The following is a 72,089-nucleotide window of genomic DNA, read 5'->3' on the forward strand; positions in this document are numbered from 1 at the left end:
ACTGCCAATACTGATTCTTTGTGCAAGAAAGGACAGAGCCGCCTGTACTTCCTTAGAAGACTGGCATCCTTCAACATCTGCAGTAAGATGCTGCAGATGTTCTATCAGATGGTTGTGGCGAGTGCCCTCTTCTACGCAGTGGTGTGCTGGGGAGGCAACATTAAGAAGAAGGATGCCTCACGCCTGGACAAACTGGTGAGGAAGGCAGGCTCTATTGTTGGCATAGAGCTGGACGGTCTGACATCCGTAGCAGAGCAACGGGCACACAGCAGGCTCCTATCAATTATGGAGAATCCACTACATCCATTAAACAGTGTCATCTCCAGACAGAGGAGCAGTTTCAGCGACAGACTGCTGTCACTGTCCTGCTCCACTGACAGACTGAGAAGATCATTCCTCCCCCAAACTATGCGACTCTTCAATTCCACCAGAGGGGGTAAACGTTGAACATTATTCAAGTTATTGTCTCGTTTTTTTACCTGCATTTTTTATTACTCTTTAATTTAATATTTTTGCTGCTGGAATATGTGAATTTCCCCCTGGGATTAATAAAGTATCTATCTATCTATCTATCTATCTATCTATCTATCTATCTATCTATCTATCTATCTATCTATCTATCTATCTATCTATCTATCTATCTATCTATCTATCTATCTATCTATCTATCTATGTGTTTAAGGAACCTACAAAATTATCACTTTTCAGTAATTCATAAAAAAACAACTCTCCACAGTAATGTGGATACCCTTTCTTGGCACCTGTAAAGTTGAACTGAGGAGGGCTACGTAATACCTGTTCCAGGTGACCCAGAACTAGCTCAAAATTAGATGAGGGGGGTTTAGGAAAGAGCTTGATAGGTCAAGTCTCTGTCTGCTTCCTTCTTAGTTACTTCCTTTAGTGATGTTGCTTACCAGGAGGAAGAACTGTGACTACGTTTTTTTTTTTTTTTTTTTCCACTATTTCAACACTGATGTCTTCCAAGAACCAACATCGTCGATAAACAACCACAATAGTTCGAACCCACAGTCAAATCACAGTATTTCTTTTTTTATTTCAAAACATTCCAATATACATCAATAAATCATTTTTTAAGCAATTAGATTCAACAATAACCTCATTTATTTGGAACTCAAAACATCCACGTATCCAAAGAACGACCCTACAAAGACCTAAGGCAGAAGGTGGCATCACTCTACCAACTTTCAGTTTTATTACGGGGCAGCAAACATACAAGCTATAAAAACCTGGACACAAACAGATGAACATACACAGGCTTCGTCCACAATAGAAGTAAAATCCTGCAGTACTTCTTTATATTCCCTGCTTTGTGCCCCAATAAATGCAAGTTATCGCCAATATACTAATAACCCAATTGTGCTTCACTCACTCAGGACATTGAACCAATGTAGAAAGCATTTTAAGATAGAGAATCTTTTATCTGTGGCACCCCTGCAAGAGAACCACCTCTTTCAACCCTCGCAAACATATGTAGTTTTTAATATCTGGAAAAGATTTGGGATTAAATTGCTTAGAGATCTTTATATAAACAACATCTTTGCATCCTATGAACAATTACATTCCAAATTTAACTTTCCAGCTACACATTTTTTTCACTATCTTCAAATTAGGAACTTTGTTAAACAGAACCTGCCCAATTTTCTTCATCTTGCACCCTCCTCCATGCCGGAAAAAATATTGCTCAATTTCGAGGACTTAAACACCATCTCTGCAACATATAAAATTATTTTACAGTCCCTCCCTTTCAAAGATCTAAGAGGACAATGGGAAAAAGATCTCTTAATATATCAGAAAAGGAGTGGACAGTAGCAATACAGAGGATTCACTCGATCTCCATATGCACAAAGCATACAATTATTCAATTCAGCATTATATATCGAGCACATCTGTCTTGCTTAAAACTGTCAAATGTTTCCAGGGCAAGATCCAACCTGCGAACGCTGCAATCAAGTCCCAGCCTCACTTGGTCACATTTTTTGGGCCTGCACCAAATTAACATCATTTTGGACCAAAATTTTTAAGTGCCTTTCAGACAGCCTTGGTGTCACAATCCCTCCTAACCCATTAACAGCTGTGTTCGGTGTTCTTCCAAATGGGTTTAAAGTGGAGAAGGACAAGCAAACTGATTGTAGTCAATACACTTTTGGCACGAGGACTTATTTTGCTAACTGGAAGAATCCTAATTCTCCTCTTAAGTCAATGGGAAACTGATGTTTTATACTATTTGAAACTGGAAAGAATCAAATTCTCAGAGGATCTGTACAGAACTTTTTCAACGCCTGGCAGGATCTAATCAATAATATTTTAGAATAAGCTCTTAAAGCACCGAGGAAGCAATTCTCTCCACATTTTTTTCTCTTCTCCATTCATCTCTATTGCCCTATTAAACTAATCAATTTAGGTATGTTTACAAGCTTTAAGGTTTACCCCATTGGCCATGCTCTCTTTCTCAGGGGTGGGGGTCAATCCTGTTTTCAATCCTATTTTTTGTAAAAATGGATCTATTTGTATGGAATGATTAAAATTAATATTTATTTTTTTTAAAAAATCACAGTATTATGGTGCTGCCTTACATTTTATCAATCATAGCGATACAACTTACACCTAAAAGTCAGCCCCATTATATACAGTTATTATTGGTGGAATAGTGGAACCTGATTGATATGCCATGCTTGATTTGTATCAAACACAAATTTCAGCAAGAAACTTCCATTTTAGTCTTGTAAGACCACAAAACTATCTAGAACATGTACATAGTTCTGAATCTCTGAAAAGCAGCTTTAGTGTCGCCCTCTGACATTTGCATCTCAATTGTTTCTGTACTTGTATCCATGCAAAGTGATATTGTTATCATACAAGTAAATTGAGAGTTACTGGAAAATCTAAGCAGTGTGCACTTTTGTAAAATACATTTCAATGAGCTCTAATGGATGTGTTGTACTTTTCTAGTTTCATGCACGTTCCTTTCACTGAGTTTATGAAACCCTCTGTAAGGTGCGCCATCCCAGTGAAGAATCAACATCATATAAGCCAGGCCAGGGCATGGGAGACAGAATCTTTAAGACAGTTATTTGTATAAAGTATTGGAAGATGAAAAAAATCGATAGTATAATTGTAACATGCAAAACTAACAAATCAGAAAATTGTAAATAAGCAACACACATGTAAAAACATCCAAAGAGAGAATATTTTACACAAATATAATTTATTGATACATTTAAGTGTAATTAATAAAGTTACATCAACATAAAGGAATTCACAATGTATGACAAAAGGTAAATTAATGAAATATTTAACACACAGCATATCAAACAAATATAAATTTTGATATTTAACTGATCAAATTTTCACTGGCAGATTTTGACAATAACTCATAAGTGATAGAACAGGCATGGTCAATAAAAGTAGAAGACAAAAGGAAAGAATTTATACAATGTAGATAACATGCTAGTGCTTCTCTGGTGACAGCAGTGACAAATATTAAATTCCATTACTCTGCATATGTTGGAATTTTTATTTTCATTCAGACTTGTAAACTAGAGTTTTCTTACACATTTAGGAAGTTCAGATGAGTCAGGCAACAACTAACTCTTGCCATGGTACTTAACAAAGTAAGTAGTCAAGAGATGACACTTTAAGCAAATGGACATTAAGTGACATATTTGAAGTGCTTAAAAATTATAAAGGGAATTATATGGATTGAGACTGTAACTTAAATTGGTTAAACAAGAACATCAGGTTAAAGATGGAAACGTGTTAGACACATGGAATAAGTTAATAAGTTACAAAGTAGTTTATTAGACAATAGGATTTTAGGGACCTTGAAAACTCGACTTGATGTTATTTTGAAGGAATAAGTTGGATTGGAGAGGCAACCTTTGTTGAGCTGAATGATCTGTTCTCGTCAGGGTTTTTTTTTTTTTTTTTGTGGAACATCATAATGTTCCATTGTCAGAAATGTAGGGGTTTCAAGGCAGATACCAGTACTGGACTCTAATGTATTTACATGAAATAAGTCAAATTTTAGCATTTTTCACTAGATTTTTAAATGCCTCTATTCCTTATTTACTCAGCCTTCTCGTACATCTGTACAGTATATTATAGCACAAGAATACTCTAAAATGACTTGAACACTATAACTTTGGATAATCGTTCTCAATAAATTTATCAGTTCATTTATTTTATATATCTGAGTGTAATGTTATTAGAAACTGCAGATTTTGTTTTGCACAGAATGTAGGCTTGCTGTTCCTATATCTGGAAAACTGTTGAGTGAAGTATTGGAATGAAAGGAAACAGAATTTTTCATTTTGTGGGTTGAAGACTCCTCACCGTCTGTTACCTATCCATTTCTGTTTAATTTTGTGTGAAAATGTCTTAAACTATGTATTACTCTATTTAATTTGTTTTTCTAATTTTAATAACTTTTAAACTTGATTTAAATACGTTGTCCCAAGTAAAAATGCTTTGTGTCTTAAATGAAACAAGATAAACATATATGCCAAAGAAGAATGTTGCAAAAAGTCCTTTTCAGTAATCAGTGGTAGATCAAATCTTCTTTCTTTACTGCAAGTTTACTGTGATATGATATTTAACAAAGGGTTCTTTCTTAATGTGAACTTGAGTTAAAGATAACTGTAGTTTTAATTCCTCTCTATACTATCCAAGACATTTAAATGCATAAAACTAATGTAGTAGCAATTTTGCAATAGTTATGATGGTATATCCCTACATATTCTGAAATTAATTTAGCTCACTTAAGGTGATTGAAAATGATGCTGAAAAAACATTATTTGTGAGAAATTGATTCATCAGTTGATTTAACTGAACAAATTTACTATTAGTTGACCATGAATTATATTCATTTGTAATAATATTAATGAATTCATTAAGCTGCGATTTTTTTTTCATTTGATTTTGGCACATAGCTAAACAGAGAAAATAATAGGGACGTTCAAAAAGTTTCTGCACTGTTATATTTTTGTTGAAAACTGAGTAGTAATTCAGTATTAAAAAGTTGGTACGTCGCTAGGAAACTTGCATCTCAAAGGTGACTATGTAGAAAAGTGATGTAATTTGTTTTTGAAATTCTTAATAGTGTTAAAGGGCGGCACGGTGGCGCAGTGGGTAGCGCTGCTGCCTCGCAGTTGGGAGATCTGGGGACCTGGGCTCGATTCCCAGGTCCTCCCTGCGTGGGTTTCCTCCGGGCGCTCCGGTTTCCTCCCACAGTCCAAAGACATGCAGGTTAGGTGGATTGGCGATTCTAAATTGGCCCTAGTGTGTGCTTGGTGTGTGGGTGTGTTTGTGTGTGTCCTGCGGTGGGTTGGCACCCTGCCCAGGATTGTTTCCTGCCTTGTGCCCTGTGTTGGCTGGGATTGGCTCCAGCAGACCCCCGTGACCTTGTGTTCGGATTCAGCGGGTTGGATAATGGATGGATGGATGGATTAATAGTGTTTAAAGTGAAGAAACGTTTTGAACATCCCTCGTTTTATGTTTGAATTTGAATTTAAATGTCTTTTTACAATACATTCATGATACCTATTCTGATTTAAACATTCATCTTTAAAATACTATCTCTATCTATCTATCAAATAATTTTCATCAGTTATATACCTTTAAAAAAAATGCCTGCAAATAAAAATCAAATGTCTCACTGCTATCTCTAATGCATTCTAGATAAACCACATTTAAAATAAATGACACTGATGAAAACTTTGATGATGATGCTTTATTTAAATTGTACTCCAAAACTATGCATATTATCCAAATTTGAGAAATAATTTCTGAGTTATAAAATATTGAACTACACTTACACTCGTACAAACACACAAACATTTATATATTTAACAAAGGCTTTGCTAAAACAAGGTTTCAGATAAAATAATTAAATATGTCAGATAATTTTCTTTTGTCTCTAACTAGAAGTTATTTTCTTTTTAAAATATTTCAAAACAGTATTTCGAATTTCCTTAGTATTTATTCCATAAATCAGAGGATTTAAACAAGGCGGGACGGTAATCATGACTGTCCCAAATACCTTTGTTAAATTGGGGCTGATATTTGGAAACCGCAAAGCCATTATTGAGAATAAAAGGGTGGTTTCAAATATGACATAAACTGTTAAGTGTGAAGCGCAGGTCTGAAGAGCTTTGCTTTTAGCGTTGGCCTGCGATTTGAAAAAGCAGGTTATTAGAATTTTACTGTAGGTGAAAACAATGGCCGACAAAGACAGACTAGATGTGAAATACGTCATGAATAATCCATAGATATTGTTTGCCGAATAGTCTCCACAGGCCAATACAAACAAAGCTCCATTGAAACAATATGCATGTAAGACTAATGATTTACATTTTGGAAGCCTAATTGTAATTGACAAAAGTACGACGACAATGATAAAGGCGCCTCCCCAGGCCATCAAACAGAGTTTTACTATAATCCGCGGTGTCATGATTGTAGTGTAACGGAGCGGATTACAAATTGCAGCATATCTGTCTAAGGCCATTGCTGATAGTATTAGCTGCCCTGCTAGGTAATACATGTGAATGAAGAAAGCTTGTATAATACATGCTGCAAAAGAGATCACCTTCACGTCAACAAAAAAGTCAGCCATCAGTCTAGGCATTACTGCGGTACTGCCGAGTAAGTCGCACACGATCAGGTTACATAACATTATATACATCGGTCCATGCAAATGCGTATGAAGAACTATAACTAGAAAAAGTGTTGTATTCACAAAAACAATTACTATATACCCAAAAAACACTAACAAAAACAAGGGCACCCTGGCTTCCGGTGAAAAGAAGAAACCTTCCAAAATGAAATCTGATGTGTTTCCAACAACGTTGTACATCTTCAGTGAAGACGAGTCGTAGTCTGAAATAAAACACAATGCTAAGTTAAAATCGCTTTCACCTGGTAAAATGATTGGTTTGGTTTTTTTGTTTGGTGTTTGCACTGACAACATATGTAGTTGAGAATGGATACGTTTATGTGTTTGTTGAACAGTTTTATACAGCACAGCACCTTATTAACTGTACTCTACGTTTCTATGTAAACGAAAAAAGTGTCTTTTAAATGTAATCATTGATGAAAAGAATGGCAATAGCCAGTTGGGACACTTTTAAAGATTCATTAAGTTATTTAGGCCTTAATATTAATTTTTGACTCCTCTTTTTATCACTGATGGTTTTTATCCCTTTTTCACTTTAAATTTTCCATGTTACATAATTTTGGAATTTCATTATGTACCCAATGGTAAATTAAATCAGCCAAAACCTGCTTTTCCTGTCACATCTGGTAAAAGCAAACCTGGACACATTTTCAGTGATGTTCTTGGGTTTTTCAGCATCAAACCCCCTCACCAAGGTGACCCAGCCAGGGCTGATCAAGCCTCAACTTATGCCTAGGTTGCACTCTCCCCAATGGCTCTACTCTCCAAATTCACAGCTACCTACAGATCCCAGTGACCTCCATGGCTGTCTTTACAGACCCTTTCTTGTCAGCCCCCATAGATGCCAAGGATGCTAAGCATATGGCAGAAGGACCAGCCAGCTAACCCTCTGTAGCCTACCACCCTTTTCCCCCTGCATTGCTCCTACAGCTTTATTTATCTTGCTCTCTTCCTTTTATTGGCTACTTGGACCTGATCCTCCCATAACAATAAGCTGCATAAGTATGATATGCTTGGAGGCAAGACAGTCTGTAGATTCTAATGTTGCTGCAGTCTCTTCTGGGAAGTTGAGTTGTCGAGATCAAGTCAAAGTTCCCAGTCAATTGACGTGGCCACTAAACCTGTACAGGCAGAATTAGGAGTCTTATTTGCTGATGGTGGCTTAACCCTTTCTATTAGGTGATGATTCTTACTGGTGTTGGCTAGCAGCATTTATTCTAGGTAAAGGTATTGTAGATGGTGTCTACTAGGCCCTCAAAAGCAGATCATACCACCACTGGTATCTTCATTCTCTAACAGCTATATTGCATCAACTCAATATGTGCTCCAAGATGCCTTTCTCTGGGCACAACAGAAATGCCAGGTCACCACCAACCCCCAGCAAAATTGGTGGGAAGGACATTTTTAAAGTTCATAGAGAGCCTGGATTGAAAAGCAATGGGGCACATTCTTTCAAAGCTCTGGCCATGAAACTCTATACCCCACCACTTGTTCCCGTTTTTCTTTTGTTACATGCCAGCTGCCCTGCAGGCGCACTCCTGCTCAATGATTACCCGCACCCCCTTTTGCACATAAGGAGACACTCTTTTTCCCTGGGCTTTATTGTAGTGCAAAATCGTGCTGCAGTTCAGATCAACCCTCCCTTGAGCTACTGTGCCCACCAAGTCCTGATGTTCTACAAACCTCAGCCAATTTAACAGCCTGTGTTGCCCTCCACTTCCACTCTCTCCTGACCTTGATGTCAGCCTGAGAGATTTTAGGGTTGCAGGAGTCCCTGTACTAAAGTACAATACAATTACACTTACATATACAATTGCACTTTAAATTCCTCATCAACAATAAATGGGAAGTTTTTGACTTAAAGTGCAATGTTACTTAGGCTATGACCCAGACAAGTGCAAGTATCTTTGAATTTCTCTTTTGTAAGACTCAATGGCGGATATTGTCACCCCATAGACCAGAATGGGTCAGAGGATCTGGGACAAGATGCCATGCTGGTATATCCAGGTTTTAAACTAGCTTAGGAGGCTACATTTATCAATAGCAAATACAAGATTTATAGTTTGTGGTTTTTCACCCTGATGGGAGCGTTAGGAGTGATAGTCTCTGAGGCCACTGTGAAATATCTCATTTCTTGGCAGGTAGTGACAATGCATTTATCTGTGCCTAACCAAATGTGCAGGTCGACATCAACATTATCAACATTAAACAAGGCGGCGCGTGTCTTATGCATGCATGCATAGTAATTAGCTACGTGGTGCGGCGAGAGTGAAAACAAACCTGGACTGAGCCTGACAGAGAGGAGACTATGAAATAGTAAAATAAAGAAACCTTTATTACTAGTTACAAGACGTTTCTATCTTTTTGATAGAATTAAAAGGGCAAAGCATCAGCACAGACAGTTTAAAGAGCCTTCGGTGCGAGTTCTAAAAATAGAACGAGCCAGCGGTTTCAATCAAGACACGCCACTTTGAATTTTCTGCCTTTAAAAGACTTATATTTTTTCTGACTTTTGGCTACGGTTTCGGCATTTCCGATTTGTTTTCACGAAATCTATGATTGCTTAGCTCAGACTGCGTGCTTTTCTTCTGGAGGCACAGTGGGGCAGTGGTTGGCACTGCAACGGCACAGCTTAGGTCACCTTTATGGCCACAATAATTGGTCCAGTATAGCTGGCAGACGCTTCCCTAGTCCTCAGGGCACTTTAAAGATGACTGCACCATTATAATCCTGTCAAATACTCATTCTCCGGCGAATATCGCGAACTTCGCTCATCACTGTGAACATATTGTAAATGTTATTATGAAATACTGAATTATGTGAGGGTACATTTCGTGTCTTAAGCATTTTGCAAACATCTTCGGTGTCCGTTTGACATGTTCAAAAAGACAAATCCCGGAAAAAGAGTTGCCTTCTTGAAATAAATGGAAAATAGATTGGTAGTGAAGTTGGCATCGTTGATAGAAACCAACTTTCATGGTCAAAGGGTCATTCCGTGGCATAGGAATGTATCTAAATTTGCATGTTATTTGCATGTGTGAGGAAAAATAAGATCCAAATTAATTAAAAAAAAAAAAAAACAATTAGGTCGAAGTGGATAGAACATACAAATTCCACACATAATACACTTTCCAGACATTTGGAGTTTCGGCTGTAGCAATAAGTAATTCGGTAACGTGCTCCCTTTCTTAGGTTTGGCAGCAGTGCTTTATACTAGTTTAATATGTCAAAGTTTATTTATTTTTTATTTTATTTATGTTCATGCTTTTATGAAGGTACTGGTAACGCGATAACAACGGATTCTAACAGCTGCTTCTACATTATTTTCTTTAAAATGTAGATATTATATCCGGGCATTCTCTCTCTCTCTCTCTCTCTCTCTCTCGAATGTTCTTACAATTAAAACGTACACGACATGTTAACCTTCATTCCACACAGCATGTAACACAATTTCATGTGGAGGACAGAGGTTTAATAAATAGTCTGGTATACCTGGCACACTACAGATATCATATATTTCATAGGTTACTTTGACGAGCCTTGTTTTTCATTTTGTCATGCTATTTTCCTGGTATCTTAATCCATACTGGTGAAGAAGGAATGCACTAAGATAAAAAAAATAATAAAAAAATGTTACTTTAATTGTATTAATGTAATGTTTACGCTGAAATCTGAAGAAAATTTAATGCAACATTTTCGGATGCTAGTATAAAGTTGCCACTCATTAATGTGAATAGATATTTGACAGTATTCACGGGAACTCTACAAAGAATAAGAAACTTTTACCTTGATCCAAGTGCCTCTGGACAGTGAGATGTTGGAAAAATATAGTAATACTACATCTGCAGCGTATGAATATAAATGATAAATCGGAACCCCTCTCATTAACTGTAGGTTTTCTCTAGAGAGTTTAAAAGAAGTGTTATTAACAAATATTATCTGTAGAGCAGACAGGTTACGTTAAGGTGTCAGTTTAATTTGTTTGCAGTTCTGCCAAACCTCCTGAGTAATCAGATTTTTTTTTTTTTTTTTTTTTTTTTTTAGAATTTTAGAAATAAACATAATCATCTGTTCTTAAAATGATGCTAGAAGTCATGAATATAGGTTGTTATAATAATAAATAATAATAATATCAGAATGCATTTGATAAGATGCCATGTGAGAGGTTGGGCATCAAATTAAAAGAAGCTGGAGTTCAGGGTGTTGTTTCTAAATGGGTGTAATATTGTCAGCCTAAAGAAGGGGCCTGAGTTGCCTCAAAAACTTGCATATTGTAATCTTTTTAGTTAGCTAATTAAAGGTGTCATTTTGCTTGACTTCTCACTACATTCATAATGGCTAACATAGTAAAACACCCTACTACTAATATCCTGTATATAAATGATTTGGACAGGAACATAAGCAAGAAGATGGTTAAGGTTTCTACCAAGCTAGGTGAATTGGCAGATAATCTAGAATTTGCTGTATCATTACAGAGGGACTTGCACAGCATACAGTCTTGTGCAGATTTGTGGCAGATGAAATTTAATGGAAGTAAATGTAAAGTATTACATATAGGAAGTAAAAATGTTGGGTATTAATACACACTTTGAGGCTTGCAAATTGAAAGTACACCTTATGAGAAGGATTTAGGAGTCAGAGTGGACACTGTTCAGAAGCCATTAAGTAGGCTAACAGAATGTAACACCCTAATGTGTAGAGTATAAATCCAAGCAGATTATCCCCAAAATGTCTAATGCACTGTTGAGGCTTCATCTGGAGTTCTGTATGCAGTTTTGGTCTCCGGGCTGCAAAAAAGACATAGCAGCATTAGAAAAAGTCCAGGGAAGAGTGAATAGGGGTGATTCCAGGACAACAAAGGATGAGTTTGACCAAAAATTAAGAGTGGAGCCTTTTCAGTTTAAGCAAAAGAATATTATGAGGTGACATGATTGAAGTGTTTAAAATCGAAAAATGAGTTCATCAAAAACACAGGGACACAGTTGGAAACCTAAGGGAAAATTCTGGACAAACATTAGGAAGGTTTTCTTTACACAGAGAACCATTGTCCATGGAATAATCTACCAAGTAGTGTGGTAGACGTTAGGGTCTTTCAAATACTTAATGAAGAGTCAGGTTAATAGGACTGGCATGCTTTGTTGAGGTGGTGGCTCTGAGGCTAGGGATATGCCCTGGCAATCGGAAGGTTGCCGGTTCGAATCCCGTAAATGCCAAAAGGTACTCTGCTCTGTTGGGCCCTTCAGCAAGGCCCTTAACCTGCAATTGCTGAGCGCTTTGAGTAATGAGAAAAGCGCTATATAAATGCAAAGAATTATTATTATTATTATTGAGCTGAGTGGCATATTCTCTTCTAGATGGTTCTAATGTTCTAATTCAAATGTTCTAATTAGGACTGAATTCTTTCATTTAAGGAACATTCAAAGAGTCTGACTTGTTATAACATCTGAATTTGTTCTCAACTAGATACTGTAGATTGCTGTATGTACTGTTAATAGAACTGCCTTCAAAACATAATTCTGCTTTAGCTAGTTCACAATGCCGCAACAAGAGTCTTACCTGAATAAAGCCATTTTACTAATCCACATTACTAACCGAGAATGCTAAACCGGATGGACGCAGGGACATCCGGCCATGGGCCGTAGCCGCAAAAAGACGTACTGCGCAGGCGCCCCAAGAGATGAGGCGCCGCGAGAGGCGGCCGCGAGCACAGAAAAAAGGAGTCAGCACAGAAAAAAGGAGTCAAACGCAGGCGACGCACACAGCGCCGCACGAAAGCCATTGCACACGAAACTAGCACACAAAAAAAAAGAAGCCGCTCGCGCCCCACAAATCCCACACCCACCTCCAAGCACCCCCCCCCCCCCCACTACAAGCAGCGGACGGGACACACACAAAGAGGACGATTCAACAAGCCCCTGGCACACAAAAAAAAAAGAACCCGCAACCCCCCCACAAGCAACGGACAAGACACACACAAAGAGGAGGATTCAACAAGCTCCTACCACACCAAAAAAAAGAAGCCGTGACCGCCACACCAAGCCCATTAGAGACGAAACGGGACAGACTACGGACATGGCACACGAGACGTTCACAACAACGACGATTCAGACCCACAAACACACTAACATCAATAAGAAGTGACACCCAAAGCCCCATTTCTAAAGGAACCGTCCGCAGACACCTGCTAAACGATTGCGCCACTTAGCTGACAACGCGTTCAATAATGAGTCCACTATTCAGGAAAATTCATTGGGATTAATGAATGTCATTTGCAATCATTGTCATTCACTTAACTTCCCTAAAGAAACAACTGGCAATACAAGTAATGAATTTACACGTTGTTATCAAAACGGTCAAATTAGACTGCCTCCTTTACATTCATATCCTGAATATCTACAGAAGCTTCTAACTAACGATGTACCTGAAAGTGAAATCTTTATGAACTGCATTAGATCCTACAAATCGATATCCACTATGAACATTAACAGTGGCACTGCACATGACATCCGTCTTGCAAAACTGTTAATTATTGATGAATGTACAATGGCATCCACTCACTTACTCAACACCATTCATGAACTTCTACAAACGTTTATGAATAATAATCTTCCCTTTGGAGGAAAGGTACTTTTATTACGAGGATATTTTAGACAGTGCTTAGCTATTGTTCCACATTCCATGCACTCAGCTATTGTTCAGTGCACCTTAAAATACGCAGACAATTGGCATTGCTTTCAAAAGATAGTTAGTACAAAACATGCGATGTCCACATCCAGATCATAACAAGTTATTACAACTGGGAGATGGTACACTCACCAATACAGATAGACTTCTCCCAGATATTATTACAATTCCTCAAGCCTTTATCTGCGCCGACTTAGTTACAGACAGATTTGGAACAGCAATCTCATTAGACCAAATGCCCCTTTTAACACAACGCACTATATTATGTCCAAAAAATATTAATGTGGAAAACATAAATACCCAAGTCATTGCATTACTTCCTGGAGAGAGACAACTCTTTCTAAGCTCTGACAAACTTGACTCTGATCACGACAATAACCATCTTCATTGACCTTACAAGTTCTGACCTGGAATTACCTTTTACACTTAAACTGCGTGTGCAAAGAAATTTTCCAATAAACCTTTACACTGTGCCACACACTTTATTCTTTGCTTTCTATTTGCATCATCTACACCTTCACACTATTCTATATCTCATTCATACATCACGCTCTTTGTCATTCCCAACACCAGGGGTTGGCGAGCGAAGCGAGCAGGGGGCGGAGCCCCCTAGTAACAATATAATCTATTAAAAAAAGTGCAATTCATAATTCATGACAATACCACAACACTGAGAAATGCGATGCGGTGTCATGTGGAAATTGGCAGTGCCTCTTCTAGAAAAGTTCCCACATTGCCATTAATATTTTTTGGACATAATATAGTGCGTTGTGTTAAAAGGGGCATTTGGTGTAATGAGACCGCTGTTCCAAATATCTCCGTAAGTAAGTCGTCACAGATGAAGGGTTGAGGAATTGTAATAATATCTGGGTGAAGTCCATCTGTATTGGTGAGTGTACAATGTTCTAGTTGTAATAACCAATTGTTATATTCGGGATCTGGAAATCGCATGTTTTGTACCAAGTGTATCTTTAGAAAGCAAAGCCAATTGTTCGCGTAACATTTTTTGTTCCGCGGTTTTAGAAGCGCGCCGAGGTGAATTTTTTTGTTTGATGCGGGTTCGTGTTTGTGGTCCCGTTACTCGAGCCGTCTAGTTTTGTATCCGTGATCGTGAATTGATGACTTGTTTGATCTTTATCATTAGGAATATGGATAAGTAATAAGTAGGATCGAACTCACTGTTAATATGCGGACTGTTCATTTCTTCGTATTATCACCAATCAGGTCTCGCGCCTGTATATGTATTGTAGTTTGGTCTAGTGTTGTTTATATGACGTCGTCGCGTATTTTAAGGTGGACTGAATAATAGCTGAGCGCATGGCATGTGGAGCAATAGGTAAGCACTGTCTAAAATCTACTCCTAATAAAAGTACCTTCACTCCAAAGGGAATATTATTATTCATCAACGCAATGCCAATTGTCCGCGTATTTTAAGGTGGACTGAACAATAGCTGAGCGCATTGTAAGTGTAGTAATAGTTAAGCACTGTCTAAAATCTCCTCCTAATAAAAGTACCTTTCCCGCAAAGGGAATATTATTATTCATCAACGTTTGTAGAAGTTTATCAATGGTGTTGAGTAAGTGACTGGATGCCATTGTACATTCATCTATAATTAATAGTGTGGCAAGACGGAAGACACGTGCATTGTTACTGTGCATTGTCATAGTGGATACCGATGTTTCTGTGTTTGGGACCGGTATTTGGAATAAGGAGTGACATGTGTTTTTGGAGCTGAGACATTTTTTCTTCCGCGGTTTCAGAAGCGCTTTGTAGGTGCCGACTTGATTTGTGCATATTTGCGTTCTTGATTTGTTTTAGGGTGCACTGTTCCAATGCGATGTAATATTTGTCCACATACGTGAAAGCAGTATGGGTCATTGCCTTTTGGTGACCTGATATTTACTCCGGTAGATGCAAAATCAAATGAACTATTGTAGGATGTAATGCAGATGCGCTGCCGTGTATTTTGTTGTTTCATGCGGGTTCGTGTGTTTGGTCCCGTTATCCGAGCCGAATCGTTTTGTACCCGTGAGCGTGTATTCATGACTTGTTTGTTCCTCAGCATGCGAAATATGGATAAGTAATAAGGAGGATCGCACTCACTGTTAATATGGAGCCTTTTCTGCAGTTGAACGGTTAATAGTGCTTTATTGTAAGGAGATCCACCTATGCTGCCTAGTGTGAAGGTGTTGAGATGACGTATGTTTAATATGGACGGTTCCTTTAGAAATGGGGCTTTGGGTATCACTTCTATTGATGTTAGTGTGTTTGTGGGTCTGATTAGTCGTTGTTGTGAACGTTTCGTGTGCCATGTCTCGTCTCTAATGGGCCTGGCGTGGCGGTCACGGCTTCTTTTTTTTGGTGCGTTAGGAGCTTGTTAAATCCTCCTGTTTGTGTGGGTCCCGTTTCGTGTGCAATGGGATTCGTGCGGCACTGTGTGCTTTTGCGGCGTCTGAGCGGGGGGGGGGGAGGATTGGTGGGGCGCGAGCATCTTCTTTCTTTTTGTGTGCCAGGGGCTTGTTGAATCCTCCTCTTTGTGTGTGTCCCATCCGTTGCTTGTAGGGTGGGTGGGGTGGTTTTGGGTTCTTTTTTTTTGTGTGCCAGGGGCTTGTTGAATCGTCCTCTTTGTGTGTGTCCCGTCCGGAGCCTGTAGGGGGGGGGAGGGTTTTGGGAGGCTTGCAGGTGGGTGCGAGCGGCTTCTTTTTTTTTGTGTGTTAGTTTCGTGTGCAATGGGTTTCGTGCGGCGCTGTGCGTCGCCTGCGTTTGACTCCTTTTTTCTGTGCTGACTCCTTTTTTCTGTGGTCGCGGCCGCATCTCGCGGAGCCTCATTTCTTGGGGCGCCTGATAATGTGTTAGTTGAGCTTTGTGTTTTTGGAGCCGAGATATTTTTTCTTCCGGAGGTTCAGAAGCACGTTGTAAGCGCCGCCGTGTATTTTGTTTTTTCATGCGGGTTCGTGTGTTTGGTCCCGTTATCCGAGCCGTATCGTTTTGTACCCGTGATCGTGAATTTATGACTTGTTTGTTCTTGAGCGTGATAAATATGGATAAGTAATAAGGAGGATCGCACTCACTGTTAATATGGAGCCTTTTCTGCGGTTGAACGGTTAATAGTGCCTCATTGTAATGAGATCCACCTATGCTGCATAGTGTGAGCGTGTTGAGATGACGTATGTTTAATACGAACGGTTCATTTAGAAATGGGGCTTTGTGTGTAGATTTGTGCATATTTGCGTTGTTGATTTGTTTCAGGGTGCACCGTTCCAATGCGATGCAATATTTGTCCACATATGCGAAAGCAGTATGGGCCATTGCCTTTTGGTGGCCTGATATTTATTGCGGTACATGCAAAAGCAAATGAACTATTGTAGGTTCTAATGCAGTTCATAAAGTTTTTACTTTCAGGTACATCGGTAGTTAGAAGCTTCTGTAGATATTCAGGATATGAATGTAAAGGAGGCAGTCTAATCTGACCCTTTTGACAACAATGTGTAAATTCATTACTTGTATTGCCAGTTGTTTCTTCAGGGAAGTTAAGTGAATGACAATGATTGCAAATGACATTCATTAATCCCAATGAATTTTCCTGAATAGTGGACTCATTATTGAACGCGTTGTCAGCTAAGTGGCGCAATCGTTTAGCAGGTGTCTGCGGACGGTTCCTTTAGAAATGGGGCTTTGGGTGTCACTTCTTATTGATGTTAGTGTGTTTGTGGGTCTGAGTCGTCGTTGTTGTGAACGTCTCGTGTGCCATGTCCGTAATCTGTCCCGTTTCGTCTCTAATGGGCTTGGTGTGGCGGTCACGGCTTCTTTTTTTTGGTGTGGTAGGAGCTTGTTGAATCCTCCTCTTTGTGTGCTTCCCGTTTCGTGTGCAATGGGATTCGTGCGGCGCTGTGTGCTTTGCCGGCGTCTGGGGGGGATGTTGCTTGGAGGGGGTGGTGGGATTGGTGGGGCGTGAGTGTCTTCTTTCTTTTTGTGTGCAAGGGGCTTGTTGAATCCTCCTCCTTGTGTTTGTGTCCCGTCCGTTGCTTGTGGGGGGGGGGGGTTGCGGGTCCTTTTTTTTTGTGTGCCAGGGGCTTGTTGAATCGTCCTCTTTGTGTGTGTCCCGTCCGCTGCTTGTGGGGGGGGGGGGGGCTTGGAGGTGGGTGTGGGATTTGTGGGGCGCGAGCGGCTTCTTTTTTTTTGTGTGCTAGTTTCGTGTGCAATGGCTTTCGTGCGGCGCTGTGTGCGTCGCCTGCGTTTGACTCCTTTTTTCTGTGCTCGCGGCGCCTCATTTCTTTGACTCCTTTTTTCTGTGCTCACTCCTTTTTTCTGTGGTCGCGGCCACCTCTCGCAGCGCCTCATCTCTTGGGGCGCCTGCGCAGTACGTCTTTTTGCGGCTACGGCCCATGGCCAATTCATAATTCATGACAATACCACAACACTGAGAAATGCGATGCGGTGTCATGTGGAAATTGGCAGTGCCTCTTCTAGAAAAGTTCCCACATTGCAAGTATACTCTGATTCTCGACATGCGATAAGGGTTTCTCTTAGAAGCACCTCAAATATATATATATATATATATATACTTGAGAATATAGCTTGACAAATCCTCTCGAGCAGGACACGTGGACCTCAAAAGCACGGCCCCCTCAGGGTCGGGGCCTAGGGCAGTAGCCCAACTTGCCACCCTCAAACGCCGCTCTTGCATATATAGTAATTATAACAATGCTGCATCACAAATGCACACCAACAAAAGAAACTCGCATTAAATCAATTAATTTCTCAATTGCATATTTTAATTTCTGAGCATTTTTAATTCCCCCTTACACTGTCTAAACATTTTTGGAATATGTTGCAAATATATACAAATTCAAAATAAAAATAAGTGTTTATGTCTGAAAAACAAAAGTTATTGGTTGTAATAGTCAAATAATGGGCTGTTATATTATTTTCAGGTCAAACATCATTTACTGTCATTTACTAATCGCTGCTTTCTGTTTTTATTTGCATTTTCCTTCCAATACTAACTTTTTGGGGTTATAGTACTTTGCCCATTGAATAAGGCAATAATGGCAATTTGCTGCTGATGTTGAGATTTCATTTATACTGTCCTTTGGTGGTTGCATTGTATGATAATGCATTGATAGACCTTCATTTTGTGTGTGTGTGTGTGTGCGTGTATTTGTATACTTTTGTATGACATTATTTGATTGATATTTTATCATGATCAATGCTGGTAACCTAATATTTTATGATATATGTTGCTATGAAATTCCATTCTTTTTTTTAGCCATGTTCCTTGACAACACCTGCTCCTCTTTACACTGTCCACTTGGAGTAAAAGGTAAAACCAGCATTTATATTCCCCAGCTCTGTAACTTGGGTGGATCCTAGCTAGGATCCAGTGAAAGCTTGCTGTTGGCTACATACAAAAGCCAATGCATTTAAGACATGGGTCTTGAAAATTCTGCTGTTTAAAGTACTCTAGATCTGTGTTGGAGAAAATGACACCTGGGCCAATGAATGTAAAAAGAGCAGTGACTTGACCCATTCTAGCCACCCCCTCTGCATGTCTTTGCTAGAGATTTATTGTAAGTGTCCAGAATTGAGGGCGTGATTAGTTGGCCTCAACCTAAACCTATGAGATGGGGACAGGCTTTTTCAGGATTAAAGAGTTATTAGCAAAGGTTTGTGTATTATTTTTCTGAATAGGATAGTCCTTGTACCCTATTTCACTCTTACTGATATCTTCTAGACTAAAGCATAAGAAACATAAATGACAGAAGGGCTGAGTTAAACCAAAGCCAGTCAAAAGCACACGGTTAGATATCTGAGTCAGAAAGTACTAGCCTGGGAAAAGAGTTAATAATAATAATAATTCTTTGCATTTATATAGCGCTTTTCTCACTACTCAAAGCACTCAGCAATTGCAGGTCAAGGGCCCAACACAGCAGAGTCCCTATTGGCATTTACGGGATTCAAACCATTCTGATTGCCAATGCAGATCCCTAGCCTCGGAGCCATGCAGCCATAGCCTAAGCCAGCGTTTCTCAACGTTTAAGTATTTGCGACCTGAGTTTTCATAACAGTTTTAATCGCGCCCCCCTAACGTTTTTTTGAAAGGAGCCCACTAATACCAATTTGTTCTTTTTTAATTAATGATATGTCATAGATGCATATTTTATTATACCTACTTAACTTTTATCAACATTTATCTAACTCTATATTTAGTTTTCTAGTATCAGAATGTAGTTTAAGTTAATTTGTTTTGGTTTCAATAGATGTATTTTTCATATTTTTGATTCTTGTTTTCTTTTTTTCACATCTTCACGCTCCCTTTTTTGTTAAGGCGCGCCCCACAGTTTGAGAACTGCAGGCCTAAGGAGCCATGTACATACATGGCTTTACACTGAAGTGGGACATCACATAATGTAGATATTTGTTTCGTCAGAAATTTCACCTGGTAACTGATCATGCTCCTGGATGTCTCTGCACAATGACTCCAATCAAGTGGTTTGTTATGTGATTCGTGGTTTGTGGACCTACAGTATTACCAATTTTCAGTAATTCATAAAAACAGGACTCTCCATGCCATTTCTCAGTTTATTAGTGTTAAGACTGATCATGCTGTCACCAATGCAATTGAACTGAGAGGGGCTACATGACATTTGTTCTAGACCACCCAGAACTAAGTCAATGGTAACAGAGGAAGAGTTCAAGAAGGAACTGTATATGTCAAGGATTTGTCTGCTTCCTTCTCAGTTTGCTTTCTTTACTGAAGTTGCCAATCAGGAGGAAGAACAATGACTCACAATTGTTGTTTTCTGGTGATTTCCACACTCACGTCTTCCTGGAAAGAACATCATCAATAAAAGTTTTTATTTTCCTTGGGACAACAGCCACCCACTTACCTCTCTGAGGTTCCTTCAACAACAATGAATTGTTGAAAAATTGGAGTACCTTGTAAAATTGTCACACGGTCACAGAGACAATATGTAATCTCACAAGCAGCAATCAGGCTGATTTTCAAACCCATGGTCAAGCCAAGGTGCTTGCTCACTTTTCCATCTATCATGGCAGTACTACTTACACCTGAAGATCAGCTTCATAACACAGTTTCTGCATGGATAGTGTAACTAGACTTATATGCAGTGTTTGATTTGTGTCTAACTTGAATTCTCGCAAATATGTGTAGTTATTAAGCCTTGAACATCATCTTCAATTGTACCATCTGATATCTGGAGCTGATTTGTTTCTGTGCTTGTGTCCCTATGAAGTGATATTGTTATCCAGCAACTAAAGATAGATAGATAGATTAAACTAAATGTTTTTAGAAGAGCTAAGCAATGTGGTGGTAGATTCATATTTTTCCCACTTTTGAAAAATGGATTGTGCTTAGCTCTAATGATATGAAATGCTTTTGTAATTTCTTGCATGTCCTTCAATGGAATTCCAGAATCCCTGAGTGAGGTGCACTATTAAAGTGAGGAATCAGCATCAGAACAACAAAGTCAGGGTGAAAGAAAACATTAATTTTAATAGGATTTTGTGACTAAAGTATTGAAAGACACAAAGCATTGATATGGCTTAAATGTGACAAATCAATATAACGAGTTTGTGTAAGCAACATACATGCAGAAACATCCAAAGAAAGAAATGATGTATATTTAATATAATTTATTGTGAAATATAAGTATAAATGATAAAGTCCTATTAGCATAGACAAATATACAATATATCAAATAAGATAAATATTTAACACACACCATATTAAAGAAATGTAAATTGATTTTCACTCAAAAAATGTTCACACTGACTTTAAGTGACCAAATATATGGTCAGTAAGAGCCAGAAAAGAAAAAAACAAAGTACTGTATATGTAGAAAACATGCTAATGCTTCACTAGAAACAGCAGAGGAAAATGTTAAATTTAATTTTTAAGCATTTCTTAGAAATTAAATTTTTATTAAGCCAGTTTTGTGGACAAGTATTTTCTTTAACTGTTGAAATGTTGAGGGGAGCCAGAGTGTATCCTAACAACACCAAACAAAAGGCAATACAATAAGAACTAAAATATGTATGTGATAAAACAATATACATTTTCAAACAATGTTCAGTTTGTGAAAAGGCAAAAAAAGATGCCCAAGCTTTTTTAACCACTTTACCATAGTAACAAAGCCTACACAAGATCTTTACAGTCCCTTAAATTGCTCTTTTGCTTTCTTCTCAATTTTTATTTTTAATGTCTTAACCATGCAGTAAGCCTTTACAACAATATTGGACATAAGATTAAGTGCAGCAAAGTGAACAGCTGAGACATGACATTTTAGCTAAACAGAGATTAAAAGGTGAAATGACAGAAGCGATTGAAATTGAAGGAATTACTACAGTGGATCGAGGCTTTAACTTTACAATGAGTTCAACAAGAACAGTTGGAAACTTGTTGAGGGAAAATTTCACAAAAGCAGTAAATGGTATTCTTCACATAGAGAACCATACACCTGAAATAAGTTAGCAAGTGTGGTACAGCTTTGGACTTAAGGAACATTCAAAACTTGACCAAGGCTGCCTTAGTGTTGTTAGAAGACATCACAAATGGAAGTATTAGCAGACAGTGTGCATTTACAGATCATATTGACTTCTTGTCCCATGATGATGACTGGATTCTAAATCAATTTAAATATCCAAAAGCTATCCTCTTGGAGCTGTGTACTGTTAGAATACTAGGATGTATAGTTGATATCATTTTTATGATGAAATGTATTGAAGTATGTGTATTTTACAGATAAATTGTTAACTTCATTTAAATAATGTATACTGTTAAAAATTAAACATGTTCCTTCCTTGGCACCACATGCTTGCTGAGACTGGCACAACCCTGGATGGATGGATGGATGGATGGATGGATGGATGGATGGATGGATGGATGGAATAATTAAACATGTTAACGAAGATTTTTCAATGTTCCTTTAAAGTTTTGAAGAATCAGCATTCTAAGCTTACAGATGGTTTAACATGTATTACAGATGCTTATTGTGTGCCGATTGAATACGTGGAGTTACAAAATGGAAGGACAGGAATTGGGGATTGGTATGTTTGACAGAGACATTACTCCTGCAATAAATTATTCCATCCAGGGTAGTGTTCATCCCAGCAAGCATCATGCACAAGGCAGGAACAATCCCTGGACAGGGATTGCTACCACTGTGCTACAGTGCCCCCACATGTTTAATACATGCTTTAATGCATTTCATCATGAAAATGATGTCAAGTATACATCTTAGTATTCTGAAATGTTCAGAGAGTTGTAATATCATGAATGTAATATATGTTGTGTGGCCATCCCTGCCTGTCCACTCCTGTTGGCGCAAGACAAAGCCTGTTTAGGAAGTAAATAGCAATTAACGACTGGGTCAGGGAAAAGTTAGAATATGAAGCATTTAATGTGAGCTTTGAGAAACTCTAGTAAATTAAACATTGATTTTAAGATGAAGTTTATGATGTTCTAATTTAATGATAAAGTAAACTATGAGATTAAAGTGCAAATTTCGAGATTGAAGTCAACATTTTCACTTTAATCTCAACATACGCCTTTTTTTCAGACAGTGGGCTATGACTTGTGTTGTCATTTTGACTTTGATATCTGACCACTTCTATTTTTATTTTGAGCACTGTGCGACTTTCTGAACTTGAACTTTTGAATGCCTCCACCACCAATCTTTACCACTCCATCAGTTTCCTTTTGTTACTAATACCACTGCATAAGCCACCAAATAGTTTGTTTATCCATGCCTCCACTTCACTGTGCAAGACCTCTTGTCATTGTCTTTTAAGAAAACACTGAACGGAAGGGGCTATTTACAATGATTTGCATATTCAAATAGGCATAATTCTGGTTCATTGGAGTTTATAAAGGGAAAGTACTTGGAACTTTTCTTACACACAGTTTTATGTTTCTGAATTTTTTTGGGCGTATGCTATGCTTTAGTACGAATTCTACACATGGTGTTATATATGAGGCCCCTGGTGTTTCCATTTTCTGGGATAATCCAGGTGATTTCTCATCCTGACTTGTAAGAAATATAGGTACAAGTACAATATTTACATATTGTAAAAATATTAATATTACAATATTTTGTCTGTTTAGCCTTTCAATATAGAGCTAAGACATTGTGGCCTTTACATTCTTTTCTCAGTCATAATATTACAGCACAAGAACTCTCTAAAATCACTTGAATACAATAACTGTGCAGAGTCATTGTCATTTAAATGATTGGCTGATTAATTTTAGGTCTCTGAGTTTTATATTTATTGAAAACTGCAGGCTTTGTAGTGCACAGAATGCAGACAAACGTCATTCCTATACTGTACCTGGAAAGCCATGAAACACTGCAATGAAAGAAAAGTGAATTTTACCTTTTTGGGGGTGGATGACATAGCAGTTAGCCTGTCTCCTTTCAAGTTTCAAACAGTTTCAGACAAAATAAACATTATGTATTACTCTATTTATTTAATTTTTACTTAAATTTTTACTGATGTTTAAATTAAATGAAATCTGTGGAACCTGAAGAAAACGTTCTGCCTTAAATGAAACCAGACAAAGATTCACCAGTTAAGAACCATTTATGGTGTGTTTTTGGAAATGTTTCTAGCTTTCTGTTTTAATTGTGCATTAAAACGCCACTTTTCTTTTAATCAGTAATAGATCAAACTTATTTTATTTGCTACAAATACTGTGATCTAATGTGACAACATATGTGAGACATTTTTCTTAAATTAAGTTTGAGTTAAAAATGGTTAAAAGTAGGAAAGGCAATAACATGTAATTTTATTTTTTTCTTAACATCCAAAACATTTTCATACATAATACTGGATGTAGTTCATTTCAGCAACTGTCCAATACAGTTGGGAAAATCCTGTAAGCCTGAAAATATCTATCTATAATAATAATAAAGTCTGGATGTTGAAATCAAACGTTTCATTGTATCTCTATAAACGAGAGCTGGATGAACCTCACTTAAAAAAATACACTGATAGAACTTAATTTTAATAAAGGCTCTACTAAAAGGAGGACTCGGCTAAAATTTTTAAATTCATGCATGTGCTGGGTCGATTTTCTTTCGTATCTAACTAGACGTTATTTTCTTTTTAAAATGTTTCAGAACAGTATTTCGAATTTCCTTTGTGTTTATTCCATAAATCAGGGGATTCAGACAAGGCGGAACGGTAATCATCACTGTCCCAAATATCTTTGTTAAAGTAGGATTGATATTTGGAAAACGCAAAGCCATTATTGAGAATAAAAGGGTGGTTTCAAATATGACATAAACAGTTAAATGTGATGCGCAGGTCTGAAGAGCTTTACTTTTAGCGTTGGCTTGCGCTTTAAAAAAACAGGCTATTAGAATTTTAGTGTAAGTGAAAACAATTGCCGACATGGACAAAGTTGATGGGAAATACGTTATAAATAATCCATAAATATTATTTGCCGTATAATCTCCGCAAGCCAATACAAACAATGCTCCATTGAAACAATACGCGTGTACAACTAATGATTTACATTTTTTAAGGCTAATCGTAGTTGACAAAAGAATTACGACCATAATAAAGGCGCCTCCCCAGGCAATCGAGCAGAGTTTCACTACCATCCGTGGGGTCATGATTGTATTGTAGCGGAGAGGATTACAAATCGCCACATATCTGTCTAACGCCATTGCTGCCAGTACCAGCTGTCCCGCGAGGTAGTACATGTGAATGAAGAAAGCTTGTATAATACATGCTGCAAAAGAGATAACCTTTACATCCACAAAAAAGTCTGCCATTAGTCTTGGCATTACAGCGGTGCTGCCGAATAAGTCACACATAATTAGGTTACATAACATTACGTACATTGGTCCATGCAAATGCGTATGAAAAAATATTGTTAGAAAAAGTGTTGTATTCACAAAAATAATGATTATATACCCAAAAAAGACTAATAAAAACAGGGGCACCCTGGCTTCTGGTGAAAAGAGGAAACCTTCCAAAATGAAATCTGACGTGTTTCCAACAACGTTGTACATCTTCAGTGAGGTCGAGTTTTATTCTGAAAAAAAAAACGCTATATTAAAATAACTTTCACCTGTTAGAGTAGTGTTTCCCAGGATTTTTCTGGGGTGGCACAATTTGTATGAGCAAAAATATCCTAAGGCATACCACTGTTATAACCATAAACACAATACATCTGACTATACCAGAGAAACCGGTAAAAAGCAGCTCCGAGATCAGCATTCGCAGACATAGCACTTAGTGAACATTGTGGCGGCATTTCCCAGCTGTTTTGTCTGTTTGCCCACCCCTCTCTGCCTAAGAGGCAACTCATATGCCCACTCTCTACCGACCATGTGAAAGTCGCACACACCCGATGGACTCCAACAGCCTGTAGACGTGAGCTAATTATGCAACATAGCGATCGTGGAGCTGCTTTTATGCCAGCTTCTTCATGTAATCCTGTTGTCCTCAGACAGGTCGAGATGCACCTGAGCATGTTACTCTCAGGTTCAGACCCATGTGCGCTACACTACAAGGCACACCATAGTAAGCTCTCACAGCGCACCACGGTGTAGCGGTACATTGGTTGAAAAACATTGTGCTAAAGACTAATGGGGGCTGGTTAATTGAGACGCAACCATGAACCGGAAACCACTTAATGTCACTGCATAATCGCTGTCAAGACTCTGAAGACACATTTTACGTGTGTATTGGGCTGTTTTACGGTTTATGGCGCAACACCTTTCTTTTTTTTATAGCAGCGGCTTTAAAAGCAGCAATGCATGACTATAAAATAAGTTGTTTAGGACGTAACATTCACTGTTTGCTCCTCTTCATTTTCCATGGTATTTCCCACTTTTTACACTTAAAATGTGTCGTGTTTCAGAATTTTATAATATTATTATGTACTCATTCTTAATTGCGCATTTCCTTGCAGAATGTGAAAACGCATGCATTTTCTTTATTAAATACGTATGACGCCAAAGTCCTGCAAAATTATTACTCTGTTTATACAGAAAGTGATGAAGTGAACGCATTGTAACATAATATAGAATTATTTCGTTAAATGAGGGTAGGTTTCATGATCGAACTTTGCGACCGTCTCAGTTTTGTTAAGTTGACGCTTTCTCATTAAAAAGATTAAATCAGGGGGGAAAAGTTAATTGCAATGCTATAGTTGAAATGAGACACAGAGAGACTGTTACTGGTAGTTGGCATCGCTGATAAGAACCAACCTGGTCAAAGAGCCATCCCGTGGCATATAGACCAGCCAATGAACAAAACTTTCATGTACGGCATTTAGAACGTGCGAGGAAAACTGTAAAATCTGAAGGCGTAAATAATCACTTTGAAGTGAGAAGAACAAGTGAACTTCATGCAGACGTTATCTTTCTTTCATATTTAACATGTTAAATCTATAAACCACAATGTTAAAGAGATGAAAAGAAATGAAATATAAATATATTAACTAAAATGTTACTTTTATTGTATTTATTCATTATGCTGAATTCCTATGAATATTTTATATTTTCAGATGCTTATACAAGGTTACATGCGCATTTTTGTGCTTTTGTATTTGTCAATATTCACCTGCACTCTATAAAGAAAAAGAAAATTTTACCTTCATCCAAGGCCAAACGATTGCTCAGTTTCAATACCGATTAAACTGAAATTTCGGAAAAATACTTCTGATATTTAAATATTATGTCTGATTAAAATAATACTGCATCTGAAGTGTTAGAATATAAAGGATAAAGCGGAACCCGTCTAATTACTTTTTCAACCTCTCTAGAGAAAAAAGTTGTTAACAGAAATATTATCTGCATGGGAGCAGACGGATCACGTTGAGACGTCAGTTTAAATTGTTTACATTCCAGATGAGTATTTTGAGTAGAGTTTTTTTTTTTTTTTTTTTTTTTTTTAAGGATCTTAGGAATTATCTTAATTAGACTATACCATACCATCTCCTAAGCCCGCTGAGGCAGCAGGAGAGAGCCTATCCCAGCAACCACACAGGAACAAACCCCGGTGAGGGCACCAGTCACACGCACACTGGGGCCAATTTAGCGTTGTAAACTTGATCATTTGTCCTTAAAAATCAAACAATCGTCACAACTCTAGGGGTTAATAGATTTCAAAACACATATTAACCCTATTATTCTATGCTGAAAATTTGGCGCATTTGATTTTAACAAATTGGATTTCTAAATGCAGGACTGCTTAAGAAAATATAAATGTGCTTCAATTCAAAATGCTTTTTACATTCTTATCCACGGCACGGTTGTGTGGAAAGCTGGCGCGTATTCCACCAAGCATCAGCTGCAAAGTTAGAACAATCCCTTAATATAGATAATTTAACCTCATCTACATTGCAGAATGCCCTATGCGGTCTTAGTACCCCTTGAGGTTCATTTTATCCAGCATCCCACTGCTTCAGTTTTTATATTTTTTATGTTCTTATATTATGGCTATCTGATCATAGTATCAGAATCTGACCGTAATAAATAGCAGATATTTTAAAACTTCATTTAATTAATAGCACTTCAAGTAATGATTTTTTTGTTGTCTATTTCTCCATTTGTTTAATTTTTATTTGATTGCTTGTTTGCATTATTTAGAATGTCTAGAAAACAGAATTTTCTCTAAAGCAAGAAAAACACAATAAAACAAAAACTTCATTATAATACTAAAAAATGCAACATCTTCTTTGTGAAACTGGTAAGTGCAGTAAATCTTACTATTTAGCACTTAAGATGGTGCAGATTCAGCACACCTAGTTCAAATCTAGAACCTGATCATTGTTTATGTGGAGTTCATATGTAAGCGCTTTGAGTAGGATAGAAAAGTGCTAAATAAGTGTAATTAATTATACCAACATTTTCTAACCCTGCTTTTTTTTTTAACAACATGCACTGCAACTGATTAGTTCTTGGGTCTCTTTAGCTTCAAGCATTTAAAATTCTAAGTTTTAAAAGTCTATATAAAAGCCAAACCACAAAAGTTCAGAAATTCACAAAATCCGGCATATGTATTTTAGACTTTAAAAGAAATAATCCAAAGAGAGTTTTGAGCTTTATTTTCAAACACAATAGTGATATTGAATCTTGCAAGTATTTTGGTAAATTCACACTTTTTTTGTGAAAGTTATACACAGGCCTCATTATATTTTTTGACCATAGTGTTGACCTCGTTTAAATTTTATTCATAGCTTGCCATAAATGAACATTCTAGAGAATAAAGTTTTCAAACCCCTTATTAAACACATTATAATCCATCCATTATCCAACCCGCTATATCCTAACTACAGGGTCACGGGGATCTGCTGGAGCCAATCCCAGCCAACACATGGCACAAGGCAGGAAACGAACCCCGGGCAGGGCGCCAGCCCACCGCAGACACATTATAATATTTCCTAGAATCTTGTCAGAAAACATTCCACATTGGCACTTATAGGGTTATTGAACTGAGCTCATTTTGTATACTTTGCCTAAATAGTTTTACTGTTAGAGTTACTCTGAGATAATTTCATTCTCAATGTGGTATTTACAATTTCACAACCTTTCTTGTAATTTCTGAAGCATTCTAGATAGATAGATAGATAGGATTTGTATATGTGAATGCTAACACAGTAGGGTACGTAAATAGAGCAGAAACTGTGAGAAGCCAAAAAGATTTTTTTGTTTTGTTTTTCCCCCAAAGTAAGCATATTAAGCTTTTTCACAAAATGTGCTATATTCTGTCTGCTTTTTTTTTTTTTTTACTACAGACTTTCCACAAACAAAAACATCAGGACATTTCAGACAACCTCTTAAGGCCATAATATGAATTAATAGTACAATAACAAAAGAAACAATCTACTGATTAATTCCAAATCAGTACATCAAGGATGCCATCCCTGCTGGATTTGACAACCATCAGTTTGCCTACAGGAGGAACAGATCTACAGAGGATGCCGTCTCAATAGCACTTCACACAGCCCTGACTCATCTGCAGTGCCCTAACACTTATGTTAGGATGCTATTCGTCGATTTTTAGTTAAGCATTCAACACCGTAATCCCAGACAAGCTGGTACAAAAGCTTCATAATCTGGGCTGTCCACATCATTGTGTCTCTGGATCAGGGACTTTCTCATCAACAGGCCTCTGGTGGTTAGAACTGGAGATCATACATCAGCCACACTGGTTCTGAACACAGGCATGCCACAGGGTTGTGTGCTCAACCCAGCACTTTTCACGTTATTCACGCACGATTGCTCTGCCATCCATGCCACAAATATGGTTGTGAAGTCTGCGGATGATACGACCATGGTGGGTCTTTTATCAGACAATGATGAGACTCACTACAGAGAGGAGATACAACACCTAGCACTATGGTGCTCAGCCAACAACTTCATCTTGAACACCAGCAAGACCAAAGAAGTTATTGTGGACTATAGGAGGTCCAGAAGAACAGAACATGCTCCTATATTCATACATGAGGAGGCTGTAATGTGTGTGGACAATATCGAGTTCTTGTGTATCCACATCACATCGGATCTGACTTGGTCTTTGAACACATCTCACCTGGTAAAGAAGGCCCAACAAAGACTCTTCTTCCTCAGGAAGATGAGACATGCTGGATTCTCCTCTCAGCTGCTCACAAACTTCTATAGATCCGCTATAGAAAGCATTCTCTGTCACAGTATAACAAGTGTGACAGCTACACAGCACAGGACAGGAAGGACTTGGCACGGGTGGTGAGAACAGCACAGGGGATCGTGGGAAGTCCTCTCCTAGACCTGGACTCTGTATATACTGGAAGGGTGCAGAAGAGGGCCAAATGTATGGCTGCGGATCTCACCCATCCGGGAAATGGACTGTTTGTACCACTTCCTTCGGGAAAGTGGTACAGAAACATTAACACATGTACCAGCAGACTGAAAGACAGCTTTTTCCCCCAGAGATGTGAAGTCCATCTGCCCCTGCTGATACACACACATACATCTACATCTACCCCTAACCTGTCCCCCTGTAGACATGCACATGCATTTTCCCTCGTAATCAAACACACACACTCGTATTCCTCCCCTGAAGACCCACGCACACAGATCACTGGTCTCTGTAGGTGTACTACTTTAGGAAAAGTTTGGACTTGATGATATCTTATTGCTGCTGTCTTTTGTATTTATTATGTTATTATTTATTGTGTATTTTAAGTATTTTGCCTTGAAGCCGAGTCCTACCAACAAAAATTTTGGTAAGTGTATGCATAATGACAATAAAGAAATCTATCTATCTATCTATCTATCTATCTATCTATCTATCTATCTATCTATCTATCTATCTATCTATCTATCTATCTATCTATCTATGGCTATACTTCAATAGACAAGCCATGAACCAAGATGATATGTCTGGTAGAGAAAAAAAAAAACACTTATTGCATATTGAAAGTGCTTTGGTTGTACTGTATAATTTTTGGCATTTATTTACCATAAAGGTTACTGTCTAATGCCTCCAATGGAAAAAATACATATGAAGCAATGCTTGTTTTTTGGAAACCTTCATGGTATTTATTTTATTATTATTATTACTGGAAATTAGTTTTTAATACTAATAACACTTGAAGCTGCTCTGAGAATCCAATGGTTTTAACTTAGTAATTCATCCATCCATCCATTTTCCAACCCGTTGAATCCGAACACAGGGTCACGGGGGTCTGCTGGAGCCAATCCCAGCCAACACAGGGCACAAGGCCGCAGGACACACACAAACACACCCACACACCAAGCATTACATCTTTTTTTTTTTGGAAAAAGGTTTAAAGAGAAAATGACAAGTGATGAGAAAAGTGACTTGTGTCTCACAGTGAATGACAAATAATGTCACTGGTTTTCTTTCGGTCTTATTCAGAGTATTTTTTTATGCAGTAGTGTACTGGGGAAATAACATTAGACTGTAATGACTTATCTCTCCACCGAGGTAGCATTGTCGCCTCTGTGCTGAATGGTACTAAACACTGTAGCAGATGTTTTAAGACTGTGATGCTATGTGGAATATAGTGTGCCAATATACTGTGCTGATGGCTGACAAAACTAACTTCATCTTCAATTCTAATCACTTTAGACTTAGTAGATACGTACACTTTGTTAATTTACTTATTGAAAATTCTTGGTTTATGTGAATAGAATTGAAATGGAATGGAAAAGAACCCTAAATAAGAAGTTTGGTTAATTACTTTATTTTCATTGCTGATCAGTTAAGTGGACATCATACATACAGATAAAAGCAAATACACATATCTTTAATTGAAGCAGCTCTCAATTATGTAAAACACATGGGCTAAACATGAGTGTACAGAAATAATGTAATTTTCAACAAACTAAGGCATTGATCTGCTGAATCAATTTGTTTCTAAAGACATTGGGCTGGTTTCTTAAAAACCTTATAACAGTGAGAAATGATTTCCACTGGTGATAACAGCTTGTGAGACAGTCTCTGGTTTACTCAAAAAAGGGACGCACATGGTTGTGCATCAGAATTGTTATATCATCTCACCATCTCTGGAGGTAGTAAGGCGTTTCCAAACAGCTGAATTTACACAGTTCCCATCGTGTTGGCAGACGGACACTGGCCATAGTAGTACAGGCCACATTCTCAAGACACTGAAATATTCTTTAACAGAGACAAAGACAAAGAAGAGAAGCAAACAAAAGATGAAGTGCTGAAAAATGTATTTAGAGAGTAAACAAGAAGGAAAAGTTTTGTTTTAAACAGAGGACATTTGGACTCCAAATTTCCATTCAATGGCAACAAAGAAGGCATTGTGCCCAGACCTCAGAAATACAAGTCCAAATTACCTTAACCTGCCTTGACAGCATTTCTTTTTAAAATAATATGGACAATGTATTTGGAAAGACAACATCCTCAGTAAGCAACTTAAAAACCAAGGTGTGCAGTGCTTTTACAGCCATTTTACCATAATATAGAATTATATTTTAAACTGTTAATTTCAAAATTTCTTTTTAGTTGTTACAGATTTGTCATTTTACTATTGGAGGGTTTTGTAGTAGTTTTGAGGTTTACTTCAGCACTGGATCTTTCTGTTTTGTCCTTGGTTGTGTGAGTGATTCAAGTGAATAGATGAGATGGAAATTAAAAGAGAAAGCTTTTTGGGAGAGTTGAACGGTGGATGTGTATCTGCTGTAATAACATTTTGGGAGGACTTTCCGCTCAGATCTGTTTTCTGTGCCTGGATATAGCATCAAACAAGTACACCTTTTTACAATAGAATGCAACATTTCACTCAAACAGTATGGTTTCCATATACAGTAGAGTTATTGATAGAACACATTTTAGTATTAAATGCACAGCGACAATGAGCATCAAAACAATGCTTGTATAGGAATCATCTGTGACAACAAGCTTATTTTAAGGAACATTGTCAGGGAGTGGCCAGAAGCTAGATGCATCAGAGATGCATATCAGTCAGGTAGTACCCTAGTATTCTGTAAAAATAAGTGTTGACTCCACTGTAGCCTATCCATTTTTTTATTTGACCTTATACCAAATATTCAGTCTGGCAAAAGGATTAACTTGTTATTTTTACCCACTGCTTCTGTCTCACTGAATACTTAAACATTAGTAAGCTATCCCAGGACTTTTCCATCTCTGTCGATAATAAAGACATTGCACATTGCCTGTTCTGTTGCCTTTGTAATATCTTCTTTCTCCCGCACTGTTTTTTATTTATACATGTTTAGTAATGCGGCAACTGCAAAAAATGTAATAACTGCAGGTTTATTTTTTGGTTCAGAGTTGCATATGGAGATGGGTTTTAGTTTTATTGGTCATTGTATGTGTACTTTTATCATTATAATATTTTTCTATATTGATATTTTGAATGCCTTAATTATTTTATAATTTCACACAGGATGCCTATTTTAAAATGCTACTTTCATCAAAACTTAGATGACCACACCTCTTTTCAGTTCACCTGTATGAAAATATCACTTCTCGCTGATCTTCTTGCGAACCTTTGAGAAACAGACAAAAGAGCTTTGTGAGAAACTGTTGAGAACAGTACAAGTGACACTCTTACCATTTGTTGTCAAGAAACCAGCACATTTTCTTAACAATAACTTAAGTAAAACTGAAATAAAGATGTATTTTGATTGATAGAAAATAGCATAGTATTGATGCTGAGTATTTTGTCTATATTGCTATTTACAATAAAAGCTAGAAGAAGTCATATCATTTTCTCACATATCAGGTTTTGGCTTGGAGCCTGTATACTCTAGTTCTTACTCTCTCAGACATAATCAGATATATTTTGGTGAGTGATCTACATTTGAGAGATCTACATGCCATTTTCACAACTTAATATGTTAGTACAAGCTTCACACCAAGAAAACAGTGAGATGAGTTATATATGAGCTACACCAGGATAAAAATTAGGTACATCCTTTTTTAATAGATTTCAATGGGCATGTTGGTGAAGGGAACAGTAGAGATGAGGAGGTGATGGGTAGGTATGGTGTCAAGGAGAGGAATGAAGAAGGTCAGAGGATAGTGGATTTTGCCAAAAGGATGGACATGGCTTTGGTCAATACGTATTTTAAGAAGAGGGAGGAACATAGGGTTACGCACAAGAGTGGAGGAAGATGTACACAGGTAGATTACATCCTATGCAGAAGAGTTGATCTAGAGAGAAGAGGAATGAAGGTCAGTAGGAACAAGACAGAATACAAGTGTGTAAATGAGAGGGAGGTCAGTGGAATGGTGAGGATGCAGTGAGTAGAGTTGGTGAAGGTGAATGAGTTTAAATACTTGGAATCAACAGTACAGAGTAATGGGGATTGTGGAAGAGAGGTGAAAAAGAGAGTGCAGGCAGGGTGGAATGGGTGGAGAAGAGTGTCTGGAGTGATTTGTGACAGATGGTATCAGCAAGAGTGAAAGGGAAGGTCTACAGGACGGTAATGAGACCAGCTATGTTATATGGGTTGGAGACGGTGGCACTGACCAGAAAGCAGGAGACAGAGCTGGAGGTAGCAGAGTTAAACATGCTAAGATTTGCACTGGGTGTGACAAGGATGGATAGGATTAGAATTTAGTACATTAGAGGGTCAGCTCAAGTTGGATGGTTGGGAGACAAAGTCAGAGAGGTGAGATTGTGTTGGCTTGGATATTTGCAGAGGAGAGATGCTGGGTATATTGGGAGAAGGATGCTAAGGATAGAGCTGCCAGGGAAGAGGAAAAGAGGAAGGCCTAAGCGAAGGTTGTGGATGTGGTGAGAGAGGACATGCAGGTGATGGGTAACAGAGCAAAATGCAGAGGACAGAAAGATATGGAAGAAGATGATCCACTGTGGCAACCCCTAATGGGAGCAGCCAGAAGAAGAAGAGAGTTACCTAAACACCTCATCCCAGAAGGCCTAAGTAAAATGTAGGCACCACATTATACCTTATGAAACTATCTCCCCTGAATTCTTGCAATGCCTATATTGTTTTCTCTGGGTGCCAGACTAAAGCATAGTATAGTAAAACAATCTAAAGCAATTTGCAAAACAGGCAATATCTACACTAAAAGTACAAAACTCGACAGCTCATCTTCAATACCCATTGCAGCACAGTTCTCGTCCATAAAGGCTCTTTAGACTCCAGCAATGGGAAACTATGTTTAATTTAATTAAAATTAACAATAGGAGCACATCACAGATATATACAGTATATATATATAGATATAGATAGATACATATATATAGATAGATAGATCTCTTTCTTGACACAATAGTTGCTATGCTAAAGGTTCTTTATATGACGAAGGCTTTTATAAGGTATCATGATTACACAAATGCTCCATTAACAAATACCTGATAAACACGCAGGAATCACAGAGAAGCATCCCAAATATTGAATATTAACACAGTCTGAATCTTAGTTATATACTAGGGTATTGGTACTTGCTCAAGGACAACAGCTGTGCCCTGAAAAAGTTCTGTCTAAAGCAGTGTTTCCCAACCTCAGTCCTGTGGCCCACTGTTGCTGCAGGTTTTTGTTCCAACCAGATTCTGTTTTTAATTGGACTCCTGGGATAATCAAGTGATGTGTTATTTCCCAAGTTCTGTGTTTTGGGAACAATATAGAAACTGGATAACTAAGTTTGGTAAAACAAATTTTATGTATATTAAAATGTACCAAGCAGTTATATGAGAATAATGTATTTTTTTTTCTTTTTAACAATATTTTCATCTTGATTTTCATTCTACTTTTCTAGGTGTTCCAATTGTTTAATTAATCCATTATTTACTAATTAGTGGGTCTGATGCTAAAGTAGTTGCAGCCTTTGATTATTCAGTGTTGTTTGCCCGGGTGTCTGCTCTGCTCATTTTTAATTGTCATTAATAAGATACAACGATGGGGGAAAAACTGCACAGAAAAAGGGCAAAATATAATGAAATCAACAAAAGAGAGTTAAGTATTTAAATCTAGAGCAAAAGCAGAAATATTTCTAAATGTCTTATAAATGTAAAAATCATACTGCTCTCCTTTTCTGATTGTAGAATAAAAGAAAAATAATAGCAACTAATTAAATGAGCTCAGTGTTATCAGGTGTTGTCATTGATGAGGAATCTGATTGGAACAAAAACCTGCAGCCACAGTGGGCCCCCAGGACCGAGGTTGGGAAACACTTGTCTAAAAAGATTCAAGGACAATGTGAACTTACTGTAAAATAGGTTTCTCTAACAGTGTTAAAGGATATCAGTCAGACATTCATACTGCATCAGCTATTTAAGACTTTTATCACTTTAAGGACAAATTTATTTCTAAATTATGCTCTCATTGGTGCTACAGGACAATTTCTCCATTCATACAGTTGTGAACAGTTTATGAATCTTTAATCATCTCACACTTCTTATTTCAAATGCATTTGGTATCTTTCTTCATAATTGAAGCTTAACACTATGTACAATTTTTTATATTATCATAATCACTTTTCTAATTGTGCTATTTTATTGCTAGTTAATGCCACCAATGAGGAGGTTTAAGTGTATCCTGTTGTTCCTGCCACACTTCCCCAGCTTTCCCAGAACTTGAAGTTGCCATTACCCTTTTTCTTGTATGACCTCAGTGTTCTGGGCTGGATGAAAGTTACTGGATGTCTGTAATAAAAAGATTATGTAGCAAAGCCAAATAGACTTTTCACTGTTATTTCTACAATTAGTTATTTTGTATTAGTTTGATTCAGGCCCAGGATATTGCCTTTTAAAATGGAGTTAGTGTGGTTGTGGATGAGGGTGAAGTGATAGACTAAGTCAGACTGGAGTTAATGATCTTCTTCAAGTCTGCAATATCTGAGCTGTGAAAAAAGTAGACAGACATACTGTATGACCTCCCTGGTTTCTCTTGACATTACCCTCCTAATTTTAGCTCCTGTAGACAAAGCAGAAAAAAAACATACCCTTTACAAGTCTTTGGGAACTTGTCTTACAGCCATGTTGCCTTATTTCAATGTATTTTCTTGACATAATTTCACTGAAAGGGAGCATGCAGAATGAGAATAATAAAGGGGCTAGAACTAATCCTTCATTCACACCAAGCACACCATACATAATATTAAACATTTCTGATCTAAAGTCACTAGGACATATAAAGTATTTGAAATATAGAATAAAGTATTCTATATAAAATATTAAATTCTATATAAAATATAAAATATTAGAAGACTTAAACCAGCCTAAAGCACTACCAAAAATCCCAACTAACCATCCACAGTGGTTAATGAGAATGTCATGATCTGATGTATCAAATGCAGTGTTCAACTCTTAAAGAACAAATATTGATATGTCATTTGCATCAGGATTAGCCCAAAGTAATTTCCTACTTTAACCAACAGGGTTTTAGTGCTTTGATTAGATCTAAAACATGACTGGTATAAATTTCAAGAATAGAATATTTATTTTAATGATAGATTGCTGAAAGACACTGAAGATTCAGAAAAAAACATAGGTTTGAATTAGTCTAAATTATTTAAAACAAAACGGTCAAGGGCATTTTTCTTAAGCAGAAGTTTGTTTGCTGCTATTTTTAAAGAAGATGGAAAATTGCCATAAACTATTCAGCTATTTCTTTCTGTGTAGTATACTTCCATGTACCACTCAGAAACAACTTGGAAATGTTTGTGAAAACTGGATTGAGGATGCAGGTACATGGTTTTATTAATTATTCTAATTAAAGTAAATTAAAATAATTTCAAATTCATGCAGTTATGCTGCAAAATTTTGTGGTGAATAGGAGGAGTCTCAAGTAACCCTTCAGGTGCGTTTTTTTTTTTTTTTTTTTTTTTTTTTTTTTTTGTGAAAAACAAATACTGTTAAACCCTCTTAAATGACCATTCACATTTTGTTCATATACTAAATGGTTGTGGCAGGATTTAATAGATGGCTAATAGCTGTGAGAAATACTCTTGGATTTTCTGTACTAGCTGTATTGCTCATACTTTTTGAGAAATCATCTAATTGTATTCTGACATATATATAGATTATAACCATTCTCTACATGTATGTCCTCCGGGCGCTCCGGTTTCCTTCCACAGTCCAAAGACATTCAGGTTAGGTGGACTGGTGATTCTAAATTGGCCCTAGTGTGTGCTTGGTGTGTGGGTGTGTTTGTGTGTGTCCTGCGGTGGGTTGGCACCCTGCCCGGGATTGGTTCCTGCCTTGTGCCCTGTGTTGGCTGGGCTTGGCTCCAGCTGACCCCCGTGACCCTGTGTTCGGATTCAGCGGGTTGGAAAATGGATGGATGGATTTACATGTATGTAATGCTTTTCTCACTGCTCAGTGCTCTTCCATGCAGGGCTGATCAGGACACAAACCCATGATCTCCTTAATATGAGACAGCAGCGCTACCACTGTGCTCTGCCCATTTCCACTCAGTTTTGTGATACTCTTTTTTTGGTTTACACTCCGCTTGAATCTTCCTTGGAACGGTGAGAGTAGGTAATTTTTTAGTATATTTTTGAGGTATTAATATGTCAGTTACATTCTTCATTAAATGTTTAAATTTGTTTTATTAGCTTTTTACATTTCCAACTTTAAAGGAAGTCAAATCCCAGAGACCTACCATCACAATGGAATTGCCATACATATTGACTCCACAGAGATGATAACTAGGCATGGGACTTCATCCCTGGATACCTGATTTGTGAAACAGCAACGCTGACTATAGTGTAACCCCCATTTAACCACCATGTGACTGTCGTCCACTGCCTTACCTCAGGGAGTCAGAGTCAGGAGGTATCAGGTGACCCTACATGACTTGTGGGAAGCACTTCTGTGTTGTGTGAGAACCAGGACAGTCTTCCCTTGACAGTGCTCTCTTGTGGCACCTGGAGACCCCAACAGGACTGCACTTCCAGACTCCAGTTCCTATGAACTGCAACTGTCTCCTGGCCTCCCACTTTTGTTCATCCTTCATGTAGGACCTTTCATTTGGTAAGAGGTCCAGTTCTGATGCCTTGCTGTCTTCCATGGCATTCACATTGTACATGATAGAATACCTAAAGACCTTAACACATAGTGGGCTGCAATTTTCTGTTCACATTTCTTTTTTTCTCTTTCACCTAGTTTCAAAAACCTAGCATGACGTGCACTATGCAAGTGAGAAACGTGAAATGGAAATAAAAGCCAGACTGAAGAAAACATTACTTTTAATTGGTTTGTTTGTTTAAAGTACTAAATTGCATAGAAGCACAATATTTGTGACAAATAAAATAGCAAGAGTTCAACTAAGTAACAATTAAAATGTACTATTATTATTATTATTTGTATTACTTTAATAAGTGTGACAACATTTAGTGAAAGAAATACCATACACAAATACAATTTATTGTGAAATATATTTGTAACTGAAAAATACACATCAGTATAAACAAACGTACAATATAAATACAGATGCACAAATTAGATATTAAACATGAAGCATATTAAAGAAATTTAAATGTTTTTTTTTTTCATTAGAAAAATGCTGGCACGGCAAATTTAAGTGACATAATAGACACATGGTCAGTAAGGGTCACAGAAAACCAAAGGAAAGCACACATTTTGGAAAATATGTTATTGCTTTACTAGTGACAGCAGTTACAAAATGTTAAATGCCATTGATCAACATTTGCTGTTTCAGTTTCCATTAATGTAGTCGGTTTTGTGAAGCAGGATTTTATTTAACTGTATAGAGTGCTGCACTGAACTCCAACCTTTTCTAACAAAATCTGTCCAAAGACCAGGATCAGTTCTAGCCAGGATGCTTTACAAAATAAACAATTGAGAGATTTCAGAACTGTAGGGGATTTAAAGCAGAAACTAGATATGGTCTCTAGTGCATGCACTAAATCATGTATTTTGTTAATTTTTCTACATTTTTAAATGCCACTGTTCCTATACCCAACATTCCAAGCATATTTAGTTTATTTTCTTTTGTCCACTTCCTTGTAATATCACAATTTGAATGTGTACCTTTATGTCTATGTGACATTCAGGAAAACGACACAATAAAAACTAAGCAGACTAAAATATATATAAGAAAAAACAATACACATTTTAAGACGGAATGTTAACTTTATGAAAAGCTAATAAATGATGTCCAAGCTTTCATGACAACATTAACATGGTAATAAAACCCACACAAGAGGCTTTACAAGACAGAAAGACAGAGAGAGAGAGAGAGGATGTTTCTCAACACCATCACATTTTAAAGATGATGCAGTAAACATCTCACACATGCAGAGTTAATCATCAATTTCTGCATCTTACTGGGGTAATATACTGTCCCTATGTAAATCTAGGCTTGCAATTAAGAAACATAAATACATTTTCATCTATTGCCATGTTTCATATTATGTTCATTGTCAAAACCTTTTATGCTTTATGTGGCCAAAAGTATGTGGACACCCCTCTAAATCATGACGTTCAAGTGTTTAAGCCTCAGCCATTCTTGACAGGTACATAAAATCAAGCACATTGCCTTGCAATCTCCATTGGTAAACATTGGCAGTAGAATGGTTTTTATTAAAGAGTTCAGTGGCATTAAACGTGGGACAGTCATAGGATGCCACATTTTTCTTAAACCAGTACATGAAATCTTTGGTTAATCTACCTCAGTGAAGTGTAAGTGTTATTATTGTAAAGTGGAAGCCACTAGAAACAACAACAGCTCAGCCACGAAGTGGTGGACCATATAAACTCACAGATCGGGACTGCCGAGTGCTGTAATACATAGGTCGCAAAAGCCATATATCTTCTGTTACATCACTCACAACAAAATTATAAACTGCCTCTGGAGGCAACATCAGGACAAGAACTGTGCAATTTCATGAAATGTGTATAGAAATCCAGACATGTTTTGAAGAATTTGGTGTGAAGGAACCCAAGTCTGCACAGAGTCCTAACATAAACCCTACTGAACGCTTTTGGGATGAATTGGAAAATCTGTTGTGAGTCAAGTCTTCTCATTCAACATCAGTACCACACCTCAGAAATGCTATATTGGTTGAATGGGCACAACTTTCTACATACACACTTCAAAATCTTCTAGAAAGCCTTTTCAGAAGAGTGGAAGCTGTTATGGCTGTAAACTTGGGGGATGGACTTCACATTAAGGAACAGGGTCTAATGTAATCAGTCTAATGTAATCAATTTCACATTCAAAATCTAAGTCAGCAAAATGTAAAAAATGTTGATGCTTGTAATATTTATGTCAGTAGTTACCACCCCTACAATGCAGTATGAATGACTACAAAATAAGATATTATTCTTTACATAACTCAACCTCTGTGATGTCACTTATTGTCTATTGTAGTCTGAGTATCTTCAGAAAATTACCACTCCAATATAACTACAAAATTCCTTCTTAATTAATGCTTAATTTATGTTATATTGTGAGAGTAAATTTACTGCTTAATGCAGGTTTTGTATTGCACTCAATGTAGATATATGGCAATGAGAAACAAGACACCTGGCACTCAGTCTGTCAATTTTCCATTTTGATGACACGTTCATGCAAAATTAAGCACAATCTGTATGTTTCTATTTGTTTACTTTATACTTACAACTTTACAGACTTTCAAATCTACTTAAAAAATATGTGGACCCAACCTGAAATGTTGTCCTAACCTAAACAAATTTCCCCTTGGGATTAATAAAGTATCTCTCTATCTATCTAATAAACATATAGGTGTGAAAGTTTTTTGATTACTTTTAGCTGTGGGTTTAAATTTTGCAATGAACAATATATTTTTTTATCAACAGTACATAAAACTTCCTTTTGTATTTATTGTAAGTGTACTGTAATGTGATATTTAACATGTTTGCTATTTTCCTTGAGTCAAGTTTGAGTTAAAAACATCAAAAGGTAGTAAAGTCAATAAAATGTAGTACATTTCAGCAATTGTGAAATACAGTTCCAGTGGAATAGCTATGCATAATCTTGAAACTAATTGAATGCACTTCCATATTATCCACCAATTGAAAATTATGTTCAAAAAGTACATGGCAAATTAACACAATCGCAAATAACAGCAAGAATTTGTTGCAGTGATAATGAATTCCTTAAGATGCTCATTTACATATTTTTTGCCCGTTGCTTGATTTTGGTACATATTTAAAAAGAGGAACAGAAAATAATATTACAGTACCTTGAAATGCAAGATTATCATATATTTTTAAGATACAAACATCCCAGAAATCTAAGGAATGTGAAGATATCTGTATAATATGTAAATCATTTCCTTTGAAAAGTACACCAGAAACACAACTGTCTATCCATCTAAATGGTTTCAACTAATACCAGTTACTATCAAACGTTTCCCTGTATCTCAAGGCTAAACTACAATTAAATAATTAGCTAGGATGAAAACTTCTTTGTTTTATTAAAGTTAACACCAAAGGTTGAAGAATAATTTATAGTTACAAAACATTTAACCATGTAATTTGTGTTACTAATTTCGAATATCAAGTCAACCACCGTTAAAAAAAATGACTCGTTTTTTTTCCTTCTAACTTAATTCTAGTTTCTTTTTAAAATATTTCAGAATAGTATTTCGAATTTCTTTCGTGTTTATTCCATAAATCAGGGGATTCAGACATGGCGGAACTGTAATCATCACTGTCCCGAAAATCTTTGTTAAAGTAGGATTGATGCTTGGAAACCGCAAAGCCATTATTGAAAATAAAAGACTGGTTGCAAATAGGACATAAACCGTTAAATGCGAAGCACAAGTCTGAAGAGCTTTACTTTTAGCGTTAGCCTGCGATTTGAAAAAACACGTCATTAGAATTTTAGTGTAAGTGAAAGCAATGGCCGAAAAAGACAAAGTAGATGCGAAATATGCAATAAGTAATCCATAAATGTTATTTACTGAATAATCTCCACAAGCCAATACAAACAACGCCGCGTTGAAACAATATGCATGTAGGACTAATGATTTACATTTTGGAAGTCTTATTGTAATTGACAAAAGTGTTACGACAATGATAAAGGCGCCTCCCCAGGCCATCGAACAGAGGTTCACTACCATCCGCGGGGTCATGATTGCAGAGTAACGGAGAGGGTTACAAATCGCCACATATCTGTCTAAGGCCATTGCTGCCAGTACCAGCTGTCCTGCTAGGTTATACATGTGAATGCAGAAAGCTTGTATAATACATGCTACAAAAGAGATCACCTTCACATCCACAAAAAAGTCAGACATCAGTCTCGGCATTACAGCGGAGCTGCCGATTACGTCGCACATTATTAGGTTGCATAACATTACATACATCGGTCCATGCAAATGCGCATGAAAAACTATAACCAGAAAAAGTGTTGTATTCACAAACACAATTATCATATACCCAAAAAAGGTTATCAGAAACAGGGGCACCCTGGCCTCCGGCGAAAAGAAGAAACCTTCCAAAATAAAATCTGATGTGTTTCCAACAACGTTGTACATTTTCAGTGAGGCCGAGTCGAAGTCTGGAATAAAACATAATGTAATATTAAAATCACTTTCACCCACTTAGATTAGTCCATCTATGTAAACTTTTATATAAGCAAGTTTATACATATTTGGGTAGCAGAAGTCTATCCTAAGTATGAATACTGAAAACAACCTTCGAAAGGACGCATTTTATGTTTTTTATTGGGTTGGGTGATAGAACCTTTGCTTCACAAAGCACCATTTCATTCTGGGAAGGGTTATTTGCATATGAAGTTGGCTCTTTGCGCTTTTAAAAACCTTCTATTACGTAGAAAGAAATTAAATTTTATGGTAGGCTATCTATAAAAAAATTAAAGACTTACCTTGGGTATGCAATCATAAAATAATGTGACATTGGTATTTCACCAGTCTTTCACCATCCATTTTGCTATATCCTAACTACAGGGTCACGAGGGTCTGCAGGACCCAATCCCAGGCAACACAGGGCGCAAGGCAGGAAACAAACCCTGGGCAGGGCGCCAGCAGGGCGCACGCGCACACACACACACCCCAAGCACACACTAGGGACAATTGAGAATCGCCAATGCACCTAACCTGCATGTTCCTTTGGACTGTGGGAAGAAACCGGGGTACCCGGAGTAAACCCAGGCAGACACGGGGAGAACATGCAAACTCCACGCAGGGAGGACCCCGGAAGCGAACCCAGATCTCCTAACTGATGGTGCCGCCCATTTCACCATCTATTCATTGTTATTTACTAAGACTGTTACGGATCTAAATAAATAAAGGTTCTTTCTGAAACCTTCTTGCGGATGGAATCTTTTGGAATCCGTAAATGGTTCCCCTAGTGCAGGGGTCGGCAACCCGCGGCTCTGGAGCCACATGCGGCTCTTCAGCCTCCTTGTAGTGGCTCCCTTTGGCCTTGACAAAAAAATAAAAACCATGAAAATGAATGATGGCAATTTCTTAATTTAACTTGTATTTTTATATATATATATATATATATATATATATATATATATATATATATATGTTTATTTACTACTACTACTACTGTTATACATTTTAACATCTAATTTAGAGAGTTTAATTCTGCGTGGACAGAAGCATTTGCCTTCACCGCCAACGACGCTGGCTTACCGGTGTGCTTAATATGTGGCGATAAATTATCGAACAACAAAAAATGTAACGTTGAAAGACATTTTCAAAACAAGCTCTCAGCATTCACTGAAAATAAGCGAAAAGATAAGCGAAAGAGAGCAATTTCGGAACTGCAACGGAAAGCTGAACAGAGCAAACATACTTTCAAAAAGTGGATCACTTCTACACAGTCAACTACAGCCGCTAGTTTTGTGGCAGCTCAAGAGATCGTAAGGAGGGGTAAGCCGTTCACAGACGGAGAATACATGAAAGAATCGTTCATAAAAATATCAGAGCATCTATTCTCCGACTTTAAAAACAAACGGGAAATTGTTCAGAAAATGCAAGCTGCATTTAGAGAAAGATTCAGTGAGTTCAGAAAGGAAAAAAACACTCTCTCCTTCCCTGTCACACCTCTGGACGTCGACCCATCCCTGCTGAACACATCCGCATTCACAGGAGTAAGTAAGCCCGATCTAGAAATTTAACTGGACGACATAGCAGATAAAGATTAATGGGTGTCCAAGTTCAAATGCCTGACAGCGGATCTTGAAGAAGTCACCCGTCAGAAGGCTACTCTCGCTAAAGAGCACAAATGGAGTGATATTTAAAACCTCCCCAAACCCGACAAATTTGTTTTCGACACATGGAGTGCCATTCCCGAAACGTATATGAACATGAAAAAATATGCATTTGGAGTCCTGTCCATCTTTGGCTCAACATACTTAAGTGAGCAAGTTTTCTCAAGCATGAACTTCATAAAGTCCAAATATCGCTCCCGCCTCACACATGAGAGCCTGCAGTCCTGTGTGAAGGTCAAAGTCACATTGTACAGCCCCGACATAGAGATGATCAGCAGCGAACTTCAGAAACAGAAGTCACTTTAAACAGGTGACAACAATAGCATTTAATAAGCTATTATTTTTCAGAAAAACAAAACACATTCATTTCGGACCTGGAGCTGATGTAGGTTTTTTTGTATGTTCAGGTGCTTCAGTTGATTCAGCACACTGAAATGGAATTTTATGTTTACTTTTTTAAAGCTGCTAAGCTACAGCTAAATGTTTTATTTATATTAAAGTGGGCTAGTTTTTATTTTAATTTTACACAGGTATAGGAAGGACCCAAATAGGCCTGCATAGTTCAGTTTAATTTATTTCAAAGTAGCCCTACACATGCACACTGCACTTCTGTTTGTTGTATTCCGTGGTTGTAACATGTAAAATCTTAAAAAAGATTAAAACTTTTAAAAGTTTATCAGCTGTGTTATGTTTTGCGGCTCCAGACTATTTTTCTTTGGAGGAAGGGGGGGCAAAATGGCTCTTTTCATAGTGAAGGTTGCAGACCCCTGCCCTAGTGCATCGCTCTGAAGAACCACTCTGGTACCTTAATTAAGATTGCACCTTGCTGATTGCACTTACGCTTTCCTATCCATAGACGACACTTAGAAAACTATTTATTTTTCCAAATAGCAGCAGCGGTTCAAAATAACTATATTAATGAATGTGGAACAACGGACATGACCATTCAGAACTCTTTTTCAGTGTTAGATTCGTTTTTAGTTCTTGCAGAAACAAACATAACTTGTCTACTTTTTATTTTGTCTGATACTCTGTTTCCATTATTCAAACGATGTTAAGTTCAATCAGGCAAAAGCTGCGATTCCCATGTTCTTTCTTTTAGTAACTTGGGAACCCAATCAATGGACAAATGTGAATGATTTGAATACAACACTGAAATGCATATACTGTATGCTATTGAAATATTTGCTTTATAAATTACTTTTCAGTTCATTCGCAGTTAACGAGCATTTTCAGGTTGACACATACAAAGCAGAAGGAGAAAATCAGAAAAAGTCACCTCGACTTCGGGCATATTGCAATAGAAGAGAGAGAGAGATCAAATGGTACGGGTACTTGCATCTTTTGGTATCGCTGGAAAGAACAAACCCTGGCCAAAGATATAATCCGAGCCAATTAGCCGGGCCAGTCAACCAAGATGAAGACTGTAAATTCCGGAGAAATAAAACCAATCACGACGATGTGGAGAGAATGTGTCATCTCCACAGACACAGTACGGCTCAGGCTCTCGAGACAGATTTCCTGGAGTTATAAGACTGAAACAATATGCCCTTCACCAAAGTAACCCGTCTGTGTTCATCATCAGTATCTTATACTGATGGGTTCTTAACGTTTAAGGTGTTCCTGCAATTAAAAACGCAAACATAGCAGTGACTTTTCTTCATTCCATACAGCATTGGCCGATACTCTCCTCGAGAATCACGAGAAGGACGCAGACTCGATAAGCAGAGTGACATATAAGTAACGAACGCTGCACTAAATTTAATTTAAGGAAGCGTTGCTTTGTTATTGTCTATTAATTGTAGCGAAAATATTCCCTATACAACTGCGTAGTGTAACACGTTCATTTGTATCATATTTTAATCCATACACTACAGTATGGTAGTGAACTTCTAAGGTACAACTGCTAAAAATGTTACATTGATTGCATTAATTTAATCTTTATGCTGAATTTCTATAAATATTTTATACACTTTCATTTTCTGATACTAAAGGTCACAATAATTAATGTGTAATGTATTTGTTAATATTCACTTGGGCTCTAGAAACAACAAGAATCCTTTACCTTATAATCCGAAGGCCAAGATTGCTCAGTTTCAGAATTACATACCAATAATACAGAAATGTTGGGAGAAATAATAAATGCAGTGTCTGTTCAGAGTAATTCTGCATCATAAAGGAGAAAGCACATTCCCTGTAATTATCTTTAAAGCTTTTCTCTAGAGAGGTTAAAAAAGTCTTACTCAGAGAAATATTATTAGGCAGGTCACATTGCAGTCCCTCCCACAGTCCAAAGACATGCAGGTTAGGTGTATTTGCGGTTCTAAATTGTCCCTAGTGTGTGCTTGGTGTATGTGTGTGCGTGTGTGTGTGCGTGTGTGTGTGTGTGTGCCCTGCGGTGGGCTAGCGCCCTGCCCAGGGTTTGTTCCTGCCTTGCGCCCTGTGTTGCCTGGGATTTGCTCCAGCAGACCCCCCGTGACCCTGTGTTAGGATTCAGCGGGTTGGGAAAATGGTATGGTACATTGCAGTGTCAATTTAAATTGTTTACAGTACAGATAAACATATTGAATCATTTGAATTTTTAAGTGTCTTATAAATTAATTTGATTATCTGGCCTGATAAAAATTGAAGATACAGTTCTAATCAAACATTAACTATATTGTTAAGACTGCATTTAGTCATTTAAAATGTACTGCAAGAAACAGAACTCTTATAACATCTCAAGATGCTGAGTAATGAATACATATTTTCTTATTTAACAGATTATTCTACTCTATGCCCTGTTAACAGGACTGTACTTAAGAAAGACTTCAATTAATTGCATCTCTTTCAGAAAGCAGCAGCAAGTGCCCTAAAAGAAAAAAAGAAGAAAGGAAATCTGAGCATAATGGTCTAAGTACCCTGCCATTGCCTTCTTGTCAAAGTAATCTGCATCCCCCTTTGCTTTTGGGAAGAAAGTGGATGCCCCAAATCATTGAAGAGATCTCTTTAGTCTAAACTTATTGGATGATGATTAACAATAATAAATAAGTTCGCTCATTTACTTTAAAATGCCCAGTCCATTTGGGGTTTTCTTTCTGGGCATTTTGCATGTTGACATTGATACCTCTCCAACTTCTAGTTAGCTGAAGTTTTTGTTTACCTCTCCTCCCAGGCCTTCTGAAATAAATCAGATTCTAAAAAACATCTCAATTTTTAAACAACTGCCTTTATGTAACAGCACATTCAGTTTAGTGTTATCTTTTACTTCTATGCTTATTATTTTTTATTTTTTATTTATTTATTTATTTTTTTGAACAGATAGCTGACAGACTTGCCTGCAAAACAAAAACTTTACTATGACGTTAAAAAATGCTAACTTGTTTGTGAAAATGGTATGACAATAAATAAGGGCATGGTGATGCAGATCCCTGGTTAACATAGCTGTCTGTAGTTTTCTTATCATTTCCTCGACGTTTAAGTTTATTAGCAACTCCAGATTGTGTGCCTACCCTCCTACAGTCTTAAAAAGAAGGTGCCAAAGTTGTTTTTCAGAGTGCTGATATTTTTTTCCCAAATCAACTATCTACATGAAGGTTACAGAAAGATCCCTTACTTATTTATATTTGTGAACAGTTCCATAAGTAGCCATAAACAGATGAAAACAGATCCGTGAAATGCCAAAAGGTTCCTGATTTTGAAAGGGATCTTGACGTATACAGTAACACAGGCTAAGTTCAGTTTTTCTTGATCTGCACGTATCCTGCTAGGTCACCTGCTATACAGTGCATTAAGATTTCTGTTTTGTCCACATATTAGGACAATTTTTAAAGCTCAAACAACAGATTTTGTATGCAAATAACGCTTCACAGAGCACAAATTGTTCTGTGGCAATAGTTTTACAAGTAGCAACACAACCCAATAAAGTGCCATTAAAAGATATGTGTCTGTGGACACTACAACTCAAAAACTTAATGAGCTGATTCTTATGATAGTTTTTTGCAATTTGCATTGGTTAGTCTTAGCAAAGGTTAAGCTATTGAGTAATTTTAGATTCAAGATATTATTTAGATTCAAGCTTTGAAAGTCCATAGTTTTTAAAACCAGTACCAAAATCACTGCTCAAAAGTTCACAAAAGTTTGCATATACATTTATGACTTTGAAAGAAAAATTTTCTATTTGCATTTGGTCTGATAATTTCTTGAAAGCCAAACAAAAATTATGTGTATACTTCACCACAGTCATCAGACTCAAAGGGAGCAGTCCAGTTTTTTAAAACAGATGCAAACTTCACTTTTAGTCCAGTTATTTTGATTTAGATTTGAGACTTCCTGGTAGGAAAATAACTGTCCACAAAAATTTAAGAAAGCACCTGACAGACACTGTCCTTTAGTAGGGACTGGTGCAGAGTTTTTTGAAAGTACACATTTGGTTATTTCATAAAAGGCTACTATTAATTGCTGTTTAGTAAAATCTGACCATCTATTATTTTGATTATATGCAGTATACTCATTAGCTTTTGTCTAGAAACACAAAACAGAGGAACAGAGCCATGGCCAGACTTTTCAAAGTCTAGATGTACTGTGAAATGGTACACCACTTTAACAATAAAACAGCAATAAGTTAGGATATCTTGTGTAGCAGAAAAAGATACATGTTAGAAGTACATTGATAGCATTATTTTGGTTATTTTTTTTTTTTTCTTTGTGTTTCAGTGGTTGAATGGTGCCTCGGAAGGCTCTTTACCGCAGAAGAAAGACTATGAGGAAGATGCTAACTCACAAAGAAAGGTCAAGATGAGCTGGAAAACCTGTCATTTGCTTTAAGAAGATGAAATTTACTATGTTTGGATATTTGCAGCACGGTGGCGCAGTGGGTACCGCTGCTGCCCCGCAGTTAGGAGACCTGGGTTCGCTTCCCAGGTCCTCCCTGCGTGGAGTTTGCATGTTCTCCCCGTGTCTGCGTGGGTTTCCTCCGGGTGCTCCGGTTTCCTCCCACAGTCCAAAGACATGCAGGTTAGGTGCATTGGCGATTCTAAATTGTCCCTCGTGTGTGTGCTTGGTGTGTGTGCGTGTGTGCGCGCATCCTGCGGTGGGCTGGCACCCTGCCCGGGGTTTGTTTCCTGCCTTGTCCCTGTGTTGGCTGGGATTGGCTCCAGCAGACCCCCGTGACCCTGTAGTTAGGATATAGCGGGTTGGATAATGGATGGATGGATGAACATTTTCATGCAATAGGAGTCATACAGTAGGTCTCTCATAGGTTACACATAAATGTGAAATGAAAAAGTGAGACCACTCCTTCAGAAACGGTGTATATTTATTGTGTTCCCAAAATATCAGCACAATAGAAACAAAAAATGCAGCTGCTCTACTCAGAAAGGGATGTTGTACTTTTGTAATGGGTACTGCTTAAATGTTCTGTCAGAGTACAAAAATGTAGACAGCTGTCACACTCCTCTTGCCATAGCATCATCTGCTAACTGCGAGTGGCTTAATGAAATGAAGATTTAAATTGGAAATGATTACCACATATGGGTTTTGAAGAGTGATAAATATCACACATGAAATAAAATTTCAGAGATGAGTGATGTATAGTTATTGAGAATGTAATGACTTTCAGTGAGGATGATGGCCCAAGCTTTTTCCCACTTCTCACTGGTGGTTGGTGTTGATGACTATCCTGGATGTTTTATATCCATCATACTTGTATGACGATTTATGAACATCTCTACTCATTGTTTTACACCTAATCAAGGTAAACCATGGTCTCTATACTGACCACTTAAGTAAAAAGAAAGTGTTGTCTTTTTGAAATAACTGCCACAATTTCCTATGGTATTCTACTGTATAGTGCTTCCAGTTTGTCCAATGGTAAATTTTATAAGGCTTCTTTTCAAAATGCTAAATCTGTTCTTTTGGTTTTAGCTGCTTTTTGTTCTTTTCTCTGTCCAAATAAAACCCACATTTCTGTTGAGGATGGGGGTCTGATGTGGTCAATCTAATTGTTTCTGCAGACATCTGCTACAAGCAGGTCTTTTGCTTGCATGGTGTTTTGGGGTAATGATCATGCTGAATGGTTATATTTTTGCAAAACAGTAATTTTCTCAAAGGTACAGCATGATGAATCAAAATTTGTCCATATTTCTCAGCAGTCACCATTGCCCATTGATATTGATCAGATCCTAATGAAATCCACCTGTAACTCGTGACTTGGCACCATGATTCAGACAAAGTCACAGACAGACATCAAAGAACTTCTCGCAAATTCTCCTTACAATGAAATGATATCTCTATGAGACAAAAAGAACAAAAAACAAATTTGGATTCACAGCTTTAAAGACTTGCTGCTAGGGTTGTCACTCCATGCTCTCAAATACAGTACTATGATATTCTTGCTTGCTGCCCTCCTGCAATAAATGTTTCTTGCCTGCAAATGTGACATGATTTTGTAAGAATTTCTTCCACAGTCAAAGCATATACTTTGGTGCCAGAATACTCTCCTAGTTGTGTAGCAAGCAATTTATAAGATTTTCTTCAGACCCTTAAAGAAGTGACTTTTATGTGTGATTTTTTTAGTCTTCACCCAAACTTTCTTATCTTAAAACTTGTTGAAATTTCTTCTTGACAACGTGAACATTGCATCTTGAAAATGATATGTAGTGTGCTATTTCTTTCTCATTACAACTTTGATTAAATATTGGTCAAAAAATGTTTGATTACTCACATCCAAACCTTCTTTAATACATCAGCACTTTTGATTACCAGCCAATACACCAGTATATTTGTAAACTCTACCATTAGCACACCTGTTCTGACTAATCAATAATGGAAGAGTTTATCAAATACATTAAATTGCTGCTTGTCCTTTAGGAGTTTGGAAAACAAATGTGTGTTGTTCAAGTCATCTCTCAAGATTTCAATACATTTTTGAAAACTTTGTAAGTTTATTATTGAACTGTTTTGTAGTAGTTATGAGATAACATCTGGATTTACTTTAACATTGGCACTTTCTGTATTGTGATTGGTTGTGTGAGCGATTTGAATGAATAGATGTGATGGAAAATGAAAAAGAAGAAAGTTTTTGGGAGGGTTGAAAGGAGGACTTTCTTTTCACATCTGTTTTCTGCGCTTCTAAACAGCATAAGTCTAATTGATGGCACACATATTAGTATCAAATCCCCAGCAACAATGAGCCACAAAACAATGCTTGTAGGAATCATCTGTGACAGCAAGCTTAATATAAGGAGTATTGTCAGGGAGTGGCCAGAAACTATGCAAGGTGTATCAGAAATTCGCATTAGTCAGATACTATCCTACACAAAAATATCTGCAAAAATATGTGGTGACACCACAAAAGTCTTTCCACTTTTTTGACACCTGTTACCAAATATTTAGTCTGCCATAAGGACTAACTTGTTATTTTCACCCACTGCTGCTGTCTCACTGAATACCTTTACCACTCATTAGTAAGTGTATATATTATAAGGAACTTCAAGGTGCACTGTATCGCTAAGTGCCCACAAAGGATTAGGGTTTCAATTATCAGTTGGTAGTGCCTAAGACACAAGTGTCAAAGTTCTTAGATTACTATCATGACAGCCCGATTGGTGGACATTTTGGACATACAAAACTGTTATTTAAGACCCTGAAGTTGGCATGGTGGCCCACAGTTCACAAAGACGTCCGGTTCCATGTTCAGACATGTAACATGTGTCAGCAATACAAGACTCCACCTGGCCTCCCCTCTGGACTGTCGCAACCCATCACCATCACTGCCCTAGGGGGTTGTCAAAGCTTGGACCTGATGGGACCTATTCCCATCAGTACGGTTCAAAAGACTTACATGATGGTGGTAGTGGACTATTTCACTCGGTGAGTGGATCTATTCTCAATGACTAATGTCACAGCAAAGAATATCTGCTCTACCCTAAAGGACAAGATATTCACCCAATGGGGGGTGCCTAAGACAATCATGACAGGGGTCCACAGTTTACCAGCTCAGTAGCTGCAGAGCTGTGGAAACAATGGTGAGTGGTCCACCTAAAGACGGTGGCATGCCACCACCAAATCAAATTGCACTGAGTGACCTGAAGACAATGATTGCATCCTTCATTAGAGATGACCATCAGGAATGAACTAGGTGGCTGTCTGAACTCCAAAATGCATTGAATTTGGCAGTGCACAAGGTTACAGGTGCATTGTTAGCTTTAGACAGACAGCTAATCTGGCTTGGAGCCAGATTGGATCTAGTTCTCACTCTGTCAGACTTACCAGATATTTTTAAGTATCCGAGTGCTCTACATACCACATTCACAACTTAACATGTTAGCACAAGCTTCATACCAAGAAAACAGTGAGATGAGTTGTACACGGCTAGGCAGCAATGGGGTAACAGTTTGCAAATTAGGCACCTACTTTGTTAATAACTGAGTGAGTTACCTAAACACCTGTGAAATAAATAGCTTTGACACACAGAAAACAGGTTTGGGGCAGCCATCCGTACACTTGTACCCTGGCTGGAAAAGGCAATATAGGTTGCACAGATGTGTACAGTATTGAGTCCAACAAAGAACTGAGGAAACATAGGAAATGGTCTGGGTTTTAAGGCAGGGAACTGGAAGTGATGTCAGGGTGGCCAGAATGAGAAGTGACATCATCGTGGCCGGATCCAGAAGTGACATCATAGTGGCTGGAATCAGGCAGAATTTTCTTTGTTTGGTCTGCAGGGGTAACAGAGAAAGAGTTAGTGAACCCCGCCACCCCCTTGGCCTGGTGTGGAATTACTGTGGCTGTATGGTGCCTTGATCAAGTGGTAATAGCACAAACTGCCACCATAAAAGAACCGGAAAAGACAGCAGAGAATAGTAGAGATTGTTAAAGATTACAGATTCCTGAAGAATATGATAATTCTATGCCCATATAGTCTATTATGAATACAACTAAAATGTAGCTATGAATAGGCCAAATTAAAATAATGAATGTTTACCAGTGTTTAAAAATGTTTCACATTATTAGCTTATATATTAGTTTCTATTGGTAAAGTATTCCAGATTTTAGGTACATAACAACAAAAGGCAGCATCACCACTTCTTTTAAGCTTGGCTGTTGGAATTATAAGCAAGCCTCCATTTAAAAATCTAAGGTTATGACTACGAGTGTAGGGAGAGAGGCATTCCAAAAAATAAGACGGTGAAAGATTATTTAATGCTTCTTAAACCAACAGTGTTATTTTAAACTCAATTCTGAATGTGACGATACTAAAACTGGTGAGATTTGCTGAAATTTTCTTTTTCTAGTTAAGATTCTGGCAGCTGCATTCTGCATTAATTGCAACTAATTGATGTCTTTCTTAGGTAGTCCTGTTGAAAATGCATTACAATAATCTAGTCAACTAAAAACATATATACATATATATATATATATATTCCTTAAGTGAAAAAATTCAGCCCTAGTAATCTGGTTAATATGCGATTAAAAGTTTAGGTCAGAGTCAATGATTGCCCCTAAATTCTTTACTTCTGCCTTGACTTTTAAACCTAAGGGATCAGGTTTTTTCTAATACCCTCACTATTTCCATGTTTGCCAATCACAAAGATTTCTGTTTTTTCCTTATTTAGTTTGATATGGCTAAGACATTGGATCAGAGAGCCAAGAATATCAGGGTCATACGGTACAGTTGATAAATAAAATTGTGTGCCGTCTGCATAAGTGTGGTAGCTCACCTTGTGCTTTGACATAATCTGACCAAATGGAAGCATTTAGAATGAAAAAAGCAGCAGACCCAGCATAGATCCTTGTGGTACACCATATACAATATCATGGGTCTCCAAAGTACAATCACCACAACTCAAGCAGAATTTTCTACCTGTTAAATAAGATTGAAACCGATTTAAGATGCTCCTGGAGAAGCCCACCCTTTGTCTGTAGCAATTTATAAGAATACTGTGGTCTATGGTGTCAAAAGGTACAATCAAGTCTAAGAGAACAAGAATAGCTATATAGCCTCTGTCATTTACCCACAAATCATTTACTAATTTAACCAGTGCAGTTTCTGTTCTATGATTTGTTCTAAAACCTGACTGAAACTTACCAAGAATAGAATGTTTAGCAGTGTAAAAACTACCTTTTCTAGAATTTTACTTAAAGAAAGGCAGGTTAGATACTGGGCTAAAGTTTTTAAAGAGAGAGAAGTTGAGATTATTTTTCTTTAGCAGGGGTTTAATGCCTGCAGTCTTTAGGCAGTCAGGGAAGACCCCCATATTTAATGATGATTCCACTATGTAAAATACATTATCAATCAGGGCATTGGAGACTTCTTTGAAACAGCTTGTTGGTACTAGGTCAAGGGCACAGGTGGAGGATTCAACTGAGAAACTATTCCATGTAGTTTATGTAGATCTATTCCAATGATAAAATTTAACTCACTTAAAAAGTCAAGCTAGGGTTCAATTGGATTAATTTATGGTGGATGTACAGCCTACCGCAGGGCATTACCAGCATTATCATTTATAATTTTAGAGAAACAGGACAGTCTGTAGGTGGACTAAGTTGTTATATTCAGTGATTTGTGCCTTCAGTTTTTCATAGTGGACTATCAGTTTTGTTTTTCTCCAAACTACACTCAGCTCTTCACCATGATCTCTTTAAATCAGACACTCTTTGTGTCTTCCAAGGTATAATAATGTGGGTGGATTTCTTAACAGTCTTTTTCAGGGGCCACTATGTCACACCACACATAAAATGGCACACCATACATACTGTAATACTAAACATTTCTGATCTACAGTCACCAATTCTTAAAGGAATTTTCTTCCTAATAGAAGAATAAAGATCACCTTTGGGTTATGGTAGAATGGGAGATGCAGCTGACAAATCTGCAGAAATTTTGTGATGCAATTATGTCAACATGAACTAGAATCTCCAAGGAATGTTTCCAAAATCTTCTGGAATTCATGCCACAAAGAACTGAGGCTGTTTAGAGTGTAGATGGAGGCCCTACCTGGTATTAGTATAGTGTTCCTAATAATTTTCTCATTGCACCAGTGATGAATATAACAATGGACACAATGGTCATGTTGTGCATTCTCCATAAGCACTGCATGTATTCTGTCAGTTATGTGCACTTCTGCATTTTATTTTTGTGTTTTTGTTCAGTTCAGTTTTTCTCTTTACTTAACGATGTCTTGACTTTGTTTGTTGGCAGGTTGTCCCACCATTTCTTCAGGATTTCTCGGGATTTCCCAGAATCACTAAATTAGGTAATTTGTTTCTGGGCCATAACAACACTGAGTAAGTAATACGTAAAGAATTTCATTTTTGGACAGAGAATTCTTTTAAAAATGGATTTCTACCTAATTGATTGATTCTGGGTTAAAGTCTATAAAGACGATTAAACAGAAATCCTGAAGGAAAGGTGAGACAGCCTGCCACCAATAAAAGCCAAAACATCATTAAGTTCAGAGAGACACTGAACTGACGAAAAAATTATCCTAAGGCTTCTGTCAATTGTATTTATTGAACATCACTATTAAAACAAGCTAAATGCATGTTTTCATTCAGTTTTTCCCTTTATTTTCTGCTTCTAAATTTAAAGGAAGTCCAATCTCAGAAACCTATCACTGCAATTTGACAGAATTAGCATACATATTAACTCCACTTAGACAAAGGCTGAGTGTGGGACTTCATCCCTTGATGTTGCATGGATTTGTGAAACAATAACACTAACTAAAGTGTAATCCCCATTTAACCTCCATAGGGAGTGTTGTCCACTGTTTTACCTCAGGGAGTCAGATTCAGGAAGCTTCCAGTAATTCTGCATGATTGTGGGGAGAACTTCTGAGTTGTTTGAGAACCAGGGCAGTCCTCCCTGAACAGGGCCCTCTTGCAGCATCCTGATACACTGATAGGGTTGCACTTCCACACTCCAGGTCCCATGAACTGCCATCTAACTTATGAGGGATGGAATTCCCCTTGGGATTAATAAAGTATCTATCTATCTATCTATCTATCTATCTATCTATCTATCTATCTATCTATCTATCTATCTATCTATCTATCTATCTATCTATCTATCTATCTATCTATCTATCTATCTATCTATCTATCTATCTATCTATCTATCTATCTATCTATCTATCTATCTATCTAAAAGGTCATGATGTTGTCCAGCTGAGATGCTTATCGGTCCTCCTTGGCACTCACACTGCACATGTGAGAATACATAAAGACCTTAACAGATTGTGGACAGCAATTTTCTGTTCACATTTCATTCTTTCTCTTTCACTTAGTTTCAGAACCCTAGTGTGATGTGCAATGCAATATGCAAGTGAGGAATGTGAATTAGAAAAACAAAGCCAGACTGAAGAAAACATTACTTTTAATTGTTTGTTTGATTAAAGTACTAAATTGCACAGACGACTCATGTGGCACAATATTTGTGTCAAATGAAAATAAGATAATAAATAAGAGTTAATCTAAGCAACATAAATGTGAGAATATTTAATTAAATAAGTTCCATACACCAATATAGTTTATTGTGAAATATAATTGTAATGGATAAAGTCACATCAGCACAAACAAATGTACATTTGAACAAATTAGATATTACACATGTAGTATATTAAAGAAATTTAAATTGTTTTTTCCCCACAAAAAAGCTGACTCAGAGAATATATTATAAGTGACAGAATAGGCATATGGTCACTAAGAGTCAGAGAAATCCAAATGAAATCATTTTGGAAAACATGTTATTGCTTTACTTGTGACAGCATTTAAAAAATGTTAAATTCCACTGTTCAACATTTGTTGGAATTTTCAGTTTCCATTAAATCTAATCAATTTTTGTGAGCCAACATTTTTTTAAACCATTTAGAGTGCTTCAGTGAACGCCAGTCTTTTATAACAACATTGGACAAAAGGCAAGGATCAGTTGTAGCCAGGTTGCTTTACAAAGCAAACAGTCAAGAGATTTTAGAAGTTTAGGAGATTCAAGGCAGAAACTAGAATTGAACTCCAATGTATGTGCATGCACTTGATCACATATTTTGAAATGTAAAAATCATGCAGACTAAAATATGAAAAAGACAAACCAATACACACTTGAACAAAGATCATTAACTTTATGAGAAGCTAATAAATGATGGTAACAAAACCCATACAAGATCTTATAGTCCATCAGATTGCTCTTTTGTCTTCTTTTCAAGTTTTATTTTGAAAGTACCATACAGTGAGGTTTTACGAGAGGGGGGGGGGGGGGGGGGGGGTATTTCTCAATGCAAATCCAATGTTAAAGATAATGCAACAAACATCTCACACATACAGAATTGATCAAAAATTTCTGCATCTTACTGATGTAATATACTGTTCCTAAGTAAATCCAGGCATGAAATTATGAAACAGATAAATTCTTTTTCATCTATTGCGATTTTACATTTTATGTTCATTGTCAACATTTGTGATACATTATGTGACCAGAAGTATGTAGGTACCCTTCTAAATCATGATGTTCAAGTGCTGCAGCCTCATCCATTCTTGACAGGTACATAAAATCAAGCACATAACCATGCGAACTCCATAAACATTGGCAGTAGAATAGTTATAGTGAAGAGTTCAGTGACATTAAACATGGCACTGTCATAAGATGCCACCTTTGCCTCAAGTCAGTACATGAAATTTATGCTCAAATCTACCCTAGTGAAGTGTAAGTACTATTATGGTAAACCGGAAGCCTCTAGGAGCAACAGCAGCTATAAGCCACAAAAAGGTGGACCACATAAACTCACAGAGTGGGACACTGAATGCTGTAATACATAGATCGTAAAAGCCACCTATCTTCACTCACAAAAGAGTTACAAACTGCCTCTGGAAGCATCATCAGGACAAGAGCTCTGCAACTTTATGAAATGGGTTTCCATGGCTGGGCAGCTGCACACAAGCCTAAATCATTATGTGTGATGCTAAGCATTGTGCTGAAGTGGGGTTAAGCATGCAGACATTGGACTTTGAAGCAGTTGAAAAAATACATGTTCTCTGGAGTGATCAATCATGCTTCACCATCAGGCATTCTGTTAGATGAATCTGGTTTTGGTGGATGCCAGGAGAATGCTACCTTCCAGACTGAAAAGTACTACTGTAAACTGTGGTGGAGGAGCGATAATGGTTTGGTGCTGTTTTTTAGGGTTTAGGCTAGGCTCCTTGGTTCCAGTGAAGGGTACTGTTAATTCCACAGCAAACAGAGGCATTTTTGACAACTGTGTGCTTCCAACTCTGTGGCAACAGTTTGGGGAAGGCACTTTTCTCTTCTAAAATTACTGTGCCCCTGCTCACAAATCCAGACATGTTTTGATGTGTTTGGTGTTGAGGAACCCAGGTGGCCTGCAGAAAGTCTTAACCCCAACCCTACTGAACACTTTTGAGATGAATTGGGTGGAACGTATCTTGCGAGGCAGGTCTTCCTGTGCAACATCAGTACCTGACCTCAAAAATGCTGTTTTGGCTGAATGGGAATAGTTTCCTACAGACACACTCCAAAATCTTGTAGAAATCTTTTATAGGGGCCTCGTGTGTAAATGGTGCATTCGCACAAAACATGCTATCTACGCCCCTTTCCTCGCACACTTTGAGATGTATAAAACCTAAATTTACCTAAAGCCGCATGCAGATTTTCACGGTAGCGCCCTATCTTGTGTACACGTTTCAGTTTTTCAAACTGGCCGTACCCAGCGTCAAAGCAGTGCTACTGTTTCTGTGTCATTTACTTTTCTTTTTCATATTCGCATCGATAACATTGAATTTATCAAATACACCGAAATTAACTGCATATCGTTGATGATGAATCACCAAAAAGAATAAGCTGAAATTACATCATATATAGCCCTACAGTTGCCAGTGCGGCAAAAGGCAAGCAGTTCTTTTAAAGACAGCGAGTCACCTCAAATAGCTATGGAAAGAGGCTAGTACTGATCCGTTGTGTCTCTCGGTGCCACTGCTACTCTATAAAGGCGCCTTCAGAGAATTAATTTGTGCTTATTTAAAGAGAATGCATTTCTACTCTATCCATGTACTGCTATTCGTGTGTTGCTATCTATAGCTCACAAAAAGTGTGTCACATTATGCAGACATGTAGCGTCCTGCTTGGCTGTACCTGAAGAGATGTGGTATGATAAGCCTGAACCTGACCCTGACCCACCAAATGATCAGCCAAATCTGACAGCATGTAAATAACAGAATGTACAACAGGTAATGAAATGCAGCATTTTTATCCATTTCATTTAAATTGTGCTCAATATCACATAGTAAAACACTTATATACCTTAGTTTATTGGCCACATCAGTAACAGCGTCCACTACTGCATTTTGTGACTCCAGAACAGCGTCCATCAGCACACAGCCAGATGGTCACCTGGCGCCATGCTTTTAGTGTGAATTCCTTGCACGGCGCTATAAATGAGACCCCTGAAGAGACAGGGTTTTGGAATGAGATGTCCAACAAGCTCAAATAGTCAGATGCAAGCAAAATTTTAGCCATACAGTATATTTTGGATTGATCTGACATTATGTGCAACATCTTATAGATCAGTGAAACCAGGTTAACTTAATCAGTTTCGTATTCAAAATCTAAGACAGCAAAATGTAAAAAATGTTGACGCTTGTAAAATGTATGTCAGTAATCCACACCCCTGCGAAGTAGTAAATGACCACACAATACGATATTATTGTTAACATAAGTCAATCTCTGTTATGTCACTTATTTTCTGATGTTTGAGTATGATTCCTCTGACTTATCAGAAATATCTTCAGAAACTTCCCACTCCAACAAAACTACAAAATTCCTTCTTAATTAGATGCTTAATTGATTTCTGTTATATCATGAGAGTAAGTTTATTTATAATTCAGGTTTTGTATTGCACACAATGTAGACATATGGCATTCTATCAAGTCAGCCTACGTTAAAACAACATTACACATTTCCTTTTGTATCTAACTAGATGTTAGTTTGTTTTTAAAATATTTCAGAACAGTATTTCGAATTTCTTTTGTGTTTATTCCATAAATTAGGGGATTTAGACAAGGTGGAACGGTAATCATCACTGTCCCGAATATCTTTGTTAAAGTAGGATTGATATTTGGAAACCGCAAAGCCATGATTGAAAATAAAAGAGTGGTTTCAAATACAACATAAACCGTTAAGTGTGAAGCACAGGTCTGAAGAGCTTTACTTTTGGCATTGGCTTGCGATTTGAAAAGACAAGTTATTAGAATTTTTGCGTAAGTGAAAGCAATGACCGAAAAAGACAAAGCAGATGTGAAATATGTAATAAATAATCCATAAATGTTATTTATTGAATAATCTCCACAAGCCAATACAAACAAAGCTCCGTTGAAACAATATGCGTGTACTACTACTGATTTACATTTTGGAAGTCTTATTGTAATCGACAAAAGAACGACGATAAGAATGAAGGAGCCTCCCCAGGCCATCGAGCAGAGTTTCATTACCATCCGCGGCGTCATGATTGCAGAGTAACGGAGAGGGTTACAAATCGCCACATATCTGTCTATGGCCATTGCGGTTAGTATCAGCTGTCCTACTGTGTAATACATGTGAATGCAGAAAGCTTGTATAATACATGCTGCAAAAGAGATCACCTTCACATCAACAAAAAAGTCAGACATCATTCTCGGCATTAGTGCGGTACTGCCGATTACGTCGCACAATATTAGGTTACATAACATTATATACATCGGTCCATGCAAATGTGTATGAAGAGCTATAACTAGAAAAAGTGTTGTATTCACAAAAACAATTATCATATACCCAAAAAATACTAACAAAAACAAGGGCACCCTGGCTTCCGGCGAAAAGAAGAAACCTTCCAAAATGAAATCTGATGTGTTTCCAACAAGGTTGTACATCTTCGGTGAAGCCGAGTCGTAGTCTGAAATAAAACACAATGTTGTATTAAAATTAGATTAGCTCCTCTATGCACACTTCAGTTTAAGAAAGTTTATATTTGTTTGGGTCGCAGACAATCAGAGTCTATCCCAAGTGTGAATTCGGAAGCACACTAACGATTATTGATATATGACGACACTTTAACTGTCTGCGAATTTACACATTTACGTGTTTGTTGTACAATTTTGTAATCTTTTGCGCAGCACTCTTAAAAATAATGGTTCTTTAGTGGTATTTTATTGTTCTTTACAGGGTTGTGCGTTTCCCCATGACTGTTGCTTCACAAAGAACCATTTCATTCTGGGAATGATTATTTACATATGAAGTTGGTTCTTTCTGCATTGAAAAACCTTCTATAATGTAGAGTATAAAGGAGAATTTTTTTAATGTATGGTAGGCTACCTAGCACGACACTAACAAAGTTAAGAAAGACTGGCCTTTGGTGTGTTACATACGTATGCAAGTTTCAAATTCATGGCCCATTGATATTTCACAAATCTGTCATCACCTATTCATGGGCATATATACTGCACGGAGCATGTTACGGATCTAAATAAATAAAGGTTCTTTCTTGAACCTTCATGTGGATGAATCTTTCGGAATCCAAAAATGATTCTCATGTCATCCTTCTGAATAACCACTCTGGTATCTTAATTTTTAAGAGTGCACCTTGCCCATTGCACTTACCTTTCGCTTAGATATACAAAACTTTTTTTGTTTGTTTTTTCATATTTTTTTGTCTCGTTTCAAATAGCCGCAGCGTTTTAAAACAATATTGTTCATGAACACTGACCAATGGAAATACCCCTTGTTTTAGGTTCGTTATTTTATTTAGGTCTTAACAGTAACAAACATAACTTGTGTCCAATTTATTATGTATGACACTCCATTTCCATTTTGTCACTTTAGTTTATTTTTTTCGTGTTCCATAATCTTTTAATATTATCTAAACGATGTTATCGGGCAAAAGCTACGATATGTGTGTGTGTGTGTGTGTATTTTGCAAGTTGAAAATTCAATCAATCCACATACAAAAATGAATAAAACGCACAACTGAAACGCGCTATGAATATGGTATTGAAATGTTTGTTTTATGAACTTACTTATCAGCTCTAAAGCAGTTAATGAACATTTTCAGGTTGACGCCGACGATTCAAAAGGGCAAAATCAGAAAAAAGGCGCCTCGTGTACATACTGAAAGAGAAGAGAGAGAGGGATCGAATGGTGCGGATACTTGTATCTATTGGCATTATTGGTGAGAACAAACCCTGGACAGAGCGCTAATCCGTGATAGTTAGCCAGGCCAATCAACCAGATTTGCATATTCTTTAGGATGTGTAACGAAGACTGTAAAATCCGAATAAATAGAACACAATCTCGCCGACGTGGAGAGAATGTGGCAACACCATACGGCTGAGGCTCTCGAGTCCGATTTCCTGGAGTCGTAAGACTGAATCAATAAGCCCTTCACCAAAGTCAACCCTTCTGCGTTCATCAGCAGTATGTTATACTACCGTAATGTGTTCGTCACGTTTAATGTGTTCTTAAAATTACAAAACTCATACGTGACAGTGACCTTTTTTCATTCTATGCAGCAGTGACCGATACTCTCCGCTAGGATCATGTGGAGGACACAGGCTCAATAAACTGGCAGACATTAGTGACATATAAATAACGAACACTGCACTAAATTACATTTGAGAAAGCGCTCTACTTTATTGTTATCTATTAATTGTAGCGAAAGATTGCCTTATATTTCAACTGCGTAAAGTAACACGTTCATTTCTATAATTCTTAATTCATGCACCGCAGTATTGTAGTGAACGTCTATACTAAGACTGTTTAAACTTTTACATTAATTGCATGAATGTAATCTTTACGTTGAATTTCTATGAATATTTTATGCATTTCATTTTCTGATAGTAGTATAAAGTTCACGCTCATTATTTATTAATATTCGTTCGGGCTCAAGAAAGAACTAGAAACCTTTACCTTATCCGAAGACCAAGATTGCTCCGTTTTAGAATAATATACCAATAATATAATAATACTCGGAGAAATTTTAAATGAAGTGTCTGTTCAGAGTAATTCTGCATCTGCAAAGTATAAGGATATAAAGGATAAAGCACATCCTCTGTAATTAGCTTTTCTCTGGAGAGGTTACAAAAGTCTTACTAAAGAGAAATATTATCTAGAGAGTAAGAAGGTCCCGTTGCAGTGTCAATTTAAATTGTTTACAGCACAGATAATCATTTTGAGAATTCTGATTTTTTTATTGAGTGTCTTATAAATTAATTTGATTATCTGGCCTCATAAAAATGGAAGACATATTTCTAATTACACATTAACTATAGGACTGGGTTCTGTCCTTTAAAAATCATTGCAAGATTTTTAACACCTATAATATTTCAAGATGCTGAACAATTAATATTTGCTTTCCTGTTTAGATTATTGCACTCTATGCCCTACTCTATACTTAAGAAAGACATCAATCAACTGCAGCTAGTTCAGAATGCATCAGCAAGACTCCTAACCAAAAAGAAAAAAAGGAAATCTGAGCATATATTACTGGTCTTTGTTCCCCATCATTGGTTTCTTCTTAAAGTACTCTGCCGCTACCTTTGATTTTGGGAAGAAAGTGGATGCCCCCAATCATTGAATAGATCTCTGTAATCTAAACTTGTTGGATGGTGCATAACAATAATAAATAATTTTATCTCATTTGTTTTTAAATGCCCCGTCCATTTAAGGGTTTGTTTCTAGTTTGCATGTTGACCTTGAAACCTCTTGAATGTTTATTGTCTCCAACTTCCAGTCAGCTGAAGTTTTAGTTTTCTCTCCTCCCTGCCCAATTAAATGAATCGGATTCTGAGCTTATATGTTAAGATTTAAAAATTGCAATTCGGCAAAAGCACATTTAGCTAAGTTTTATTTTGTTGTACACTTACCCTTTTCTGTTTTATTTTTCACTTGTTTGCTTAATTACTTTGTAATTGTAACTCTATACTTTTTAAAAATGGGATACATCATTTTTTTAGAAATCAACAATAACAATAACATTTATTTATATAGCACATTTTCATACAATAAGGTAGCTCAAAGTTCTTTACAAGTTAACAAAGAAAAAGTTACAAGAAAAGAAACTAATTAAGATTAGGCAATAATATTAAAGAATAAATATTATTAAACAAACAATAAATAAATAAATAAATATTTATAAAACAAGGTTAGGTCAGATGGCCAGGAAGACAGAAAAAAGCAAAATACAAAACTCCAGTTAGGCTGGAAAAAAGAAAAATCTGCTGGGGTTCCAATGCGGAAAAACTGCACAGACCCTAGCTGGGCATTCTACCTAACATAAATGTTTCAAAATCACTCCTCTTTGTTTGACAGCACACAGAGTTGCCTACAGCAAATAGATGTCAAACAAAAACTTTACTATGATATTAAAAAATGCTAATTCTAAGGAAGCAAACAAGGGCATGGTCATGCAGATTCCTAGTTAAAATACTACGTAACCATTGTCTTATAGAGTTTGCATGTTTTTACCATGTCTGCTTGTAGTTTCCTTCTCATTTCCTCAATGCATAAGTTTATTAGTAACCCCAGATTGTGTGCCTGCCCTCCTACAGTCTTAAAAAAAGGTGCCAAATTGGTTTTTCAGAGTGCTGATATTTGGATCTCAAAAGAACTATCAACATGACGGTTACAGAAAATCCCTTATTTATTCATATTTTTAACAGGTTTCATAAGTAGTGAAAACAGATGAAAACAGATCTGTGAAATACCAATAGGTTCCTGATTTTGAAAGGAATCTTAATGTATACAGTGTAAAAGGCTAAGTTCAGTTTTTCTCGATCTGCACATATCCTGCTAGGTCACCTACTCTACATTAAGATTTCTGTTTTGTCCACATATTTGGAAAAAATTTTAAGCTCAAACAACAGATTTCATATGTAAATAACCCTTCACAGAACACACAGTAATTTGTCAAGCAATGGTTTTACAAGAAGCAACACAACCCAATGAAGTGCCATTAAAAGATGTGTGTCTGTGGACACTACAACTCAAAAACTGAATGAGCTGATTCTTATGTTATTTCTTGCAATTTGCATTGGTTAGTCTTAGCAAAGGTTAACCTTTGAAGCAATTTTATCTATTCAGATTCAAGCTTTTAAAATCCATAGTTTTTAAAACCAGTACCAAAACCAGTCAAATCACTGCTGAAAAAGTTCATAAAATTTAGTATATATATTTATGACTTTGAAAGAAAAAAGATATGGAGTTCAATCGATTGTTTGAGAATTGTTCATTTTAAATTTCAGTTTTCTCATCTGTTAAATCCAAAGTACTAGAAAAGATGTTGTTCATTGAGATTAACCAAGATGCGGCTTCTTTTGTGTCTCCTCCAGTCCACAGTGTATTCTATTGAAGCAGTAATATTCATGACCAGGTTGTTCTCAGTACAGCTTCTGTCCAGTTGGTGTTTTACATGCCCAGCCCTGGGGCCTCATGTATAACGCCGTGCATAGAATTCACACTATAACATGGCATACGGACAAAAGCGGAAATGTGCTTACGCACAAAAAAATCCAGATGCATAAATCTATGTGTACGCCAACTTCCACATTCTTCCTCTACATAAATCCCAGTCAGCGTGAAAAGTAGCGCATGTGCACGCGCCTGCTGCCCCACCCCAACTCCTCCCAGAATTACGCCTCTTTGAATATGCAAATCAATATAAATAGCCCTTAAGTGCAGCCTTCTGTGAAAAGACAATGGAAAAAGCACGGGGGAAAATAGAAGAATTTCAGCAAATACGAAGTGGAGGCAAGGAAAAACGTACTATTTGTTGGTTTTAACAGTGGTATAAACAACAAAAAGAAGTTGATCGAGTGACATAGCGTGTCGGAGAAACTCGAAAGCTCAAGTTCACAAAGTCGCACAGTGCCTGAAATAAAAAAGAAGTTGTCACATATCAAAGTCGCAGTGAAAAGGCAAGTCATAGCCCACCATCTGAGTGTCATATGAAAGGTTATTAGGGTACAGAGAAAAAAACAATAGGCACAAAGTGGGAAAAAAGCACGAAATGTCAACTTTAATCTCTAAATTTCCACTTTAATCACGTAGTTTATTTTGTTATTAAAGTAGAACATCATAAACTTCATCTTAAAATTGTTTCATTTACTAGTTTCTCAAATTCCATCATAACTAAAGTAGCACATTAAATGCTTTGTTTTCTATTTGATCTTCTATGTGCTCTATGTGTGTGAATCACTATGTGCTTCCGGGCTTTCTCTTCCTCCAACAGGACACAGAATCCATTACACCTCTCTGAATAATTAAAATACTGAGATATCATTTTCATGATGATAGGAGTTAAAGAATGTTATTTAACATGGGAACAAGGTGGCGCAGTGATTGTTCCTGCCTCATGCAAGATGCTTGCTGCGCCATGCATGTCCTTTGATGAAATAATTTATTGCAGCAGTACTGTCTCTTTCAAAGTACTAACCTCCAATTCCTGTCCTTACTTTTCTTTCTCCAAATACCCAATTGCCACACAATCAGCTCTGTAATAGACATTAAGCCATCTGTAAGCTGTCAATGCAGATTCTTCAAAACTTTTAAGGAACATTGAAATATCTTCGTAGTACTTGTTTAATTATTCTATCCATCTATCCATCCAGTGTCGCGCCAGCACCAGCAAGAATACAGTGCGAGGCAGGAACATTCCATCAACGGAGCGCCAGATCCTTGCTAGCGCAGTGACACCGTATCCTCACATGTTTAATTATTAACAATAAAAATTATTTAAATGAAGTTAAAGTTTTATCTGTATAATATAATAAACATATGTTGCTGCATTTCATCTTAAAAATGATATTGTCATCATATGTAAATGAATATATAGTGGCTCAGGTTGTGCAATGTTATAACTGTATCACAAGTTTACAGTGAGATAATTGTACTTATAAGTACAAACAGTTCTACAAGGAGCACTTGATGGACTGATTAAGTGTGTTTATAGTTCTTTGGATTGAACTGTTTCTGAACCGCAAGGTCCGTACAGGAAAGGCTGTGTTGGCTGGGATTGGCTCCAGCAGACCCCCGTGACCCTGTGTTCGGATTCAGCGGGTTGGAAACTGAATGGATGGATAATTGGATGAAAAGATTACTTGGAAGGTACATGTACAGAAAATTCTGGACAAGTATAAGAAAATAACAAATACAATGATGTGTTAAGTGGGAACCGAGTGGGGAGCAGGGAGATCAGCTTTAAAAGCAATATACACCGGATTAATGAAAGCAATAATAGATTACAGTTGTATGGTATACAGTACAGCTTCTGATACAACATTAAAAAACTAGACTATATATTCAGTATCAGATTTTGAGATTGTGTACTAGTGCATTTAAGAAAACCCTGGCAGCAGCAATGCAAGTGGAAATTGTTTTTAATGGCTGTAGAAATTAGGAGACAAGAATTCAAATGAATTACTGGGTTAGTTTACAAGGGCATAGTCCAGATCATGCAACCAAAGAAACATTGTTAGGAGAAGTGCAGGAAGAAAATGAAATGTTTTGGGTGGGAAGTGGCGCAGAAAGCAAAAGAACTCATGATAGACAAATTAAACATTACTCCAACAATGCCATTACCCTTTCAATACAACCATGGATACTAAAAAATAATTTTTTTTTTAAATTAAAAATTTCACATTTTTAGACAAAGAAAACAAGGTGGAAGAATTTCAGTGCATATACAGTACTGTACTGGAATACGTTGACAAGTATCACAACTATGTACAGATTTATACAGATGCAGCAAAGGATTCAGACAATAAAATAGGAGGAGCAGTCATTGTCCCAGAGTTAAATCTACAAATGGTAAAAGGATCAGTGATGGAATATTTCAGTTCAGGGCAAATGATTGCATTACTGTTAGCGGTACAATGGATTGAAGAGGCTGGTCCAATAAGATGAGTAATTTGTTCAGATCTAAGTTCATCTCTATATAGCCTAATGTATAGGTGGTCCAATAGTAGGGCTGACATTTTGGTTGAAATTCAACAAACATTATACAGAATTCAAATGATGGGTCTCAATGTAACCTTTTTATGGATACCAACAGCAGATCAAATTGCAAAAGAATCTACAAATTACGAACAAATACTGTTAGTAGTTGGTCTGAGTAAATCTGAAGTGAGGAGTATTGTTATACAAATGATGAAGGAAAGGTTGAAAAAAAACCAATGAGACAAAGAAAAGAAGGGACAATGGTATTATAGAGGTCAGAGATAAGTCGGAGAAATGAGAAGAACAGAGAGGAATAGAAATGATGAACGATTAATAACAAGACTTAGATTTGTACACACTGGTCTAAACAGTTCACTTTATAGTATAGGGAAACATCATACAAGCTTATGTGGATATTGTGGAAAGGTATAAACAGTAGAACATTTGATATTACAATGTCAGAGGTATGACAAGGACAGGAAAAATTTAGTAAAAAACCTCCGGGAACTGAAAGTGAATCTTATTTTGGAAGGTATTTTCAGAATAAATCAGGGGATGCATGCTATCGGTGCAATTATTGCAAAATATTGCAATTTTTGAAAGACACCAAGTTTATTGAGAGGATATAGTAATGAGAACATTCTGATCCACACTCCATACCAGGTGGTGGTGGTAATGCTCCAAACTGTTCTTTGCCAATCACTAGTAAAATGAGAAGTAGCAGAAGAAGCAGAAGAAGAAGAAACAGGAGCGAAAGAATCAAGAGCAAAAGGGAAGACCTGTGAGAGCAGTATTGGGCAGAATGAGCCAGCCAGCTAAGGAGAAAAGGCAGTGCAATCATAGGCCCCACGCAGGAGTGATTGGTTCTGTATAGGCCGGTTTCCCCCACTGATTATTTGTACGGAGTGGGTGCAAGTGTGGTGGAGTCCTCCCCAGGGATCAGATTTACAACTGCAGGAGCGTGAGGGAAGATGGGAGGACAACAAACCCCGACTGGTCTGGCAGGAGCCACGTAAGTCAGCAAAGACGGGGGTCGGACATGGATGCCAAGTCTCTGCCGGCTGAGTGAGTCATGGGTGAGCTGGAAGACAAAGGAGGAGTTTGGTCAGGCTCATCCAGGAGTATAAGGAACATTAAGGGTCCAATTACTGTGTTTTACTCTCATTTTAACTCTGATTTTATCTCATGGATAACCACTGTTTAAATGAATTGATTGATTTTTTCAGCACTGCATTTTTGGACACTTTGTTTTTGACTGTTTTAATAAAAGCACTTGTACCTTTTTCACCTACCCCTTGCTATTGGTGTGTAAGTGTCCTCATCTGCCTGGCTTCTCCCAGTTACAATACTGATGGTTGCGGGTTCAAGAGCCTCATACATGTAATAGGTAGTGTGGAGCCGACCCACACCATCACAGTGTCTAATACAAGAATAGACTGTATTTAAAAATGACAGAAAGATATTTAAAATAAGTGACTCTATCAAGACATGGGATCTTTACCACTCAAATGACTAAAGATAGTATTTGTGAAGTCAGCACCTTTCTTTTCTTGATGAACAGAATGATCAGTATTGAAGTTCAGAGGGCTATTTACAGTAAGTCACTATGGCAGCTCCATCACTAATGAACGGTGTTTCACTAAAAACTAAAAAAAAAATCTATCTTCCCATCATTCATAAGATATTCACATTAAACATTTTTATATTTACTGATCTAATATTATAATTTTTTGTATTGGGCTAAAACAGAATAGAAAGTTGAGGCTACAGTGTGCACAGGCTCACCAAAACTGGATAGCTGAAGACTGGAAAACAATGATCTGTTGTGAAGAATATTGACTCAGAATTTCCCAGGATCAATCAATTAGGTAAAAAAATTTCTGGACCATAATTACAGACATTCAGTAAATAAGAGATATTTCATTTTTGGATGGAGTATTCTTTCAAGAATGCATTTTTACCTAATTTATTGATTCTGGGTTAAAGTCTATAAAGACTATAAAACAGAGGAATTCTGAAGAAAAGGTTTGACATTCTGCCAACGAAAAAGTCAAAGCATCATTAAGGAAGGGGAAATACAGAAGTGACAAAAATTTTATCCTAAGGCTTCTGTCAATTGTATGTATTTACAGAACATCACTATTAACTCTTTGAGGGCTGAATATTTGTTCCAAAAAACTGAGTTTTCTGGAAAGCACACGTAAGTCAACATAAAACGTCTGTTGCTATGTGCTGTGGCTGCTGTTGGTGCATGTTCAGCATCTCTGGAGGCAGTGGCTGCGTGGGGGCACTTTGTTGGTCAACAGGAATGTACGGTGGGCCAGCTGCCTGGTTGTCTTCACATAGCAGGTGGGTGGTGGTGACAGTTGCAGTGTGATGCAATATGGTTTGTACCTCTTGTCATCATAAGTGGTGGTCCTCCCAGGCAAACGCTGCTGTAGGTTCATCAGCTACACGAAAGTGTTCAGCACCACGATCAGCTGGGGACCAATCGAGATGATGCTGGTACCTCACTTTCGTTTTTTGATATCCATCTCCAGATCACTTGCATCAAACTCGGAGTCCGACAGGTCAGAGTCCTATTCAAGAAAATTACGTAAAACGTCCATGGAGTATTTTGCTTTGCACATTCGCTTTGGTCTCTCACCAGATGTCAGTGCCATTTTGAAGGTTGTATACATTTCGCTACTCATGCATGCATAGGGAATTGAGGTTCAATCAACAAAGCTATGTAACTTTCCTTCTAGCAAAGAGAGTCGAACTAAAACATAAGGGCGAGTTTTGTTGCAGTTTATAGCTGATTACCATCCTCTACTCCTGAATTTTGACAAAAGTCAACATCAGTCCTGAAAGAGTTAAAACAAGCTAAATACAAATTTTCATTAATTTGTTTCCTTTATTTTCTGCTTCTAAATTCTAAATTTAAAAGAAGTCAACCTCCAGAGAGCTAGCATAGCAATTTGATAGAATTGGCAAACGTATTATCTCCACATTGACAATGACTGAGCATGAAACTTTATCCCTGGATGCTGGATTTGTGAAACAGTAACACTAAATAAAGTGTAATCCCCATACCGCCTC

At 37.3% G+C, this 72,089-nt stretch overlaps 3 protein-coding genes across 3 annotated transcripts; all 3 read right to left on the reverse strand.

The window, feature by feature from the left end:
• Positions 1–24,368: 24,368 nt before the first annotated feature.
• LOC114651017 (olfactory receptor 52H1-like) lies at positions 24,369–25,432 on the reverse strand. Its single transcript, XM_028800971.2, has one exon. It carries the CDS (start codon positions 25,415–25,417, stop codon positions 24,482–24,484), a length of 936 nt encoding a protein of 311 aa, XP_028656804.1. The 5' UTR covers positions 25,418–25,432; the 3' UTR covers positions 24,369–24,481.
• A 16,981-nt stretch (positions 25,433–42,413) lies between these two features.
• Positions 42,414–43,247, reverse strand: LOC114651018 (olfactory receptor 52H1-like). Its single transcript, XM_028800972.1, has one exon. It carries the CDS (start codon positions 43,245–43,247, stop codon positions 42,414–42,416), a length of 834 nt encoding a protein of 277 aa, XP_028656805.1.
• A 17,768-nt stretch (positions 43,248–61,015) lies between these two features.
• On the reverse strand, positions 61,016–61,964 carry LOC114651020 (olfactory receptor 52H1-like). Its single transcript, XM_028800974.2, has one exon. It carries the CDS (start codon positions 61,949–61,951, stop codon positions 61,016–61,018), a length of 936 nt encoding a protein of 311 aa, XP_028656807.1. The 5' UTR covers positions 61,952–61,964.
• Positions 61,965–72,089: the final 10,125 nt, after the last annotated feature.

This window comes from Erpetoichthys calabaricus, chromosome 4, assembly GCF_900747795.2.
Source record: "Erpetoichthys calabaricus chromosome 4, fErpCal1.3, whole genome shotgun sequence".
Classification (NCBI taxonomy): domain Eukaryota; kingdom Metazoa; phylum Chordata; class Cladistia; order Polypteriformes; family Polypteridae; genus Erpetoichthys; species Erpetoichthys calabaricus.

Coding starts and splice junctions, on each gene's coding strand:
- LOC114651018 (XM_028800972.1), bottom strand. CDS start 43,247: ATGATAATTGTGTTTGTGAATACAACACTTTTTCTGGTTATAGTTTTT.
- LOC114651017 (XM_028800971.2), bottom strand. CDS start 25,417: ATGTACAACGTTGTTGGAAACACGTCAGATTTCATTTTGGAAGGTTTC.
- LOC114651020 (XM_028800974.2), bottom strand. CDS start 61,951: ATGTACAACCTTGTTGGAAACACATCAGATTTCATTTTGGAAGGTTTC.